At 40.0% G+C, this 72,089-nt stretch overlaps 2 protein-coding genes and 1 pseudogene across 3 annotated transcripts; all 3 read left to right on the top strand.

The window, feature by feature from the left end:
* The first annotated feature begins 833 nt into the window (after positions 1-833).
* Positions 834-12,643, top strand: LOC143546409 (lysine-specific demethylase JMJ27-like). Its single transcript, XM_077038085.1, has 15 exons — positions 834-1,907; positions 2,157-2,272; positions 2,553-2,652; positions 2,724-2,856; positions 2,961-3,024; positions 3,955-4,690; positions 5,276-5,605; positions 5,674-5,968; positions 10,221-10,469; positions 10,682-10,842; positions 10,937-11,009; positions 11,117-11,202; positions 12,137-12,256; positions 12,316-12,386; positions 12,481-12,643. Exons 1-15 carry the CDS (start codon positions 834-836, stop codon positions 12,641-12,643), a joined length of 3,771 nt encoding a protein of 1,256 aa, XP_076894200.1.
* Positions 12,644-15,828: 3,185 nt separating this feature from the next.
* On the top strand, positions 15,829-16,494 carry LOC143546408 (uncharacterized). The gene has a single exon (XM_077038084.1). It carries the CDS (start codon positions 15,829-15,831, stop codon positions 16,492-16,494), a length of 666 nt encoding a protein of 221 aa, XP_076894199.1.
* Positions 16,495-38,799: 22,305 nt separating this feature from the next.
* LOC143546407 (calcineurin B-like protein 4) lies at positions 38,800-49,629 on the top strand (annotated as a pseudogene). Its single transcript, XR_013137586.1, has 8 exons — positions 38,800-38,884; positions 38,961-39,035; positions 39,173-39,232; positions 39,308-39,416; positions 48,917-48,969; positions 49,046-49,227; positions 49,404-49,458; positions 49,624-49,629. The product of XR_013137586.1 is annotated as a calcineurin B-like protein 4 (transcript).
* The last annotated feature ends 22,460 nt before the right edge of the window (positions 49,630-72,089 follow it).

Raw genomic sequence — 72,089 nt, 5'->3', positions numbered from 1 at the left:
GAATGGCTCGAGTTTCAAAAAGTTACCGTTGACATATCCGTTGGATTGAGCCGTTACCGGTGGTGGGAGGTTTAGGAGAACGGAGAAGAAGGAGAACGAGATCGGAGAAGAAGGAGAAGCATAAAAATGGTGGTGGTGGCGGGTGGTTTAGGAGTACGGGGTCGCCGGTTAAAATGGCAGTCGCCGGAATTAGGTGGCCGGTGAATTGAAGAAGACGAGATGAGGGTGGTGTAGGGCCATTTATAGATTTTATTTTTATTATTGTATTTTAAACCCATTTTGTTAAATAAGTTTCAAAATCTTCATATATTTAATTTTATGTTTAATTATTTAAATGAATTATTAATTGAAAAAACAAATAAAATTAATAGTGACTGGGCGCCACGTAACACATAACGCCTGAAGGTGGAGAGTTATAACTACACCCTGTTTATGTAAAAGATCATAACTCTGACTGAACGTCACGTGACGCATAATGTAAAGAGTTATGAACCAATTGTCACTCACACTCACATACATGTGTACGTGGACAGCGCGTGACTGTCACCCTCTGTCTGCAATTTAGCTTCAAATAAATCATCATCATCATCAATCGCATTAAAGTTTTTTTGAATTTTGAATTACATAATCAGTAACTACACTTTCTGTCTGATACACACTTATATCTTAAAGAATCCTACGTTGTTGTTGTTACAATCTTCCAATTTATTATGTACCCACCCTCCTTTTTCTCAGAATGGCAGGTTCTAGGGTTAGGGTTTTGAAATTAGGGGTTTTTGTTTCCAACCTCAATTTCTTCTAAATAAAGAAAGCTTCAACCTTTATCATCGGAAATGGAAGAGGTTCATGACATTCACTCAACAATCATCACTTCTGATGCTGCTGCTGCTGAAGAAGATAATAATAATAATCAGGTTCATTTGAATGATGATCAAATTGTTGCAGAAATTAATAATAATCATAAAGGGAATGAGGAGGCAAATGGTGTTGTTGTTGATAATTATAATAAGAGAGGTGATGGTGGACGAGGCCCACAAGATAGGGTGATAGTCGTTGGTCTTCTTTCTACTGCAGGGAAGCGCCCCCAACGCCGCCCGCACTTGAACTTTAAAAGGAGGAAGCTTTCGCCTGCGAATGATGTGGCCAGTTCTGAACAAGTTTCCGAGGAGAAGGTCAAAGTATCATTGCGCAAGGGCCGACTCAAGGGTTCCAAGAATAAAAACAAGAGGATTAAAGACATTCAGGAGACTCAAACTACGCTTGATGAAGAAGGTTTAGAGATGAAAAAGAGGAAAACACTCGTTCTTGAAGCAAATGCTGAACTTAAGGTTGGACGTAAGGGTCGACCGCACGGTGCCAAAGACAAAAAGCCGAGGAAGAGGAGGATGACGAGAAACTTGGCACCAGGTCAAAGTCAAACTATGGTTAGTGGTCAAAATGAGAATGATCAAACTGGAGGTGCTGAACATATTGTTGCAGGTGAAAGTGGTAACGGAAATGGGACCCATCAAACTGGAGGAGGTACTGAAGATATCATTGATGAGAATAATGCAGGTGAAACTGGTAACGGAAATGGGACCCATCAAACTGGAGGAGGCGCTGAAGATATTATTGATGAGAATGTTGCAGGTGAAACTGGTAACGGGAGTGGAACCCGTAAGTTGAGGTCAACCAAAACCAAGGGAGTTAAGACCCGTAAGTTGAGTTCAACCAAGGGAGTTAAGAAGAAACCTAGGTTAATTGTAGCTGGTGAAATCTTGGCTTATTCTGAGGTGAAAAAAAGAAAGCCTAAAGGGGATTCAGACGCCCCTACAAGGCCCAGAGGCAGGCCCAAGAAGTATGTTCTTGGTACCCGGACACTCATAGGGGAGCGTGCAATACACCATGAGTCGAATGCAGGTGTTTCAGTGAGTTCTTTCTTTCCTTTTTAGTTGTTTACTAGTTTATGAACTATGAAGATTGTTATATGCTTAGATGCGAAATACGGAAATCAGACTTTTTGTATATTATGAGTGAAGGTCAAACATTTATGTGATATCTATTAATAAAAGATCCCTATTAAACGAGTGTTGTTACTTGTTAATTGTCTACTTTCTGTGCAAGGTTTATGATTTTTGTAATGTTTTTTTTTTCCGGACCAACTTTTTTTAATGCAGAATGGAAATAAGCCAAGTTTGATGTGTCACCAATGCCGCTTGAACGCTTATAAAAGTGTTGTCTCTTGTTCAAACTGCAAACGAAAACGCTATTGCTATGGATGCCTTGCGAGTTGGTAGGTGACTTTAAAGTTAGTATAAATGATTATGATTCTGATTATTTAGGGGTCAAATAATCAGTTTCTGATAATTAGTTTTAATTTTGTACTGCTGCAACAAAATTGATTATCAAAGGTTAAATACTATTACTTGTTTATTCTTTTTAACCCAATATGAGAGACATATATCTTTTTCACAAGATGTCTATTCTTTTTTTCTTACCCCTAAAAATGCCATTTTTGGTTTTTTTTTTATCTTTTAATTTCTTAAATAATCAAATTTTGAATATAATAATAGGTATCCAGAGAGAACAAAAAGAGAAGTCAAAGTTGCATGTCCATATTGCCGTGGCAATTGCAATTGTGGAGCTTGTCTTCAAGCAAACGTAATCGTAAAGGTAGATGCTTTTTATAACTATGACTTTCATAATGCTGCTCAACACTGACATAAGACTGTTGATTTTTATAGGCTACTCATAAAGAAGCCGATGGGGATATCAGACTGCAAAGGTCTCTTTATTTGCTTAAAAAGACTCTGCCTCTTTTGAAGCATATAAAAGAGGAGCAAAGATCTGAGCTTTTGGTGGAAGCTGGCATACTTGGTACAACTTTCTTTATAAACATTCATTATAACTAAGTCACATGTTTGTTTTAAGGAAATAACTTGAAGTTTAAGGTTGTTGGACTGTTGGTTATTTTCTTTTAGGTGTTGAATTGACAGAAGAACATGTACCAAAAACTTCAGTTGATGAAGATGACAGAGTTTACTGGTAAGTTTCATGCTGCTAATCTATTAAGATAATGATACTGCTTATTTTCTTAAACTTCATTACTCATAGGTATTTAAAGAAGTTGAATGCCCATCTTGAATGATCAAGTGATCCAACTAAATATGTTATTATGTGTGCTTATATTAAATAACATTTAGCTAGTAAAAGATTCCCGGAGTGAAACAAATGATGAGTTTGAATGATGTGAAGGATTTTTGATGTCTTGTTATCCTTTAGTTAGACAAACACCAGGGGTGTAAACGAGGCAAGCCGATCCGGAGCCCAAGCTCGACTAGGTTTGAGCTTAGCTCGTTTAACTTGCTCGAGCTTGGCTCATGAGTAGTTTTTCAAGCTTGTGCTTGGATTGTTTATTATTTATTAGTTAAGTTATATAAATTTATTATTTTTTATACGTATTTTAGCATAATTTTTATATATAACATAAAGTTAATTTTACCATAATTTATTACATAATAATAACTTTTATAAAATATATATGTAATATAAAATTTATATGAATAATAGGATCGTTTAGGCTCGCGAACCAGCTTGAGCGCGGTAAGTGAAGCTCACGAGCGGTTTGGCTAATCTTGAATAGCTCACGAGCGGGTTGGCTCATTTACACCTCTAACGGACACAAAGTTTGATATTCCCTTTTAAGTTTAAATAAATTTACCTTTTTACCCTTGATTTTGACCTAATTAGGAAGCTTTTACTCTCGTTTCACAAAACATACCCTTTTTTTTTCTCACAAAAAAAGTCTTCTTTGGTTATTTTATCTGTTAACTCATTGATGAATCAGAATTTTCCATTCACTTAAAAGATATTTATCTGAATATTACAGCTTCAAACATCAGAAACACATCCAAACCCTTTTTACAGCACCCGTTTTGTAATAACTGATTCTAAACTGTCATTCTTGTTACACAGTGACAACTGCAATACATCAATCGTCAACTTCCACAGAAGCTGCCCGAGTCCCGATTGCTCTTATGATATTTGCCTCAACTGTTGTCGTGAACTCAGAGATGGCATCCAGCCTGGTGGTAGTGAAGCCGAATCTTCCTTCCAACAGTTTCTAGAGCATTCTCGACTTCAGGGCACAGAACCAAACACACAGTTTTTTGGTTGGAAAGCCGACTTCAAACCAGAAACCTTTATAACAGACAATTCACTTGATTTCCCTATTTGGAAAGCAAACGCCAACGGAAGCATACCATGCCCTCCAAAGGCTCGTGGCGGTTGTGGTATTGGGTTGCTAGAATTGAAAAGATTATATGATGCTAATTGGGTTGATGAACTTGTTGAAAAGTCAGAGGCTTTGACCTCTGACTTTCAAATGGTCAATGCTGACTTTGGAGAAAGATGCCCTCTTTGTGTTAACGTGGAAGATCATGATGGTGTGAGGAGATCGGCTTCTAGAAAGGGTAGTAATGACAATTTTATTTATTGTCCCAATTCTGTTGATTTGGAAGATGATGATTTTGAGCATTTTCAAATGCATTGGAGACGAGGCGAACCGGTTGTGGTGAGAAATGTTGATAAAAAGACATGTGGGCTTAGTTGGGAGCCACGTGTCATGATGCGGGCGTTTAGAACTGCTCAAATTAAGTTAAAAGAGGAAAATAGATGTGTCAAGGCTATTGACTGCTTGGATTTGTGTGAGGTATGAATAGTTTTAACTTTCTAAATGGTTTTATTTTTGATAAAATTGCACAAATGGTCCCTGTGGTTTGATCGACCATATTGTAAGTTTGGTCACCAGATTTTAAAATTTGCAAACTTAGTCCAAACATTTGTGAGAGGGTTGCACGATTAGTGTCCACTATTAATCCAGTTAGTTTTCAACGGAAAGGTGATGTGAGGGTAAACGTGTCTTTGAGTTTGGAACCCTAATAAAATACTCTTTCAAACTCCAGAAGTCCTAATGTCGACTTGATCACCTTCGATTATGCGCTGAACCTTTGATTTTGCACTGATCGAAGGTGATGAAATCGACGTTAGGTGTTCTGGAGATTGAAGAGTATTTTATTGGGGTTCTAGTTCTGAAAAGGCACAATTACCTTCACATGAATTGTACATGACCATTACTTTTCCGTTAAAAACCAACTTAAATTAACGGTGAGGGCTAAATGTGCAACCCTGTCGCAAATGTCTGGGGACCAAACCTGCAATAGGGTCAAACCATTTGTGCATTTTTCTCTTTATTTTGTAAATGAGTACTTGTAACGCATAAATTATGTGATTTTAGGTTGAGATTCATCTTAACCAGTTTTTTAGGGGGTATGTGGAGGGTCGTAGGCATCTAGACGGATGGCCCGAGATGTTAAAGCTCAAAGATTGGCCACCAACAAACTCATTTGATGAGTGTTTACCAAGGCATTGCGCAGAGTTTATTGCAATGCTTCCCTTTAGTGATTATACTCATCCAAGATCTGGTCTTCTTAATCTTGCTACAAAGCTTCCAAATGGTTCTAAATGGCCGGATTTGGGTCCTAAATCTTATATTGCTTATGGGTTTCCTGAGGAGCTTGGTAGGGGCGATTCGGTCACAAAACTACATTGTGACATTTCTGATGCGGTAAATGTCAACGAGTCAAAGTCTTCAATCTTTATTCTTTTTCAAATAAATTTGTGATATTGGTATAGGTAAACATTTTGATACACACAACAAAAGTAAAAGTTTCTTCTACGGAACTTAAAAATATTGATGAGTTGCAGAAGCAATACAAAGCTGAAGATAGTAATCTCACAATAGAACCACTAAAAGACGTACAAAAAGGTGATGTTGGTGATAGTGAGGCTTTAATGGCTGAAAATCTAAGCTTTGACCTGAATAATAATGGCAGCCAAGAAAAGACGGTTGATTCCACGACTCCATTGACTTTGGGAACAACTGAGTCAAACAAAAGTGAATTGGACTATAATGTATCTTGCATCGAAGGTAAAATGTTTGTAATTTTTCTTTGACTACTTTTGGCTTACACTTAAGTTAACAAAACAAACAAACGTATCTAGTATAATCTCACTCATAGCAGAGGCTATTGCTAAATCCTAAATGTTTTAATAAACAAGTATACTTGTATAGTTTCATCTATAGCCTAACACTATCTGAGCTTGCATTTAGTTATTAGTTTTGTGCACTTTCACAATGTCTCCATGACTGGTTTCTACACTAGTAAAAACACCCAACGTGATTTTTTTTTCATTCTAGGTACTTCTAGTGCATTTAGTCAGTAATACTCTTCAGGTAGAAATGTAATATTTCTATTCTAACATCTGCATGTGTATATTCAACCCAAACTATATAATATTATATAGTTTCGGTTGAATATATCAATCAATCAATCATACCCAGTGTAGTCCCACCAATAGCATAGCTATAAGTAGGGTATGGGGAGGGTGGGATGTAGGCACACCGTACCTCTATCCACATGGATAAAGAGGTGGCTTCCAGAGAGACCCTCAGCTCTAAAATACATATGTATGAAGCCATACAAAGGAAATCAGAGTTCAATAGTAGTAGTAGTAATAATAATAATAATAATAATGATGATGATGATGATGATGATGATGATGATGATGATACTAATAGTAATAACAATAATAATAGTATTAATACTATTTATGTAGAGAGAATATTATTATGGTGTGTGCCTAAAATAAGGTAAATAGAAGCCCTATGGTATTCCTTTCTCCCTAAAAATCCTTAACTTTAATTCTACTTCTCCAAGAATTCCTATCCTCAACCATGTCCTCGGAGAGGTTTAGGTCTATCAAATCCTGCTTAATCCCCTCATCCCAAGTCAATTTAGGTCGTCCTCTACCCCTTCTTCCCTTTATAGTAATGTTTTCTACTGATCTAACAGGATTCGTCGTTTGTCTTCTCTTCACATGTCCAAACCATCTCAGTCTCCACTCTCTTATCTTGTCTGCTATGTTCGCTACCCCTAATCTCTCCCGAAACACAACGTTTCTTATTCGGTCTAACCTTGTGTGTCCACACATCCAACGTAGCATTCTCATTTCTGCTACCTCCAACTTCGGCACTTGTGCCTTCTTGATGGCCCAACAATCTGTTCCATATAGCATTGCAGGTCTAACTGCAACCCTATAAAATTCTCCTTTTAGTTTAGTTGGGAAACTCTTGTCACACAATATACCTGTGGCTGCTTTCCATCTACCCCATCCTACCTGAACTCGATGGGTCACATCAATGTCTAATTCCCCATCGCTCTGAACAAAAGATCCTTGATACTTGAACCTCGTTACCTGCGAAACCACCTGCCCTTGAATGGTAATCTGTGCGTCCTCATTGTCATTTGCCCCTCCAAAAGCACAGTGTAGGTACTCCGTCTTAGATCGACTGATCCTTAAACCTTTTGTCTCTAAGGTTGTACGCCACTCCTCGAGTCTCATGTTTAGATCTTGTTTTCTCTCAGCAAGTAACACAATATCGTCTGCGAACATCATGCACCATGGGAGTGTCCCCTGAATCGACTTTGACAACTCGTCCAAGACTACTGCAAAAAGAAACGGACTCAGCGCTGACCCCTGGTGAAGACCTACCTCTACGGGGAAGAAATCAGCATCACCCAGCATCACCCACTGGCGCACGGACACTTGTTGCACTCCTGGTTTACATATCCATATTATCTCTATGTATTTCCTGGGTACTCCCCTCCAAGCACTCCCAAAGCACCTGTCGTGGCACACTGTCGTAGGCCTTTTCTAGGTCAATAAACACCATATGCAGGTCACGCTTCTTCTCCCTATACTTTTCCATCAATCTTCTTATAAGGTGTATTGCCTCTGTGGTAGAACAACCCGGCATGAATCCAAATTGGTTCATCGTAACCTGAGTTTATCGAGTTTATCGTCTAAGTCTAACCTCGACCACTCTTTACCATAGCTTCATAGTATGACTTAGTAGTTTGATTCCTCGGTAGTTACCACACCATTGGGCGTCTCCTTTGTTCTTATAGATAGGAACTACAACGCTGGTCCTCCATTGGTCTGGCATCTTACCAGATTTAAGGATACTATTGAACAGAGTAGTTAACCACATGACCCCTTCCTCTCCCAAGCACTTCCACACCTCGATGGGTATGTTGTCTGGGCCAACCGCCTTAGCCCTTCCCATCCTCCTCAGTGCAGTCTGCACCTCTTCTCGTGTGATCCGTCGGCAGTAGCAATTATTCGGTTGTTGTCGTTGGGAGGTTGTGTTGTCATGTTCTTCTTGGTAAGCTCTCCCATTGTTGAAAAGATTGTGGAAATAGGTTTGCCATCTTAGCTTGATGTCCTGCTCCTTGACTAGTACATGCCCATCTGTATCCTTTATGAACTTCACTGGCCCTAGATCTTGCCTTCTACGCTCCCTGGCTTTGGCAATCTTAAACATAGCATGTTCCCCATCTTTTGTTTCTAAACGTTTATACATCCGTTTATAAGCCGCTTTCTTTGCTTCCGCCACGGCCTTCTTCGCCTCTCTCTTGGCCGTTTTGTAGGTCTCCCTCAATTCTACGCGCTCCTCCTCATTCGTGCACCTCATAAGCTTCCTAAAACATCCTTGTTTGTCTCTTATCTTATCTTGTACAGCCTCGTTCCACCACCAAGACTCCTTATGCCCACCTGCCTTTCCTGTTGTGACCCCTAGAGTCTCCTTTGCTATTTGAATGATCTTTGTAGCCATATCTTCCCATATATGTTTTGAGTCCCCATTTAGTCGAGCATGCGTCTGCAGTCTGAGTTTATTCTTAAACAGTAGGAGATTTTCGTCCCTCAAATTTCCCCATAGAATTCTAGGTGTACCTTTCTTCTCACGAACAGTCAGCTTATTTATGAAGCCTATATCTGTCACCAGCAGTCGAGCAGTCGATGTTGAGCCACCACTGTCTCCCCTGGTATGGCTTTGCACTTCTTCCACCACCGTCGGTCTCCTTGCCTCATCAAAAGGTAGTCAATTTACGTGTTGTGTCCGCCACTGCTAAAAGTGATCAACTGAGGGTCTTGTTTCCTAAAATAAGAATTTATAATTCCTAGGTCATGGGCCACCGCAAACTCTAGGAGTTCTGTCCCGGTCTCATTCCTATCACCAAAACCGAAACACCCATGAACGGCTTGAAAACCATTGTTAGCCTTTCCTATATGTCCATTAAAATCCCCTCCTATACAAATCCTCTCACCCCTAGGTATGCCCCCTACCACGGCGTCTAGACAATCCCAAAAATCTCTCTTTTCCTGGTCCCCTAAGCCTACATGAGGCGCGTAGGCGCAGACTACTGCCACTACTTCCTCTCCTAGTACTAATCTCAGTACCATAATCCTGTCATTATGTCTTATCACCTCCACCACACTAGTGTGTAGTTCCTTAGCCACTAGAAACCCCACTCCATTCCTAGCTCCATCAGAGCCCGAGTACCACAACTTATACCCATTACATTCAGCCCCTCTATGCCCTTTCCACTTTGTCTCCTGGAGACATGCTATCTGAACCCTACGTCTTTTAAACACATCTACCAATTCTAGCAACTTACTATTTAGTGTTCCTACATTCCAAGAAGCCAAACGCAATACATGCTCCCTATCTTTACCCGTTCCTACACCCCTCGTTTCAGGACATGGTCTCAAATAATAGTCATGGTTCCTACGCTCTATTGTTGCAAGTAATCCCTCAAACAAGCAATATGGCACTCGATAATAATAATAATAATAATAATAATTACTACTAATAATGATAATAATTAATAATAATAATTACTACTAATAATGATAATAATTATAACAATATTTCCTTAACGAACGAACACGAACAAGGCCTTGTTCGTGTTCGTTCGGTTCGTTTACAGCCCTATGCATAGGTCAATTTTAGGGCTGTTCACGAGCCGAGCCAGGGTGGTTTTGAGCTCGGTTTTGAAGTTAAACGAGCCAACAAGCCGAGCCGAGCCGAGCCGAGCTTGGGTCGATTTTGGCTTGGTTACAAAAATGAGCCAACTCAGCTCAGGTTGTTTCAAATCAAGTTTTTTTAGCTATTTTTATTCGAGCTTTTGTCGAGCAAGCCACAAGCCCGAGGCTTTTTGAAGTTGTGGTTTATCTCAAACGGGTCTGATACTGATGTCTAGTAAAAGGTCAAGTTGGTTGAAAGTCAATTATTTGGATTATTGCAGTAATAATATTCTTTTTGTAATCGTTGGTAGAAAACAAAGCTGAAGATAGTAACCTCACAGCAGAACCACCGAAAGATTTAAATGTTGATGTGGTGTATTCTCTGTGCATACAAAAAGGAGATGCTGGTGATAATGAAGCTTTAATGGCTGAAAATCAAAGCTTTGATGAGAATCTTAATGGCGGCCAAGATAAGACGGTTGATCCCATGAATCCATTGACTTTGGAAACAACCGCGTCAAGCAAAAATGAATTGGATTCTAATCTTTCTTGCCCCAAAGGTACAATTAATATTGAAATTATGCATGAGTCAGTTTGGGTTGTGTTTTATCTCAAATGGGTCAAACACGTCAAGTGGGTCAAAGGCTGATGTTTTTGTCTTATCCAAAAATTCTGTTTATTGTAATAATAACATTGCTTTTGTAATCATGATTAACAGCTCAATTGTTTGAATGATTCGCTCGAATTATATTGTTTTTGTAATCATTGGTAGAAAACGAAGATACTTCTCAAAGTGATAATCATGATTCTGATATTGAATATGGCGGTGCGTTATGGGATATTTTCCGTAGGCAGGATGTCCCCAAACTGACCGAATACATCAAAAAACACCCGAAAGAATTCCGTGGCATCAACAACGCTCCTGTGAGATCTGTGAGTATTATCTTTAAAATAAAACTATAATGTTAATAATAACCATAACAATAATCTTTTTGGTGATGCATTATAAATATTGTTCGTTGTTTAGGTTGTTCATCCTATCCATGACCAAACCTTTTATTTTGACGAAAAGCACAAGAAACAACTCAAGGAGGAGTTTGGTAAGATTGCTTAATTTTTCTCTCTTTTTTTTTTTTTTTTTGCATTTTTCAAATAACAATACCGTTTCTCAAGTATTATGTAGAATAATATTGCTCAATACTTTCAGGCGTGGAACCATGGACATTTGAACAATACCTTGGTGAAGCTGTTTTTATCCCTGCGGGTTGCCCACATCAAGTTAGAAATAGACAGGTTTGATTTCTAGTGTTATTTATTTATTTATTTGCATAATTTATTAGCATTTACTGATTTATCTAGAATGGGTGAATTTCAGTTATGTTTAATCTCTAACGGGTCAAATAAGGAACATCAAAGTAAAAGAAGAAGGAAAATTGTGTGGAACCGGTCGAAAGTGGCCCATTTTATGCTTACAACCTTCTATACTGGTTCATGCAAAAAGTTTGATTAAGACTGTTGTAATATAGTGTTTGTGATTATCATTAAATTTAATGCACTATTTCTTTATAAGAAGTTTGGAAACTTTGGAGAAAAAGGGTGTTAGATGAACCTAGGGGTTTAAGCGAGCCAAGCCAGGCCTGACCTTGGATTGTTAAACTTACGAGAGCTCGAGCTCAACTTGTTTCAAGCTTTATTCTAAAGCTCTAGCTAGACTCGTCATTTACTTTTTCAAGACTTCAAGCTCAAGCTAGGATCGGGCTCGGCTCGTTAATTATTTATTTTTTAATTAATTAATTTTTATACATTTGTAATTTTATTTATTGATTTTATGTTAAATTTTTATATATAACATAATATATACTATTATTTTTATCATCTTATAAAGAAATATCTATTATAAATAATAGGATTTTTTAGGATATTAGGCTCACGGGCCAGCTCAAGCTCGATAGGTGAAGTTCAGGTTCGAGGGCTCGTTTATTAAACAGGCTTATCTTTGGCTAGAGCTCGAGCTCAAGCTCGTTTAGTCTCGGTTTGATTCGAGAAGCTAATCGGCAGCTTTGCTCGTTTACACCCCTATTTGAGCCCAACTAACCCGGCCCTGCTTTGACTCGTTTCAAAATTTAACCGATTATTATCCAATCCGCCCATTTTGTCACCTGTAGCTCATATGTTGACATAATCGGCAGTTGTAATTTTTGAATAACTATTGAATCTTTTCGTACAGTCATGCATTAAAGTAGCTCTTGACTTTGTGTCACCGGATAACGTTGAAGAGTGCATCCGTTTAACCGAAGAGTTCCGGTTACTTCCAAAAACTCATAGATCCAAAGAAGATAAACTGGAGGTGATTATTATTATTAAATTTATATCATATTACTGGTCTTGATAGTAATCATTTTGCAGGTGAAGAAGATGGGATTGTATGCTGCAAGTGTTTCTATTGATGAAGTTAGTAAACTTATTCAGAAACAAAAGTAAATTTATTTTTTTCATTTTTTTAACCTGTATAATTTTTTTATACTTATTCAAAAATCCATGATGAATTGAATAGATTTTGTTCTTGCGCAGGTCTGAATCGCGGTCTGATGCTCCTCCAATCGAACAAGTGGATGAAAAGACACAGGCTGTTGATGTTCCTCCAACGGATGAAAAGCTGGAGGTTGCTGTGGAAACGACAGAAGCTGTTGTGTCGGGGGACTTAGAGTTAGGAAACAATAAGGTGGTTGATTAGTTATGGTGTGTATCGATGTTGTAACTCTGATTAGCGAGGCAGTAAGTGTATAATTGTTTCTAGTTTGATTAGTGTTTTGGACTGAAATAGAGATCGATCATACACATCAAGACAGTTGCTTAGGACCATAAAATGCATCTGCTTTTGAATTTGTTGGTAAAATTTTGAAACTACATAACAGTCGGTGTTGGTCAATCCAGGTTCGGGTCATATAGAGGTAGGGTACCAAAAGGACCCAAATACCCTTAAGTACCACCCGCGGGTCATAGAGGAGCCTCTCGCATATCACCCGCGAGACATATGGATCACCCGCATATCATGGAAGAGGAAGAACGTCCTCATACCACGCGCGGAAGCATCCTGGCACCCTCAGAAGTCATCCGCAGGACAAGACATTGGTCCGCCAATATGACTGGAGGGCAATGCCAACTGGACAGCTGTCAGCATCTAACTGCATTCTAGAAGAACGTCCACGATTGTTACTTGAGGAATACGTGACTTGCCCATCAATGAAAGTAGGACACCTGGTCAGTTTGTTATAACCGTGCACATGGTCAGGGTGCAATTCGTCCTATCATTAGGTGACGCGTGTCCAGGTTGTTATACCCATGCACATGAGACATATAGCTCAACCTATCATAAGAGGATACGCGTCCAGACAGTTATTAAGATCTTCTAGAAGAGGACAGCTGGCCCAATCACCTTCCTACCTCCTTCGGCTATAAATACCTGTCAACTTGCATGAGGTATTCATCCACACTCACTCACTTGTATTTTGACTATACTTAGTCTACTTTACTTCAGTACTCCCTTCACTACGAACGTTACTGATTCTCACGCCGGAGGGTGGTTACAGGAAGACCCCCCACCTTGTCCTTCCTGTAACGAGACTCACGGTGTCTGTTTTGCAGGTTCCGGTTATTGGACTTTGGGAAGTTGTGCTCATACTGTGTTAGTAGTTATCGTATTTCACCATGTGGACTCATTGGATCCAGGACCCATAACAGGAGATTGGATCCAAGTTTCTTCATTGGCGCTATCCGTTTTGGTGTTAGAACTGCACAATTTTTTCGGTTCGTTGGTTTTTTCGGTTCGTTTAAAGTATGAGTAAACTTCCTGAAAGGCCGACGGGAACTCCTGTACAAACACCACGTGTCGATAATACTGAAGCACCCGAAGGTTTTGCTTCCAGTATTTTTGCATGTGGCTTGGCTTCGGGTTCACGTGCCACCGGTGTAACGCCGGAAGGTCGTACCCTTGAGCGTGTTGTTGCACCAGCCGGACCAACTCCCACCGATTTGGGACGTGTTACGGCTCCGGAGGGTTCCAATTTGGCAGGTCAGGGACGAATTACGAGAGAGACTCGCCGTACTAGATCAATTATGGCCCTGGAAGGTGATTTCGGAGACTATGAACTGGCAAGATCTCATCGTCATGAATCCAGATCTAGAGGAATGTTGTCTCCGGATGAAGGGTTCCGCGTGCAACAAGAAAGTTTGGCGGCTGAATACGAACGCATGGTGCGTAATGAACGTTATCATGCCCGTACTTTGACTTATGAAGAGTCTCCTCAGAGATCTCTTTCTCCTCCTCCAACGGTGAGAGGAAGTCAAATTCGTTATAGCCAACAAACCGATCAAGAATTCATTGAGCCACGAAGGTTACGCCCTCGTCCTCGTATAGACATGCGGATGCCTTCCTGTTTGGACGAATATGACTCAACCTATCACCCGGCAGATAGCTTCTATACGGGTAATAGCAGGATGAGTTCAAGGGCAAAAAACCGTCGTCCGCGTGACGTCGTCCGCCATACCGAATATCACAGTGATGCTGAGGAAGATTTCACCAAGCCATACCGTTCGGCAGCCTTTGCCGAAAAATCGAAATTTATAGCTAGCATTGCGACAACACCCTTTGCTGTCAATGCTAAGATACCTACAACGGTGGGTAAATACAATGGCATGACCGATCCTAGCGATCATCTGCAGAACTTCGTGGAGGTAGGTGGTATGAGCGGATGGACGCTCCCCTTATTGGTGTCATATGTTCGCATTGACACTAACAGGGGCAGCGAGAGAATGGTTCGAAAAACTCCCTGATGGTCAAATTTCTAGTTGGGATGATCTGGTGAAGAAATTCTCACAACAGTTCAGCCAACAGAAGAAGCACACGCGTGACCAATCAGAAATTCTGGATTTTGTCCGCCGGGATAATGAATCCATCGAAGATTTTATTACCAGGTTTAATGACGAAAGTCTAAACATTGGTGGGATAAGCAAGGACTTGCTTCGCGGTGCTTTCCGCAAGAATGTCAAGTGTGACGAATTGATCCACACACTCACTGGCCTTGATGGAATGCCAAAGGAGTGAGATGATCTTATGACCGCAGCAAAGTTATTTGCTATGACTGAAAAAACATTGGGGAACAACAGTTCAAGACAAAAATTCAAAGTTGAGTTTCAACCCCCACGACCCAATAAACAGGCAAAGGGGCCAATCTGATCAAGACTTCAGCCAAATACAGAGGCATCAAAGCCATTTGATGCAAAATCTCTAATCGACAACAAGAACAAGGCAGGACTAGCAAGTCGAGGTCCTAACAAATGGACTTCTCTTTCAAAAACTCCCGCTGAGATTCTCACCACCAAGAATGTAAATTTTCGAAAGCCACAACCGCTCACAAGGAGATCGTTCCTTGACAATAAAAAACATTGTTCGTTCCATAATGACATCGGCCATAATACAAACGAGTGCAATGCTTTAAGAAGCGAAATCGAAGCGACCGTGAAGTCCGGTAAGCTAGGACACCTAGTGAAAGATGGAAAGCCGGGGACTGGTAAGGCTCCTATGCGGGACAACCAGGGCCCATCAAAAAAAAACAAGTCAAGGTCTTGAACGTTCATATGATCCAAGGCGGACGAAAGACGGGAGGAAATAGAGGAGAATGTGATGAGGAAGAATGGAAAAACGAACCAATGATTTTTCCACGAGTCAAAGGTGGTCCCAGTAACAAAAACCCCCTTAATTATCACTGCTGTTTTTGGCCATTATCGTTCCCAATATGTTTTCTTTGACACTGGAAGTACATCGGACATCATGTACGAACAATGCTTTGAGCAATTGGATGATGAAGATAAAGAAAGGTTGAAACCTATTCATACTCCAGTATCAGGATTCGGAGGGGAATGCATCCGCGTGGGGTGATTTCTTTCCCGATTACCTTGAGCAATGGAGTTCGCTCAAGGACCGAGGAGGTTGAATTTTTAGTTCTGCCGGCAACATCGAAACATGACATCATCCTCGGACGAGAAGCCATTGGTGACTTCAATGCTCATCCGTCAACTGCTCACGGCGCAGTAGGAGTTCCAACACCCACCGGCGTGGCAATAATTCATGTCAATCAACACTGCTTTGCAACTGAGAGTTCAAAACCCAGCAAGATTCCAAAACAGGCTCAACGAATTGAGCCTAAAAAGTGGGTTTTGAACAAGAAGTTTCTTGATCAAACTGTAACAATTGGACCTGCTATCTCCGAGATAGTAAGGACTTTTCTGAAGCAACCGTTGTTAAAAAATATTGATGTCTTCGCATGGCAGCCCGCGGACATGTCTGGTGTCCCGCAGAGTATTGCGGAACACAAACTGAGGGTAAACCCTATGTTTACACCGATCGTTCAAAAAGAGCGTAAGATGGGTCCGGAACAAACAAACGCAATGTATGAGCAAGTTCAGGATCTCTTACAGGCTGGAATTATCCGACCAATTCAGTATCAAACCTGGGTCGCCAATCCGGCTATAGTTCCCAAAAGAAACGGGACGTGGTGGATGTGCATAGATTTCCAAGGATCTTAACAAGGCGTGTCCCAAGGATTGTTATCCTTTGCCCGAGATAGATCTCAAAGTTGATGCTGTGGCACCATTCAAATTCAAATGTTTCCTGGATGCCTACAAAGGCTATCATCAGATCCGCATGGCTGCGGGCGATGAAGACAAAACATCGTTTCGCACCGATCAAGGCACTTTTTTGCTACAAAATGATGCCCTTCGGATTGAAGAATGCGGGTGCCACATACCAACGGTTGATGGATATAGCGTTTAAAGGACAAATTGGTCGAAATCTGGAAGTGTATATGGACGATCTTGTGATCAAAAGTGTTGAGGAAGACCAGATGTTGAGAGATATCGAAGAGACATTCGAAACCTTGAGAAGCATAAACATGAAGCTGAATCCAGCTAAATGTTCGTTTGGGATGAAGGAAGGAAAATTCCTCGGAGTAATTGTCACGGGTGCGTGCTTCAAAGCTAATCCGGATAAAGTCCAAGCTGTAGCCCGCATGCCTTCTCCTTCCTCCCTCAAGGAAGTTCAGACACTCAATGGTCGATTGGTTGCATTGAATCGTTTCATGGCTAATCATGCAGCCAAGTCGTATCCTTTTGTAACAACACTGAGAATCTGCCTCAAGAAAGCACAATTCAGATGGACCGCGGAGGCGGAATAAGCTTTCTTGGAGGTCAAGAAATGTTTTACGTTGACAGCACCTTATGCGGGGGAACCTTTAACAATGTATTTGTCAGCATCAGACATAGCTATCGGGGCTGTCCTTCTGACGGATAGGAAAAACGTTCAAACACCGATCTATTATGTCAGCATAACACTGTTAGACCCGAAGACCAGATATTCCATGCTAGAGAAACTAGTCTTGGCATTGGTCTATGCAGCAGACGCCTCCGCAGATACTTTCAGGGGCATCCCATCAACGTTTTAACCGGATACAAGCTCAAAAACGTCCTCAGCAAGCCGGAATTGTCTGGGCGATTGGCCAAATGGGCCATTGAACTAGGTGAACACGCGATAGAGTATAAACCTAGGCCAACAATCAAAGGGCAGGTGTTGGCGGACTTCTTCACTGAAGTCCCGCAACACAAAGAGAAAGAATGTTGGATCGAGCTACAACCTCAAGCACCTCCGGAACAAGGACATATTTGGTCTTTGTTCACGGACGGGGCTTCAAGCAGTGAGAGATGTGGCGCAGGCCTCAGGCTAGTCAATCCCGAAGGCCATGAGTTCACATATGCCACGACTTCAAGATTACTAACAACGAGGCAGCATATGAAGCTTTTTTGGCAGGCTTACGGATAGCCAAAAAGCTTGGGGTTAAACATTTGGAAGCTCGTGTGGATTCCATGTTAATTGCGGGGCAGATTAACGGCACATATGAAGCAAAGAATGACACCATGGCTTCATATGTGTCACAGGCGAAAGATTTGATGCTTCAGTTCTCCTCGTGCAAGGTCATTCACATAAAAAGAAGCGAGAACAAATCAGCAGATGCTCTTAGCAAATTGGCTTCAACAAACTTCGAACATTTTGCTAAAGATATCCGCATCGAAATATTGGACCGCCCGTTTGTCCCGCAAAATCAAGTTTTAGTGATCCAAACAGGAGTAGAGTCCTGGATGACACCCATTACAGCATACTTGTCATCCGGAGCTCTCCCAGAAGGAAAAGCCGCGGCTCGGAAGATTAAACACAAAGCCTTGAACTATCAGTTACACGATGGTGTTCGATACCGACGTTCCTTCCTCGGACCACTACTTCGTTGTGTGGACGCCGAGGACGCGAATTATCTAATTAGAGAAGTTCATGAAGGCATATGTGGTCTTCACGCTGGCCCGCGCATGTCGTAGCAAAGATAATGAAAGCTTTTTTCTTCTCCAATTCTGCCAATAAATGGGAGACAGAAGAAGACTCAGGGGCATCGTCATCAGAATCACCCTCCTCTTGAGAGGCGGAAAAATCAGAGGCATCGCCATCATCATCACTCGATAAAATGGCGATTGTCCCATCAAAAGTACAAGCATTAAGCAGATGAGGGTTTAGAACATACGCACCTGTTTCAAAGGTCGCGTCCGAAACAACGGGTTCATCACGCACCTTCTTGGGAAAAAGGAATCGGGATTTGGTTTTCTCAAGGATGAGTAAGTCCCCTGCATCACGAATGCTCTTGCGGACGCAACCCCTATCCTCGAACAGAGCGTTAATCATAGAACTCCGGCCTGAAAAGATAGAAGATAAGTCATAAAAAGGTCTAAGGTAAAGGAAAGGCAATAAAGGTAATTTACGTTCGTTTAGATCAACAAAGATGGGCTCCATAAATTCCGACGGCCACAAGCGGCTCATACCTGCCTACACCAGGGCTTCCTCAGGTAGCGCCCGCATCGGTGTTGGTTCCACCATTAAAGTACGGAACCAATCGCGCCCTTCATTGGCAGCCGTGATAATATCTGGAGGAGCACTGTTAACTGGGCGATGGACCATAGTAACAGGTACCACGTCCTCGGAGGTCCAGAAAAACTTATTACGCTAGTCGGCGGACCCCTTTTCAACTTCATAACCAAGACTTCTATCGGAGAAGCCTTGGCATGTAAACCAACCGTCACGGTTGGAAAAACGGTAAAAGACCGAAAATCGGTCAACGTGTGACACTAGATCACGTGCTATACATACAAATTCGTAGTGATGAATTCGCATGACAGCACGCGGGTGCAGCTGGGAGAGATGAATCCCATAGGCAGTTAGCACCTTCATGAAAAATTTCGTTATAGGAAAACGGAAATTCCCATAAACGAAATAATCCGAATAAACGGCCATTTTACCGGGCGGTGGTAAACTGGCTATGGAACCGGGAGAAGGAAACTCCGGCTCCCACTCTGGTGAAATACCATACGTCTCTAGCAATTTCTCATATTCTGAATAGTTCCATGAAACTTCTATCTCGTCAATTTCAGTTTGAACATTCGACATTATCGAATGATTTGGTAAGAAAATATGAGAAAGTTTAGTGATTTATCAGAGAGAAAGTAAATGAGATAATCAACAAATAAAGGCGATAAACCTTTAATAAGAAAATTTCTCTCCATATTTATACCCATCGCAATTAATGCGATGGGATATGAACACTGGAGAGAGAAAGTCATCGCCTAATCATCAACCGCCACGTCACGCAGGAAATTAAAAAGTTGCACAGTCGGGTACAGTGACGGCCGTCAAAAACGTTCCATCACCGGTTCACGCGCCTGCGAGTGGCCAACTTGTCATGTTTTCATGATTATCTATACCAACAGAAGATATTTTCTACCTAACTTCAAAATTCAAAAAACCCCAAAAAACATTAAGTCCAGAATTTCATCCGCATAAAGACTTCACACGGAAGAAACACTGGACTGGGGGACTTGTAGAGGTAGGGTACCAAAAAGACCCAAATACCCTTAAGTACCACCCGCGGGTCATAGAGGAGCCTCTCGCATATCATCCGCGGGACATATGGATCACCCGCATATCACGGAAGAGGAAGAACGTCCTCATACCACGCGCGGAAGCATCCTGGCACCCTGTAACAATTCCGGCAAATTCAGGTATACCCTAGCCGGAATATACTATTTACGTGTTATTTAATATTGAATATATGAATTATAATGTGATTATACGAGTATATAAGATTCTCAGTACGAATTATACTCAAATGTACAACTAGTCGTATCGGAATTACGATTAATCGATGAACGGTTATTGAAACCCGAACGAATCGGGAATTACATTGTAGATGAAATATATAATGTTTAGTGATGTTTACGAAGTATTAAAGCTTCGGGATAAGTGAATTATAGCACAGAAAAAGGATTTCGATTTATTTGTACGTCGGTACGATAAACGAAACCTTTAACATCAAACCAAGCAAGAGACGATCGATCAAGCCGAAAAAGATGCACAATTACCGACAATACGATGTGTTAAGTCATTAAATGTCATGGTTTAAGTTTTTAAAGTTTTTAAATCAGTTTTATATAAATTTCATTTTTAAGCCGAAAAAACGACCGTTTTGGCCTCGTTTTAAACCGAATTAAGTGTTTAACCGAAAAACGAACTGAACCAGATTATCCACAACATTATCCGGATTACACAATCCAAGTTTGTGGCCAAGAATGAAGATGTGGGTCCCACCCCACACCCTAACTTGGACCGATCGGTCCTATGCACACACTTACACATTTCATTTTTCTTTTTTCTAACTCTCCAACTCCAAAACCCTCTCAACACACTTCAACCTTCATCCAAATCATTGATTTTTAACCAGAATCATAAGGTAAAAACATGGTTTTAATGGTTGATTCTTAGTTTTGATTCTATAATCTTGATAAAATGAGGTTTCAAATGAAAAATGGGTGAAAACCCGAGATGAAACCGATTCTAGCATGATCAAGTGATGTATACAAGTTATACAAGGGATCTTGGTCCAAGAAAGGAGTTAAAAGAGTCAAAAACGAATTTTTACGGTCAAAATCTTTGTTTTGATGTTTTAATCGAAACCATGAAAGAAATGGCTTGATTGTGGGTATAACTTGCTTGGTGTGGTGTTATTGTGCTTGTAGGTGTTGTATCTAGTGGCTAGCAAAGGCTAGAAACCAAGATCTTTGCGATCTAACGCTAGAAAACACAAGGTAGTTCGGTTTTCGTATGATTTAGATAATTTGGACAGATTGTGATAGACCTAGAGTTGGGTCACGAAATTTCACAGAGATGATCTACACATGAAAATATGAGATCTGTGAATATTTGGTAATTTTTGGATAAAGGATGAATATTTGGTGAATTTAATGCTCGGTTTTGGCCAAAAATGGTGAAAAATAGCTAAACATCATGAAAAGTTCTGGAAAATTTAAGATAAGCTTTTTATAACATATAAAAGTCACACACAAAATTTTAGGTTAATTGGAGAAGTCTAAGTAGGCTTTTCGGTAAAACGAGCTCTAGGGATTTCTAGCTCGGTTTTGGTAAAAATGGCATGAAAAATGAGTTTTTAATTCTGGAAAAATTACAGGGAACTATGTGAGTGACAGGGGTCATCCCAGAAAAATTTGGGATTTTTCGAAGGTCGTTTGGTATTTTCGACATATTTGGTGTTTAAATGACGTTTAAAAATGGTTAAATAAATTTTAGATATGAAAATTAATTCTGGAAAAATTTTATAAAATTCCTTACTGTCAAAATATGGTTTGTACAAAATTTCAAGGTCTGAGACTAAACGGATATTTATTTGTGCTAAATGGAACTTAAAAACAAACTTTTAAAGCTTAAAACGAGTAAACCGGCGAAGTTCACCTAAGCGAGCTGACTGGTGTTTGAAAACCTTAAAAATGGATGATTTTATGAAACTAAGTTAATCAAGTAAAAATAAATCATCCGAAAATAATTCGGATGATTTGGGTAATTTTACCCGATTTAACCGTTTCCGGTGTATTAAAGGCGGAAACGGGCCCCGCGGCCAAACGGGGTGTCTAACCGAGCTCTAATTTCACCACTTTAATGAAAATATCAATAACAACTATTTTCGGGTCGTGTGTGGTCAAACTCATTTTTGAAAACATAAAGACGGATAACCGTGCTAGGCACGCAAAACGAGAAAACAAACTAATGGTAGTTTTGACTAAGGAACTCTAAGTGATATCACAATCTAAGTCCTGAGAAGTGTATCGGGGTTAACATGGTCCCCGGATCGTGTACGGTACTGGGTTAACAGTGTCCCCGGACTTACCCGTTAACACGAATTTAAGTTATATTGATAGAAATTGTGTAGTAACGATTTGGGGATCGTATTACAGATCTGTACCAGTAGCCGTGCACCGTAGTACATCTTTGCTCACAAGAAGGTGAGTTTTCACGAGCCCCTTTTTACTGAACTGTTTTAAATATTTTCCCGGGGCGGAAAGCATGTTTTTATCAAAGTGTTTAAGTACATGCTGATCGCATGGAAATGAACGTATTTATATAATGTTTATTGTACGGGAATCGTACGGTAATGAATTAAGATGTTAATTGTCTGAGTTGCTAACAGTGTAAGGCCCGAAACAGTGTTCTGGGGTAACCGAGTTCCCAGAGGTTATTAAATGTGTTCTGGGGTAACCGAGTTCCCAGAGGTTATTAAATGTGTTTCTGGGGTAACAGAGTTCCCAGAGGTTATTAAATGTGTTTCCGGGGTAACAGAGTTCCCAGAGGTTATTGGAAGTATTCTGGGGTAACAGAGTTCCCGGAGGTTAATCGATATGTTTTGGGATTAACAGAGTTCTCACTTGTGGGCTCAGCATAATTTCATCGCTTATTTATGATTATTATAATGATCTGTTATGGTTTATTTAAATTAGTGAAACTCACTAACTATTCGTAGTTGACCCGTTTTCTTTACATGCTTTCTAGGTACACTCAAATTGGAATGAGTGATATGTGTTCGATGCTGTGTGCTATTTTGTGGAAGTCTAGAGATCTATATTTTGCATTAAATATGTTAATGTACTATCGGTAACACTTATGTGATAACGCTTAGATGGTTATGAAACTCAGAACAATGTAATACGTTTAAATTAATGTAGTGGTGTTTTCTTTATAAACAATGCTGTTGATATCAGATGTGTCTGTTGCATCCCGTGTACGTTTCCGCTGCGGTTACGGGGTGTTACAGAACTTGGTATCAGAGCCATTGGTTATAAAGAATTAGGATGTCTTTAAAAGATACCTAAAATATAACCAGTAGCTCAAGTATTATAGGATCTGAATATCAACTAATAATTTATTGTGACGAGATCGGGATGAACTTGGATGGACAAGTGGGTTATTATGGTCCGGAACATAATAACAGACTTGTCTGCACGAGGGAATTCAGGGAAAGTCACGGGGGACTTTAATAGGTAAAATTTGCAACATACGTGCAAATATGTGATAATATTGTTATGTGGTCAAGTTGTATAAGTAAGTGTATATTAATTTGATTATGATTTACACTATGGAAAGAACTATATGTTTGTTAACTTGTGTACAGGTAAACATGTCAAGATCACGAAGTTTATCTGTAGAGGAGGACCCGGAGGAGGCCAGTTCCGGGGACTCTAGGAGTGTACGCTTAGCTTCCAGCACCGAGCCTTCTGAGACTAGCCTTAGGAGTGCTAGCTTGTCCTCCCCTGCTAGGGTTACCAGGTCTCCCACCCCACCCGCACCTCAGGTCACCCTCACCCCTCCCAGACCCGGTCCCCGCCTCACGGCGCGGATCAGTGTCCCGTATGTTTCACCTACCTCTACCCCACCCAGATCCACTTACCACAGAGGCGAGTCCTCCCGCCCCCAGCCCGGGCCTGTGCCGCCACCTGTGTGGGGTACCCCCAGGCCAGTGAGGGATGAGCGTCCCTCCACCGAGGCGGCGTGGCTCCGGGTGCTCACCGAGCGGATGAATGAGCACACCACCGCCTTGACGGTGGGTATTCAGAGGAGGAACCTCTTGGTGGATTGCATACTGGACAGCCAGCATGCGATCGCGCAGCTGAGGAGGGAGGACGCCTACTCCCTGGGGTTGATTGACCGGATGGAAACACGGATCCGGGGTTTAATGGCAGTGATTGTGGGGATGGCGGCGGTGTTGGTGTGGTTGGTATACCACCGTGTTTAGATCATGTTAGGGTGGTGGTAGTCAGGGACCGCTTTTTGATACTCTGTGTAAGCAGTTAGTGGTGATGCTAACATAGAGTGAATCTTGGGTAGTTATAATACAACCACTGGCCCTTAGGAGGGTCTCTTCTGGGGCATATCAGTATAGATACTTTTGGGTATCATTCAAGCACTGACCCGTTGCGGGTTATGTCGAGATGATGCCGACATAGGCCCTACGTATGAAAACTTAACTAATGTAATAGTGACAGGAAAGTAATATGAACGGATGTTTGTGTAATATGTACTAACGTTTATTAATGAATGGAATGTTTGTTGTGTTTTATGATTGGAACTTGTATTGATTATATATATTTTCTTGATGTTGTGTAGAATGGCACCAAAACGTTCAGCCCAATTGTCGGAAGTGGACGTGAGTCGTTTGATTGCTCAACAGTTAGAGGCGGCGATACCGGATATAGTATCGCGCATCGCCGCCAGTATTAACAATGCGACCAATCCAACCCCTCCAAGCAATCAAACGACCACCAATAATGACGGGGAACGAAATACTGATCCTCCGCAGAATGATAACACGATTCCGAGTAATGACGCACCGCCTAGGGTGGTCGTTACAGACAGTAATGGCCCTATACCTACGGTAGAGACGAACCGTACTGAACCGATTCGTGCATCCAGGGGATGTTCGATCAAGGACTTTATGTTGTGCAAACCTCTAGAGTTTAGCGGGTCTGAAGGACCAAATGGATTAGTTAAATGGATCGAGAAAATAGAATCCGTGGTGAATATCAGCAACTGCCCCGAGGATTGTGTTGTTAAGTATGCTGCCTGCACATTCACGGACCATGCCTTGACATGGTGGAACACGATAGTGCAGACCCGGGGCCAGGCGGCGACAAACCGCATGACCTGGACGGAGCTCAAGGCTCTTGTACTGGAACATTTCTGCCCGAAAAACGAGTTGCAAAAATTAGAAAATGAATTGTGGAACCTGGAGATGCAGGGGGCAGACCATTTGGGTTATACGAACCGGTTTAATGAGTTGTCGCGTTTGGTACCATGGTTGGTCACCCCAGAGTCGAAGAGGGTGGAGCGTTATATTTGGGGGCTAACTCCAGTTGTAAGGAGTATAGTCAATTCTGGGGGACACCAGACGTATGAGGGTGCGGTGACGCAAGCTGGTATCATCACGTATGATTTCGTAAGAAGCGGGTCACTGAAGGTGGCAGGAGAGTCCGCTGGGGGGAAGCGGAGTTCACATGACCATAGGACCCAGGAAAAGCAGCAAGGTAAACGTGCTAGACCCACTGCCCAGAACTACGCCATGACTAGTTCGGGCGGAAGGCAAGAACCGCAGAAGGGAACGTTTCCTAAGTGTGGGAAATGTGGTTACCACCATGGTGGCGTGTGCAAAGAGGTGGTGTGCCACCGGTGTGGCAGGATTGGACACTACGCACCAAATTGTAAGACAAATCTGAACAACCTGAACCGACAACCACAACCTATCCGTGCGCAGCCATTTAAGACTCAACCAGCCCGACAGCAGAACCCGCAAGGAAACCAAATGGTGACCACCAGCCGTGCTTGCTATGAATGCGGCAGCACGGATCACTTCAAAAGACACTGTCCGAAACTGAACCAGGGAGGAAACGGGAGGCAACCCTCGGGTCAGGCATCGTCGTCCAATCCGGCGCGAGGCCGAGCATTCGTGATGGGGGCGAACGAGGCACGCCAGGACCCCAGCGTAGTGACAGGTACATTCCTCGTCTCTGATCATTACGCTTCTGTATTATTTGATACAGGCGCCGATAGAAGTTTTGTCTCCGTTAGATTCCTGTCGATAGCAAACCTTCCAATTGGTGAAACCATAGAACCTTACACCGTAGAAGTCGCTAACGGTAAAACCATGATAGTTAATCAGATAGTTCGGAATTGCCCTTTTATTCTGAACGAACAATCCTTTCCGATTGACTTGTTACCGGTAGAATTGGGTAGTTTTGACGTGATAGTGGGAATGGATTGGTTAGCACGTAACAAAGTAGAAATAAACTGTGAAAAGAAAATCGTCAAGATCCGGGTGTCGGATGACGAGGAGGTATTAGTACAAGGAGAAAAATCCGGCACCATGATACCAGTTATATCCCACCTCAGGGTGTTAAAATATATACGTCAGGGATGTGTGGCGTATCTAGCGAGCCTGACGGCCACTGATTCTGAGGAAAAACGGGTGGACGATATTCCCGTGGTACGCGAATTTTCACAAGTTTTCCCAGAGGAACTTCCTGGATTACCGCCAACCCGACAGGTCGAATTCAGAATCGACTTATTACCTCAAGCTGGCCCTGTTGCTAAGGCGCCCTACCGACTTGCACCATCCGAGATGCAAGAGTTATCCAACCAGTTGCAAGAATTGTTGGATAAAGGATTTATACGTCCTAGTTATTCCACGTGGGGTGCACCGGTACTATTCGTGAAAAAGAAGGACGGAAGCCTTAGAATGTGCATTGATTACAGGGAGCTGAACAAGTTGACAATCAAAAATAGGTATCCTCTTCCCCGAATTGATGACCTGTTCGACCAACTGCAAGGTGCGAGCTATTTCTCAAAAATTGATCTTAGATCGGGATACCATCAGGTTAGAATTCAGGAGGAGGATATCCCAAAAACCGCATTCCGGACTCGCTACGGCCATTACGAGTTCTTAGTTATGCCTTTCGGACTAACTAACGCGCCGGCCGTGTTCATGGATCTCATGAATCGAGTCTGTAAACCCTACCTCGATAAATTCGTCATCGTGTTTATTGACGATATTTTGATATACTCGAAGAGTAAAGAAGAGCACGAATAACACTTAGGATTAATTTTAGAGCTTCTAAATCAGGAAAAGTTGTATGCAAAATTCTCCAAGTGTAACTTCTGATTACAAGAAGTGCAATTCCTTGGTCACGTTATAAACCATCAAGGAATACACGTTGATCCAAGTAAGGTTGAAGCAGTTAAGAATTGGCAAGCGCCTAAATCGCCAAAGGAAATCCGCCAATTCTTAGGCTTAGCTGGATATTATCGCCGATTTATAGAGAACTTTTCCAGCATCGCCCAACCTTTAACCCTCCTGACCCAAAAAGATCGAAAGTATGAATGGGGTGAAGAGCAGGAAACGGCGTTTCAAACGCTAAAACAAAGATTGTGCCAAGCGCCGATCTTAAGTCTCCCCGACGGAGACGACGGTTTTGTCGTGTATTGTGACGCATCCCGGAGAGGGTTAGGATGCGTGTTGATGCAAAATAATAAGGTTATAGCCTATGCTTCTCGACAGTTAAAAATACACGAGAAAAATTACACTACTCATGACTTAGAATTGGGAGCAGTTATCTTTGCACTTAAAATCTGGAGACATTATCTCTACGGTACAAAGTGCACCATCTTCACCGATCATAAAAGTTTGCAACACATATTTGATCAGAAAGAACTGAATATGAGGCAACGAAGATGGGTCGAGTTATTAAGCGACTATGACTGTGACATCCGTTATCACCCCGGCAAAGCTAACGTCGTAGCCGATGCCTTGAGTAGGAAGGATCGGGTTAAACCATTGCGAGTGCGAGCGTTGGGGATGATAGTCCAGTCGAACCTTTCGGATTTGATTCGAGTCGCTCAACGCGAGGCGTTGAAAGAGGACCAATTGGAAAAAGAGGGACTTTACGGTAACGAGAAGAATTTCGAACAGCGCGTGGACGAAATTCTCTATTTCAAAAATCGGATTTGGATCCCGACCCTCCATGACCTTCGTGAATTAATCATGGACGAAGCGCATAAATCAAAATATTCCATACATCCGGGATCGGATAAGATGTACAAGGATGTGAAGGAGTTCTACTGGTGGCCGGGTATGAAAAAGGATATAGCCACATACGTCGGCAAGTGTACGACGTGTGCGAGGGTTAAGGCGGAACACCAGAAACCTTCGGGAATGTTACAACAACCGGAAATTCCTGAATGGAAATGGGAGCAGATCACGATGGATTTTGTGACACATCTCCCCAAGACGTCCCGAGGACATGATGCAATTTGGGTAGTCGTGGATCGATTAACCAAATCGGCACACTTTATTCCGATTAGAAATAATTATAACACAGAGAGACTTGCGCAGATTTATATAGATGAAGTTGGGTCTCGTCATGGTATACCCATCTCGATCATCTCCGATCGGGATAGCCATTTCACCTCCAAACTTTGGCAAGCTGTGCAAGAAGCGCTGGGAACGCATATTGATCTAAGCACAGCTTACCACCCTCAAACCGATGGTCAGTCTGAAAGGACCATCCAAACCTTGGAGGATTTGCTTCGTGCATGCGTACTGGATTTTAAAGGAAATTGGGATCAACATCTCCCACTCGTTGAATTTTCCTATAATAACAGTTATCATAGCAGTATAAAGGCAGCGCCTTACGAAGCATTGTATGGTCGGAAATGCCGATCACCACTCTGTTGGACTGAAGTGGGCGACACACAGGTTATTAGATCGGATCTGGTCCAGGAAACGACCAACAAAATCCTTGAAATTAAGAACAATCTGAAGGCCGCACGGGATCGGCAGAAGAGTTATGCCGATACCCGTAAAAAACCATTATCATTTGAGAAAGGTGATAAAGTGTATTTGAAAGTATCACCTTGGAAAGGAGTAGTCAGATTTGGAAAGGCGGGGAAGTTAGCCCCTAGATACATTGGACCATTCGACATTATTGCAAAAATCGGTCCTGTAGCATACCGATTAGAACTGCCTGATGAACTGAGTGCAGTTCACAACGTGTTTCACGTGTCGAACTTGAAAAGGTGTCTGTTGGAGGAGACATCGGTGTTACCTTTAGAGGGTGTCCAAATAAATGATAAGCTCAACATTGCTGAGGAGCCCATAGAAATAGTAGACGGGAAAATCAAACAACTTAGACACAATAAGATCTCGTTGGTCAAAGTTAGATGGAACTCGCAACGAGGCCCAGAATATACATGGGAACGAAAGGACGAATTTCGGAAGAAATACCACCACCTATTTCCGCAAAAGGAAATAGTTGATGCGTAAAATTTCGAGGACGAAATTTTTGTAACGGGGGGAGAATGTAACAATTCCGGCAAATTCAGGTATACCCTAGCCGGAATATACTATTTACGTGTTATTTAATATTGAATATATGAATTATAATGTGATTATACGAGTATATAAGATTCTCAGTACGAATTATACTCAAATGTACAACTAGTCGTATCGGAATTACGATTAATCGATGAACGGTTATTGAAACCCGAACGAATCGGGAATTACATTGTAGACGAAATATATAATGTTTAGTGATGTTTACGAAGTATTAAAGCTTCGGGATAAGTGAATTATAGCACAGAAAAAGGATTTCGATTTATTTGTACGTCGGTACGATAAACGAAACCTTTAACATCAAACCAAGCAAGAGACGATCGATCAAGCCGAAAAAGATGCACAATTACCGACAATACGATGTGTTAAGTCATTAAATGTCATGGTTTAAGTTTTTAAAGTTTTTAAATCAGTTTTATATAAATTTCATTTTTAAGCCGAAAAACGACCGTTTTGGCCTCGTTTTAAACCGAATAAAGTGTTTAACCGAAAAACGAACTGAACCAGATTATCCACAACATTATCCGGATTACACAATCCAAGTTTGTGGCCAAGAATGAAGATGTGGGTCCCACCCCACACCCTAACTTGGACCGATCGGTCCTATGCACACACTTACACATTTCATTTTTCTTTTTTCTAACTCTCCAACTCCAAAACCCTCTCAACACACTTCAACCTTCATCCAAATCATTGATTTTTAACAAGAATCATAAGGTAAAAACTTGGTTTTAATGGTTGATTCTTAGTTTTGATTCTATAATCTTGAGAAAATGAGGTTTCAAATGAAAAATGGGTGAAAACCCGAGATGAAACCGATTCTAGCATGATCAAGTGATGTATACAAGTTATACAAGGGATCTTGGTCCAAGAAAGGAGTTAAAAGAGTCAAAAACGAATTTTTACGGTCAAAATCTTTGTTTTGATGTTTTAATCGAAACCATGAAAGAAATGGCTTGATTGTGGGTATAACTTGCTTGGTGTGGTGTTATTGTGCTTGTAGGTGTTGTATCTAGTGGCTAGCAAAGGCTAGAAACCAAGATCTTTGCGATCTAACGCTAGAAAACACAAGATAGTTCGGTTTTCGTATGATTTAGATAATTTGGACAGATTGTGATAGACCTAGAGTTGGGTCACGAAATTTCACAGAGATGATCTACACATGAAAATATGAGATCTGTGAATATTTGGTAATTTTTGGATAAAGGATGAATATTTGGTGAATTTAATGCTCGGTTTTGGCCAAAAATGGTGAAAAATAGCTAAACATCATGAAAAGTTCTGGAAAATTTAAGATAAGCTTTTTATAACATATAAAAGTCACACACAAAATTTCAGGTTAATTGGAGAAGTCTAAGTAGGCTTTTCGGTAAAACGAGCTCTAGGGATTTCTAGCTCGGTTTTAGTAAAAATGGCATGAAAAATGAGTTTTTAATTCTGGAAAAATTACAGGGAACTATGTGAGTGACAGGGGTCATACCAGAAAAATTTGGGATTTTTCGAAGGTCGTTTGGTATTTTCGACATATTTGGTGTTTAAATGACGTTTAAAAATGGTTAAATAAATTTTAGATATGAAAATTAATTCTGGAAAAATTTTATAAAATTCCTTACTGTCAAAATATGGTTTGTACAAAATTTCAAGGTCCGAGACTAAACGGATATTTATTTGTGCTAAATGGAACTTAAAAACAAACTTTTAAAGCTTAAAACGAGTAAACCGGCGAAGTTCGCCTAAGCGAGCTGACTGGTGTTTGAAAACCTTAAAAATGAATGATTTTATGAAACTAAGTTAATCAAGTAAAAATAAATCATCCGAAAATAATTCGGATGATTTGGGTAATTTTACCCGATTTAACCGTTTCCGGTGTATTTAAGGCGGAAACGGGCCCCGCGGCCAAACGGGGTGTCTAACCGAGCTCTAATTTCACCACTTTAATGAAAATATCAATAACAACTATTTTCGGGTCGTATGTGGTCAAACTCATTTTTGAAAACATAAAGACGGATAACCGTGCTAGGCACGCAAAACGAGAAAACAAACTAATGGTAGTTTTGACTAAGGAACTCTAAGTGATATCACAATCTAAGTCCTGAGAAGTGTATCGGGGTTAACATGGTCCCCGGATCGTGTACGGTACTGGGTTAACAGTGTCCCCGGACGTACCCGTTAACACGAATTTAAGTTATATTGATAGAAATTGTGTAGTAACGATTTGGGGATCGTATTACAGATCTGTACCAGTAGCCGTGCACCGTAGTACATCTTTGCTCACAAGAAGGTGAGTTTTCACGAGCCCCTTTTTACTGAACTGTTTTAAATATTTTCCCGGGGCGGAAAGCATGTTTTTATCAAAGTGTTTAAGTACATGCTGATCGCATGGAAATGAACGTATTTATATAATGTTTATTGTACGGGAATCGTACGGTAATGAATTAAGATGTTAATTGTCTGAGTTGCTAACAGTGTAAGGCCCGAAACAGTGTTCTGGGGTAACCAAGTTCCCAGAGGTTATTAAATGTGTTCTGGGGTAACCGAGTTCCCAGAGGTTATTAAATGTGTTTCTGGGGTAACAGAGTTCCCAGAGGTTATTAAATGTATTTCTGGGGTAACAGAGTTCCCAGAGGTTATTGGAAGTATTCTGGGGTAACAGAGTTCCCGGAGGTTAATCGATATGTTTTGGGATTAACAGAGTTCTCACTTGTGGGCTCAGCATAATTTCATCGCTTATTTATGATTATTATAATGATCTGTTATGGTTTATTTAAATTAGTAAAACTCACCAACTATTCGTAGTTGACCGGTTTTCTTTACATGCTTTCTAGGTACACTCAAATTGGAATGAGTGATATGTGTTCGATGCTGTGTGCTATTTTGTGGAAGTCTAGAGATCTATATTTTGCATTAAATATGTTAATGTACTATCGGTAACACTTATGTGATAACGCTTAGATGGTTATGAAACTCAGAACAATGTAATACGTTTAAATTAATGTAGTGGCGTTTTCTTTATAAACAATGCTGTTGATATCAGATGTGTCTGTTGCATCCCGTGTACGTTTCCGCTGCGGTTACGGGGTGTTACACACCCTTAGAAGTCATCCGCAGGACAAGACATTGGTCCGCCAATATGACTGAAGGGCAATGCCAACTGGACAGCTGTCAGCAACTAACTACACTCTAGAAGAACGTCCACGATTGTTACTTGAGGAATACGTGACTTGCCCATCAATGAAAGAAGGACACCTTGCCAGTTTGTTATAACCGTGCACATGGCCAGGGTGCAATTCGTCCTATCATTAGGTGACGCGTGTCCAGGTTGTTATACCCATGCACATGGGACGTATAGCTCAACCTATCATAAGAGGACACGCGTCCAGGCAGTTATTAAGATCTTCTAGAAGAGGACAGCTGGCCCAATCACCTTCCTACCTCCTTCGGCTATAAATACCTTGTCAACCTGCATGAGGTATTCATCCACACTCACTCACTTGTATTTTGACTATACTTAGTCTACTTTACTTCAGTACTCCCTTCACTACGAACGTTACTGATTCTCACGCCGGAGGGTGGTTACAGGAAGACCCCCCACCTTGTCCTTCCTGTAACGAGACTCACGGTGTCTGTTTTGCAGGTTCCGGTCATTGGACTTTGGGAAGTTGTGCTCATACTGTGTTAGTAGTTATCGTATTTCACCATGTGGACTCATTAGATCCGGGACCCATAACACGGGATTGGATCCGTGTTTCTTCAGGTCAAAATATGTGATTGCCGAGAATGTATATTAGCTCGGTATGAAAGGGCTTTTGCCTAATGGTATCAAGGTGTTGGATAAGGATATGTGTCAAAATGGCGAGGGATTGTTTCCTGTGGGTTCGTTCGTTTGATTAGCACAGTAGCTTCATTCAGCCTCTGTGTTGGTCAATGGTCATCCAAGTTCGGGTGTGGTCCCGGTAGTTTTGAAACTTTCAAGAAGCAGATATTTTGCAATTAATGCGGTGTCATCCAAATTGGTTAAATGCATAAACTGATGAAATGATGATGAAATGAATTTGTAAAGATTCTGGTTGATGAGATGAGGAGGCTGTTGGGAGGGGAGAGAAAGGTAAAATCCTATGGGATGAGGAATTTTGTATCGAACGGGTATAACCTAGAACAATCGTAACAGGTATATGATTTTTATGTTTTCAGTATCGGTTTCGGTATTTACAGTGGTAACAATACCTTCTGATACCAAACTCACAACCGTATACAGTATACGGTTTAAACCTTTACTTGTTTTATATATATATTTTTTTGATACAATACCGCTCTTATCCCTATCGTGAAGGTGCATTTGACCACAACATAATGTAAGTTTGACCCATCAACTATAAACAACTTGGTTCCTACAAACATAGGCCAATCATTGGTATCGACAAAATATTATTAGTATGGACACTGTTTAATGAAGTATCGTGTCATTATGTTGTAATGGTTATTGCATATAAAACACTATATTTGGTCTGTTTAGAGAAAAAGGGATTACACCAAATACATGCGAGTTGGATTATGTTATTAAAATTTATAGTAACATGTTAAAATACTTCAATTTAAAAATGATAACAAAATCCAAATAGATCATCAAACTAATTACCTACAATGGAACCAAGAAAAAACATATCATAGTGAGTTGGTTGGACATGCACATGAAAAAAGATAGTTTTGTAAGCTTGTAAAATATAGAATAAATTCTAATGTGAGAATCACATAAATAATTATAGAGTGATGACTACATAAAAGAAGAAAGATTTAATATTATTGCTAAGAAGAAATTTATACATTGGCTATGTATTAAAGGATATTATGTAACATGTTTGATGATCACATATATAATTGCATTTGAAAAAGTGAAATTATAATTGAGAGTAGATGAGATGGAGATGGACCCTTAAATTTTTAGGTATTAGACAAGGGTTGATGGTGCCAACCTACCCTGCACCCTCTCAACCTGCTCATCATTCCCTTTTTTTGCTTTTTAAAAATATTTATATCATTAGATTAATCTTCTTGTCCTTTTTATTGATTGTAACATGTATTTTAAGACAAGCATGTATGAATATGTAGCTTTTCGCTTTACAAGACAATAACATATTTCTAAACTAAAAAAAAAATATAAAATCAAGACCAAGTGAGTAAAGGCATTGGTTGGTTGATAGACTGAATTGATGATTTGAGCTCACCCTATATATATATATATATATATATATATATATATATATATATATATATATATATATATATATATATATATATATATATGTGTGTGTGTGTGTGTGTGTGTGTGTGTGTGTGTGTCAGTCAACCTAAAGGTATACACACTTAAAATCGTGTTACCTGACACCTTTATAATCTATATATGTAAACTTGTCTAATAAATGTAACTCATTATTTTATATTATAGTTCTTAGTGAGTTGACCCATAGATCAATTAATTACATGGGTTAAGCAAGTTGATATAAACACTTAAACACATTAAACCTATTTAACCAAACATGCTAAAAAGTTTCAACAACATATTGTATGTTTATAAGACGACAGAAGATATTTATATAATGATGATATTTACAAAAGATATCTTTTTCTTTATCAATATATATCCTTTTAGTTTTGGATGATATCTAATGTCATCATACGACTCATATGACATATGAAGAATTATTATACAAGCCGTATGATCTTATCAATGGTGTACCGTGACGTCAGTTATTTATTTATTAGTCCAACAGGTCATACAACTGTTATGATCTAAACAAAATAACAAACACTATCTTATAAAACGAAAGAAACGTTATAACCCCCCGATATAATAATGTGTGCGTATAAGACTCATTATTCATACAAGCCGTGTGATTAATTTTCACATGTCCCATATGACCCACGAGTGATGTATGTATGATTAATAATAATAATAATATCAGTAATGTTTTAAGTTAAATGAATGCTAACTAATTGTTAAATAATAAAATAATCTCAACCTTTTAAAAGAAACATCCAACGGCGATCCTGACATCTCTCAAACTCGAGAGAGAGAGAGAGAGAGAGAGAGAGAGAGAGAGCGATTGGGGGTTAAACAGAAGAAGCAAGAAAAGAAAAGAAGCCATTTTGTTTCTGTTTGTTTGTTTGATCAAAATCCCACAATCGATCTGTTTGTTTCGAATCAAATCAAAGACCATTGATTGTTGATAATATTCAGATTTGACATCTGGGTTATTGAAATTGAATATTTGAGATCAAGAAAAAGAAGAATAGAATATGATGGATTTGAATACAATAGAGTGTGCCTCTTCTTCTTACTCATCTCAGAGATGACCATAAAGTAGATATGCACACCGGATGTACATTTAATCATCGTTACGTCAAGTCTAACCCTCGTGAAGTTGAAAATGCCACCTGGATGCTTACGGTAAGCCTCATCCATATTAACTCATATGTTTCTTTAATTCTCAGTCAGTGTAGGTAGTTTTCAAAATTATTACATTTTGCAGGTATTCCATTGTTTTGGACAGTACTTCTGCCTTCACTTTGAAGCATTTCAGCTGGGAATGGCACCTGTTTACATGGCGTTTCTTCGGTTCATGGGTGACGAAGCAGATGCACGCAACTACAGTTACAGCCTAGAAGTGGGAGCCAATGGGAGAAAACTTACATGGGAAGGAACGCCAAGAAGCATCAGAGATAGCCATAGGCAAAATATGGAAAGAACAGCAGAATCCAGACGGCGGTGTTTGCATCCCAAATCTTTGTAGTTGAGGTGGTCATTTAGTCCTTGTCTTGTTTTTGGATGAATGCACATGTGTTTGATTGATTCTGTTGTAATGCTTCAAAACTTGCTACTGTCAGTCATACTTTGTTTTGTTTGTGGTCGGTCTAGTTGAATTTGACACTTGCCATACCTATAAACCTCTTCATACATGTCAATACTCTAATTATGCTATCAACTATGCAAATCAGAATCATTGACTTTACTGAGCTCATTCTTAATATGTATAATATATTTATTTGTGTATAGTACCTGGTAGTATACTAAGGATGACATTCAAGTCCATATAAAATCTCTTTTAACACCATGAACATTGCAAAGCATATGGTTTGCATTTGGCTCATGTGGATTCATTAGCATTTTTGGAAGAATGCATTGGATGAGTTTGTATTTGAGGGGAGTGCACTTGGGGTTGGGGAAGGATGATGTATTTTGGTGAGTTTTAAATATTTTTATTCTCTTGCTTTAATTTATTTATTTTAAAATGCATAAATAAGTTTTGTGGAGTATAAGCTTTATTGACTTGTATATCACATATTTTTCATTTCAAATGTAGCAAATAAGTAAAATATGTAACACAACACCCAACTCATCTGACTAAATGAGTTTTGGTCCATCTCTCTAACATGCTAATTTGAAAAACTCACTCCAACAAAACATTAATGATTATTAGAACATTCGTAGTCAAACGATTTGGCCTGCGTTTTGCATTATAACGCCGGAGGCACACCCCCCTCCCCCGGCGTTTTGTCTTTTTTTTTTGAATGTTGTATATATAACGCGGAAAAGGCACACAAATCAAAAAAAAAAGTAACCTTTGGGGCCATGTATCCGTTGGTTTTTTTTTAAAAAAATATTAATTAAATTTATACTATAAAAACAAACCAAACTCATTTTTTAACACATTACTCCCACTTCTATACCAATTATATTTTTTACACAAAAATTTCTACCAAAATGTTTCCGAATAACAACCAAAATGTTCTCGGTTTCGGTCAATATGCCCGTCAAGGCCACCAAAATCCACAACCGAACCCATCTACAGCCTCGTTGCCAACCGTACCCGTCCTGAATCCGTTCGACCCGCAAATGGCCACGTACATTGCATTTTTACAAAACTCTATGCCAAATGCGGTGCCCGGTTTCCAAAACCCAAGCGAGCTAACCGAAGACGACCCGAGAGTCCGATCGCTAAAAGCCGCTCGACAAGCGAAAATTTTTGAGAAATACAACATGTAGTTTTATTAGTATTATTTATGTTTTTTTTATTTGATGTATTTTTTTATATTTTAATTTAGTTTTTATTTAAAAGTTTAATGTATTTTTTAAATTTTAATGTTGTTTTTTAATTTTATGTTTAATTATTTAAATGAATTATTATTTAAAAAAACAAATAAAATTAATAGTGACTGGGTGCCACGTGACACATAACGCCGGGGGTGGAGAGTTATGACTACACCCTGTTTTTGCAAAAAACCATAACTCTGACTGGGCGTCACGTGACGCATAATGCATGCTATAACTACTGATGGTCTTATGTGTTTTAAAAACAATAAAATGTGCACTGCCATATTTCTAACTTGCTATAGTCCAAAAGAAAGCCCTGATTTTAGGTCCTAAAAGTTGTAAACATTTGATAATATATTCAAATGAACATAAAAAAGTGTTACTTTTCCGGTGCCTCATTTGATAATATTAATGGAAAATATATAAATAATACTAACCATATATATATATATTCAAGTTTCTTTTATAAAAGTAAAAACGGTAATTACACTTTTAGATCATCTCAAGCTTTCCACATTAGTCTTGTTGCAGGCAGGCATGCTGAGTTGTATGATCTTGTGTTCTTCAAGAAATCATCAATATTATATTTCATTCTTTCTGGTAATGTGTTGACTATTGTGAAATGTAGTTCAATACCTTGAGATTCAAGAACTTTTGTTTGTATCAACTTTGTTCAAATCAAATTTATATATAATACATTAATATACAAAAGAAATATCACTTTCAGAGGCTACTTGCTGATTTTTATATTTCTACTGTTGCTGATCTCCTCCTATTCCTCTTATTTATATGCAATTAAAAATATCAATGGAGCTTTCAATCTGCTTCATTGAATAGGATTTTCTTTTGTGCTTGATGAGGATCCTACTTGGATTTGTTTGTTTAATCTTTTTTTTTGTTTGTAATACTCTACTCGCGTGTAATCTTAAAAAAGTCTTTATTATTCTTTTTTCCAAGCCTCATTTCGGAGACACTACTAGGGGGTGTTTGGATGTGCGTTTTGAAAGTGATCACAGTTTTTTGAAACTTTTTTGATTCAACGAATGAAAAAAATTGTTGGTTTATGCTAACTTCAAGTTTAGGCCCATAAGGGGGGACGGGGCACCGCGTGAAGGAGATCCATCACGCGTGATGGCACCACTCAACACCGCCGCCACTCCCTTATCACGCTTGACGGATTTGAGGTTGGTGATGTGGCACCATTTAATTGGGTGGGGTGTGTGATGAATGATGCCACCACATCCACCACCCCTCCCCCCTAATATATTGTCCGTCCGATGATCTTTCTTAATACTTACATATCTATTTTATTAATGTTGAATATTATTTTGTCCTTTTTTATTGTGTATGGTCTAAATTTGTTTTTACTTGGTAACTACATTTGCAGATCCAAAGGAATATCTTTAGCATGCTCTTATTGACCTTTGGATGGGTTGCATTTGTTCCACTGCAGTTAAGCTTAAGCATACCCCGGGGTATGAAGACCCCGCTCTTTTAGCTAAAGAAACCCCCTGTGAGTTCTTGAACATACCCTATTCAAATCAAATTTTCTGAATAAAGATAAAAGTATTTGACCTTGAATCTTGCAGTCACCGAGAGTGAAGTTGAATGAGCTTTTCAAAAAGTTGAGCAGCTGTATTATCAATGATGGGCTCATTCACAAGGTATCTTTAAATTCTCTATTTACATTTAACGTTGGGGATTTGTAACCGAATGTTGGAACATCAGTTTCATGCCAGCTGCACAATAGCATTTTTAAGACTCCATAAGTGCTAATTCTCTTTGCAAAAATCATATCTAGGAAGAATTCCAGCTTGCACTTCTCAGAAACCGAAACAGGCGAAATCTTTTTGCAGATAGGGTATGTTAATCTCCTCTGTAAAGTAAATATACTATAAAGTTGCTTACGGAAAAGAATTCTTCTTCTGTTATGTAGATATTCGATGTGTTTGACCTGAAACGTAATGGAGTTATTGAGTTTGGAGAGTTTGTTCGATCACTAGGCGTTTTCCATCCTAATGCACCCGCAAAAGATAAAGTAATATGTGAGTTTCGTTAATTATGATCTCATTATCTGAAGAGGTAGGTCCCAGCAGAGCCCAGTTGGACCTGCATGACTCACCTCAGAGGGAAGCCTGCGTAGTTGAACCTGCAACACACCTTCAACAGGGACGTCTGCGCAAAGGCTAAACTCGCAGAACTCACCTTGAAGAGGGACGTCTGCGCAGAAACCAACTGGATCCGCAGGACCCACCATGCTCAGAGACGTGACGTCCTTACGCGCAGTACGCAAGCTGTTCCCGCAGGAAAAGCCTCTCAATGGTGAAGTACCCCGCCTGTTCCCGCAGCTGCGGATACAAGCCATCAGGGAAGGCTACCTGCGCAGCAAGGCTACACGCACAAGGCACTTAACTCTTAAATAATTCAGTAATGTCACCTGAAGGAGTGAGCAAACCGGGAACACTCCCGCACAAAGCCGGGGACACTCCCGCACAAATGAGCCAGTCCGTACGATACTGGAGGATCTTTTGTACTGTACCTGATGAGGTATGGACAAAAGATCTGACCAAGGATACGACAGCTCACTGACAACAGTATGACGAGCAGCACGCTCTTGTACTGTATGTCACTATTAGCCGCTGCCTACTCACCAACCTGTCGGAGGACGTGCATAGCCTGCAGTTGGTGGAACAGGAATAGTACACAGCCGGCCTGGTCACTATCAGCCGCTGCCTACCCACCAACCACCAGCATGGCATGTGCGCAGCCCACAGTTGGCAGAACAGGAACACTATTCAGCCGGCTGTACCTGCTTGGAAACCTACATTCGGCTATAAATACTCCAACACCTTGGAATGGTATCATCTTATCTCATATCTCATATCTTGATATATTACCTGATATCTGCTCTAGTCATTCTCTTAATATATACTTATATTCAAGAGCAATCTAGTCTGATTCTCACGCCGGAGGGTGGTCACAAGGAGGTACCCCCCCTTCTCAGTGACGAGCTCACGGTGTCTGTTTTGCAGGTTATCAGAAGAACCATCTTTGCCGGACCTAACCCTCGTGGGAAACATCTATTTAACCCCCAGATTATCCGTAATCTGCCCGGGGTCGATTAGTGTTTCTTCATTGGCGCCATCCGTGCATAAAAGTTAGAACTAATTTATTCAGTTTTTTCAAAACCTCCGAAAAGATGGTTAAAGTTACTCCGGTCCCAAAACCAACGAGTGACCAAGAAACCCCGGTAACCACAACCCCAGCTACTGGGGGGAATACCGGCGACTACACAGTTTTTACGAACACTACCCCGGTTACCCAAGCCGGGGCAAGTGCAGTAAATTTTACGAACACTACCCCAGTTACCCGAGTTGGGGCAAGTGCAGTAAATAATCTTTCACTGGGATTCACCGATACCCAGTTAGAGAGACAACGGACGAGGCTCCCCCGCCAAACACTCGATGAAGTTAAAGCGTGGGCGGAAGCACGTCAAAAAGAATTCCAAGCTGAGTTGGATGAACGCTTACGTTCACTCCAACAGGCTGATGAATTCGGCGAGTACTGGGACGATGATTCGGAGGAATCCGACACCGACGCAAACCCTCGCCATAGGGAGAAAGGGAAGCGTAAGGAAACGGACTTCCAACCGAGAAGGAATTTTGGAGAAACCTTCAAACCAAAAAACGCGGGTGGAAACCCACGTGACTTCTCTAAAACCTTCAGACCAACCGCTGCAAATGCGGGAACCTCCAAGTTCGCAAGGGACATTGCGGAAGCAATCGCCCCAAGAAGTGCCAAACAGATGTCAAACATCGGCACCTATGATGGTATATCTGACCCAGACGATCATTTGAACAGATTCATAGCGGGGGCAACCGTCAGCAGCTGGACGGAACCCACGTGGTGTTATATGTTCCAGATGACGCTGGTTGGAGCAGCCAAAGCGTGGTTCGACCGTCTACCGGTCTACCACATCTACGATTGGGCAGATTTCCAACAGAAGTTTAGCCAACACTTCAGCCAACAAAGAAAGTATACCGAAGAGCAATGGACAATCCTCAATTGCTTTCGAGAGGAAGATGAATCTTTGCTAGACTTCATCACTCGCTTCAACTCAAAGAAGCTAAGTCTGGGTAATATTAGCGAAGATCTTGTTCGCGCTGCTTTCATCCAGGGCACAAAAGACCCAGAGCTCATCCGCACCTTAACGGGTAAAGATGGCATGCCATCCACATGGGATGCCATCATGACAGCAGCTAAACGCTTCGCGGAAACGGAAAAGCAACTGGGTAGAGATCTTCCCCAAAGCACAAACCTCTACACCCAGAAAACAAGAGAAAACAACGTCCTTACCGCCCGACTAAACAAAAAGAGGAAGCTAGGCATTTGGCAGTCAAGGGTAAACTTTGACACCTCATCCGGCTCGCACCCTCGGTTAGGCGGAAAGGATAACATGCCATCAAACCGGAACTCCAGATGGACGCCACTCACCAAAAGCGTCACCGAGATATTCGACACCGAGAGACTCCCATGGCCAAAGGCTCCAATAATCCGAGAGCGTCACAACACTGATCAGAGCAAATTCTGTGACTTCCACAGGACAAGAGGCCACAACACTGTGGAAAGCGTAGACTTGAAGGACATCGTCGAAGCATTTGTCAGAGATGGGACGCTCACGCACCTCGTGGCGTAATGAACGCTGAGCAGGCTAATGCGTGTAGAACCCCAGTTGGGGAAAACACGAATAAAACTGCAGCTTCAATGTCGGAGACTACATACTGCGTAAACAACGAGATTCCGAACCAAGTGCATATCGGCTCGAAAGGCTCGATGACACTCCCAAGAACATTGAAGGGAGCTCAATTACACAGTCTGCATGTAGATCAATTCCAAACTTGTAAAAGAAAAGGCCCAGAGCCACTTCTAATGGAAATGATTCTCCTTATCACATTGACGCTGATGGTCTTACATTTATACTTAATGAACTTTCCACACTGATATGCCGGTCTTCACCGCATACATAAGTGGGGAGTAAGTCGTTGCTTGTGGAAGGCGGCAAAACCCGCATAAACACAAAAAACGGCCAACCTTCACGCAGGTCAGTTATAGGTAAAGTTGGGTCACCCCACTAAATGAAAGTGTCGGTCCTACCCGCACAAATCATGATAGAGGAAACCGAACTAACCTATTGACAACCGCGCGTCGAACGGTTAATTTATTCAAAACACTGATATGCCGGTCTTCACCGCATACATAAGTGGGGAAGTAAGTCGTTGCTTGTGGAAGGCGGCAAAACCCGCATAAACACAAAAAACGGCCAACCTTCACGCAGGTCAGTTATAGGTAAAGTTGGGTCATCCCACTAAATGAAAGTGCTGGTCCTACCCGCACAAATCATGATAGAGGAAACCGAACTAACCTATTGACAACCGCGCGTCGAACGGTTAATTTATTCAAAACACTGATATGCCCCCACCGCATAAATAAGTGTGAAAAGAAGTCGTTGCGTGTGGAAGGCGGCAAAACCCGCATAAACACAAAAAACGGCAAGAATTTCTAAGGAAAAGATGAGGAAAACCTTCACGCAGGTCAGCCATAGGTAAAGTTTGGTCATCCTACTAAATGCAAGTGACGGTTTTACCCGCACAATCATGATAGAGGAAACTGAACTTTAACCTATCGACAACCGCGCGTCGAACGGTTAACTTATTCAGAACACTTAGAAAATATCTTCAAGGAAAAAATGAGGAAAACCTCCACGCAGGTCAGATATAGGTAAAGTTTAGCCATCCTACTAAGTGCAAGTGACGGTCTTACCCGCACAATCACGAAAGAGGAAGCAAAACTTTAACCTATTATCTGCCACGTTGATAGGTTAACTTATTCAAAGTACTTAAGAAATTGCTAAGTTAAACTACAGTATGCACAAGCGAATCATACATTGTTTATGCGGCAAAACAAGTGCCAAATTAAACTATAATATGCATGAGCAAGTCGTACAACGTTTATAAAGCAAGAGTGACGGTCCTACCCGCACAAAAGATTTACATTCCATATGAATTCAAGTATTACAAGAATGGCCGGGTATCTACCCGCCTACAAGAATATAAATCTATACAATGTAAACCTATCCTAACAGTGGGAAGGGATCTAAAGGTTCAAGCTTCAGGACCACTCCCTCCAAACCCACTTGTACCCGCACCATCAGTTGGCTGTGGCGGTTCAAGGAAGGTCTTAAGAATGGTTAGCCCATCATCAGCAGCAGCAACTTCGTTCACCTTCTCCACCACCGGATGCGGGAAGGCGGCATACTGGTTCACTGCTTGGTCATATACAGCTTCAGTATCCACATCATATAAAGGGAAGTTGGAAGGCGGGATGCCCTTCTCAACGAACCCTAGACCAAGCAGGAAGCCGGCCTTTTCCCCATCCTCATGAGAAGCGTTGAGGGCTGCGCTCATGGCATCGTCATATGATGTGTCCGTAAAGACTCGATGCACAACCTACAAAACAAAATACAAGTATCAAAACCTTTTCTAAGTATAAAGAAAAGCGTGAAGACATTATGAAGCTAAGCTTACCTGCGACAACGCTTCTCGTAGAAGCCATTCCTTGGTAACCAGAGCCTCCTGGAGGGCAGCTTGAGCTTGGTTACGGGCGCGTTCGGCTTCACTTTTGTTAAGGTTGGCAAGCAACACTTCTTTAGCCGCAGCCTCTTCGACGCCTTTTAGCTTACGCTCAGTATGGTCAAGCACGCCCCTCTGGTCCAAGATCTCTTGGAGCTTCTTGGCGTCTTCCATGGCCAAGGCATCATGAGCCTGCTGGAGCCTCTCTAATTTGGCTTTAAGCTCTATTCTCGGTGCGTAGAGGCTCAGCAACAGCTTCAGCCCTGGTGGCCCTCTCAGTTGCGTTCCGAGCGATTTCCTTAGCTAACCGAAGCTGTTCGTTAACAGCTTGGGCAGCCTTGGAACGGGCCTCGAGACGGGCCTGAACTTCAACTTCAAGGGCCTTGAAGGCCTTCTCCTTCTCCGCAGCAACGGTGGAGAGCCTCCTGTTCTCCTCCCGGACAGCCCGCGCTTGAGCTACTTCTTGGATACGAGCTGCTTTTAACTTGTCGTTTTCACGACAAAGCAGCTCGACGCGCGGCTGCATTTGGGCTAGGAGAATCCGCAGTTCATTCGACAGCCTACCCTCCTGGTAGCTGGACATGGCTTCCCCCAGCGCACCAACGGGGGTGGCGTGGCGCGCCCACTCGACGCATTCCACAGGCGTCCGAAGGGTTGTTCCTCGGCGGATGTTCCATCGTGGAACATACACTTCATTGGAATCCGATACTGCAAAAGCAAAAAGCAGTTAGGAAAAGATGATAACAAAAAAAAAATATATATAATAAAAGGCCAAAATAACCCTACGCACCCGTAGGGTCGACGACAGGCCTGTAGCCGCCAAACCCATCACCCGAACCCAACGGATATCCATCCAAGAGGTCAGGCAGATGGGAAGGAGGCAGAGATTGGCTTGACTCCCCAACCCCGGACATACCTGAAGGACCGGCCGTAGTCGCCGGCGCCGGAGGAGGCATAGCGGAGGCCGCCGTGGTAGAAACCAACGGAGGTGAACTCACCGGAGATGAACTCACAACCGCGTCCGCGGCTGTGGAAGAATCCACAGAAACACTCACCGCCGGCTCAGTGAAGGAATCAGTGAATATGGCACTGACAGCCGGTGGGGACGTCGTCACAGTTGGAACAGTTGGCTCAACCGGGTGAGCAACTGAACCAACAACTGAAGCAGGCGCAGTCGCCTGGGTCATCGCCTCAGGTAGGTTGACCAAACCTACCGTCATGGGTCCGGAGGTGCTCCTCCCCGCTCCGCCCTGGAATGCCGTAGCATCCACGCCTTCACGAAAAGATATATTAGTATAATGGCGGAAAGATATGAAGTTAAAAGTAAAGGAAGTTTGTACTTACGAGTCCTCTTGAGCTTGAAGGTACGAACAGGCGGGGAAGAACCCGATGGAACCGGCCTCTTTACGCCTGTTACCGTCGCTGTACTGGTCTGCCCGGAGGTGACAGCCGTCTCAACCTCCGGAGCAATGGTCTTATCACCACCAGGGTTCCCCGCCACCTCCTCGCTTTCGGTCTCTGAGTCAGACCGATTCACCGGATCGGCAGTGGAGGCAACCTTCGCCTTCCCCTTCCCGCCGGCGGCCTTCTTCTTCCTCGCCAAGAAAGGACCATTTGCGGATTCCTCATCAGAAGATGACAAAATTAGAGGAATTCCCGCAGAGGTTTGAGCATTGAGAGGGCGAGGGTCAAAAAGTTCTTTACCTGGCCGCCTGGCGCTCAGGATCTCGTGGCCTGGCGGGTAGACCTCCACGAACCGATCCGCCGTTTGCTCAAGGATGAGCAACTCGTTCTCATCTAGAGCACGAGTACCCATCCGAGTGGGACCATCACTCTCCCGCGGCTGCAGGAGAGACTGCAAGTCGTTTCCCTCTGTAAACAAAAAGAAAAAACGGTTAGAACAAAAACCCTAAATTAACGGATAATATGAAGCATACCGTAAGGGACAGAGTTCAAACCGTATTCAAGGACGATGGGAATCTGTGACGCCTCCTTCCACACCCGGCTCATCCCGAGCAACCCCATCCCGGACTCCGCAAAGCGGTAAACCGGAAACTGGATCCGGGAAACCTTGGAGAACCATTCCGCCTCCTGGTAGTTAGAGGCGTGAAGGGCGGGAGTGCTCTCCCACTCTTAAACGTCATCGCAAGGGGGACGACGCGAGCGGAGATATAGAAAAACTCCCGCTTCCACGACCGAAGACTGCGCTCGGTAGCGCAGATCTTCAAACCCTTGATCCGATTGACCAAGGTGTACCACCCCTAGATGCACCTCCAGGAGTAGAAGGTCATCAACCGATCAACGTGGGGCTCCAAACCCAGAATGAGGCACACCCACTCAAAGTGGCGGATCTTGGCGATCGCCATCGGGTGTACCTCCGTCAGATGCACACCGTGCCTCTCCAAGACACGGTATACAAACTTCGTCAATGGGAACCTGAGATTCCCATAAACGAAGAATGCAGTATACACCCCTATTTTGCCCTTGGGGGCGTCGTACACCGTCTGGTGTGGCTCCGGAAACTCAGGCTCGAACGGCTCGAGCATGAACTTCCGGACGATGTACCGATAGGGCTCGATGGGAAGAGCACACTGACATTCGCCAGCAGTGCTCTTATCGTCCTTATCGGAAGTGGACGACGGACACTCGACGAACACGTCAGACTCCTCGGCAGTAGCCTCAACATCATGGGAAGAAGACATTCTGGAAGGATGAAAGGCAACGATTTCAGAAAGAATATTCGCCGGAAATCGCTTAGAAGGAGAAGATAGAAGTGAAAGTGTGGATTACAAAGGACCCTCTCCCCCTTATATACTCATCGCAATGAATGCGATGAATTTAATGCGGAGGAGAGAGAAAAGAGCTGGTGCAATGAAACTATGACACGTGGAAAAAGCAAGCTGGCAACAGCTGTTGACGGGACGCGCGCCCAAAAAATCGCGCCCACGCGCCTGAAAAAGCGTCTGGAATGACCATGTACTGTCACGTCGCCATAACTTCCTGCACGTCCTGACACTGTCAGAAGAAACCGTCGGACGACGTTTCAACAGTTTGGACTGTTCTTATCCTTTCACCAACTCTTCGAATTTCAAAAAGATTCAAAAAGATTCAAAAGTAAGCGGGAATATACCCCTTACGTTGGCAACCAAGTAACTATAAGACAGGTGCGAGTACAGTGTTAAGGCAAAACCCTTCACATACTTAGCACCTGCAGGGAATTGAAGCCAATAATACCTCGGCAACCAAGTAACCATAAGACGGGTGCGAGTACAGTGTCAAGGCAAAACCCTTCACATACTAAGCACCCGCAGGGAATTGAAGCCAGGAATACCTTGGAAGTAAAGTAACTATAAGACGAGTGCGGGTACAGTGTCAAGGCGAAACCCTTCACATACCTAGCACTCCGCAGGGAATTGAAACCAAGAAGGATCTTCTGGGCCATGCTTGCGGAAACGGGAATAACATCCCCGCATAGCGGGAACGTCGAGAACTAGATTGTTTGAATCTCCAAGATGGAATTGGTTGTTTAAACATAATTGATCACTATGTTCAAAACTACCAAAACCTCATGGAGAATCTACACAAGTGGAACTCAACGCTCCTGACTTGCGAGGAAGTTACAGACCTACCCGCATCACACCCAAAGATCAAGCAGAAAAGTCGGGAATTTCTGCACGTGACATTAGGACTTCCGCGGGAAGAATCCCCATGGAAAACCTTAAAACTAAACCCTTTTCAAAACCCTTTGCTTAAGTCCAAAAGTTCACCTCACTTATTAACAATTCATGAGAAGAACATTGGACTGGGGGACTTGAAGAGGTAGGTCCCAGCAGAGCACAGTTGGACCCGCAGGACTCACCTCAGAGGGAAGCCTGCGTAGTTGAACCTGCAACACACCTTCAACAGGGACGTCTGCGCAAAGGCTAAACTCGCAGAACTCACCTTGAAGAGGGACGTCTGCGCAGAAACCAACTGGATCCGCAGGACCCACCATGCTCAGAGACGTGACGTCCTTACGCGCAGTACGCAAGCTGTTCCCGTAGGAAAAGCCTCCCAATGGTGAAGTACCCCGCCTGTTCCCACAGCTGCGGATACAAGCCATCAGGGAAGGCTACCTGCGCAGCAAGGCTACACGCACAAGGTACTTAACTCTTAAATAATTCAGTAATGTCACCTGAAGGAGTGAGCAAGCCGGGAACACTCCCGCACAAAGCCGGGGACACTCCCGCACAAATGAGCCAGTCCGTACGATACTGGAGGATCTTTTGTACTGTACCTGACGAGGTATGGACAAAAGATCTGACCAAGGATACGACAGCTCACTGACAACAGTATGACGAGCAGCACGCTCTTGTACTGTATGTCACTATTAGCCGCTGCCTACTCACCAACCTGTCGGAGGACGTGCATAGCCTGCAGTTGGTGGAACAGGAATAGTACACAGCCGGCCTGGTCACTATCAGCCGCTGCCTACCCACCAACCACCAGCATGGCATGTGCGCAACCCACAGTTTGCAGAATAGGAACACTATTCAGCCGGCTGTACCTGCTTGGAAACCTACCTTTGGCTATAAATACTCCAACACCTTGGAATGGTATCATCTTATCTCATATCTCATATCTTGATATATTACCTGATATCTGCTCTAGTCATTCTCTTAATATATACTTATATTCAAGAGCAATCTAGTCTGATTCTCACGCCGGAGGGTGGTCACAAGGAGGTACCCCCCCCTTCTCAGTGACGAGCTCACGGTGTCTGTTTTGCAGGTTATCAGAAGAACCATCTTTGCCGGACCTAACCCTCGTGGGAAACATCTATTTAACTCCCAGATTATCCGTAATCTGCCCGGGGTCGATTAGTGTTTCTTCATTATCTTAATTTGAAGTGCATAAAAATAAACTCTTCTGGGCAGTTGCTTTCAGGCTATATGATCTCAGACGAACCGGTTTTATTGAGAGGGAGGAGGTTGGCATTATTTACATCTGACTCTTGCTGTTGAATCCGCCAACTATGATATAAAAGGGTGCAATTTTTGTGACAGTTAAAAGAGATGGTAATATCACTCTTACACGAATCAGATTTGGTACTTTCGGAAGACGTTATCGATAAAACATTTAGTGATGCAGACATTAAAGGCGATGGAAAAATAGACGAAGACGAATGGAAACAGTTTGTGGCAAAGAATCCATCTCTCATGAAGAACATGACCCTCCCCTATTTGAAGTGAGTATGCCAAGATCATCACATTTTTCTTGTCAATTTGCATCACTTTTTGATATCTTAATAGGAGGCATGGGAACTTAAGTTTGTCAAAAGATCTAGAGAGTATAATAACGAATTTCAAAAGGCACTTAAAATTGAATATTGAAACTTCACGTTCAAACATATGTCGTGTGCAGGGACATAACTTTGGCTTTCCAGAGCTTTGTTTTGAACTCACAAGTAGATGTATCGGTATGAAGTTAAATACGCTCTTTGAACTCGCTTTGCTAGTCAAGAAGGAAGGTGCATAGAGTTTTGAGGTTCTTATACAGAGGAGGATAACAATGGAAGATGCTGTGTTTTTTAACTTGCAACATATATCTTCAACTGTTTATCTTGTTTTGTTCTTTGGTGTAGGTTTGAAAGATTTTAAATCTTGAAGGACTAAAAGGATAAATAAATTGTTGATTGTCTTTTCATTTGGACAAAAACATAATAAAGCGTACGATTACAGTTAGAAGTGTTCGGGTTTGGGTGTCTAAACCCGTTCTCATAGGAACCGGTTTGGGTTGGAACTAGTTCTATGGTGGGGAAAATCAAAACCTACAGGAACCAATTATGGTAGGTTCGAAATCGTTTTGGAACTTGTTACAGTAAAAAAAAGTGTTAAGTTTATAAATTTAAGCAAAATAAAGCTTATTTATTTAAATTAAAAAAAAAGTTACAAAGTCATAACTTGCAATACACTAAAAGAAACATAGAAATCGCAATGCCTTTTGTGTGTGTGTTTTTTTTTCTTTCGATCATATTTAGATTGTTAATACGATACATAAGGACCGCTACTCCAAAGAGTATTACACTCTTGATCGTGAAATATTGATTGCTTGTTGTGCCTTGTGAATTGTGTGAAAGTAGGATACTCCAAATTTAGGAGTCAACAACTTTTATAAAACATTCTTGATGGAAAAAAAATTTGAATGAAAGATCCTACTGAATTGAATTGGGTGTCCATGAGAATTCTTGATCTCTCTCAATTCTAAAATCCAGGACTTGAATTCATCTCATGTCATTAAATTCCTTCTGATTTATTAGAACTAAAAGAATTTCATTTAAGCATCTCATTGTTTTAGTTGAAAGATTCAATTTCTATTAGAATCTGGTCATTCACCATGACCCGCTAAAAATTCATGTCTGAATGGTTAAAACACCAAACTCATAATTGGCGAATTCGTAGGTTCATTTCATTTCCTATGTACATATGGGTGCTATGTTGTATATGAATCAGATTTCGGATCAACATATATTGATTGGCCGTGCATTATGTTGTTGCTAGCAAATACCACAATTTTTGTTTTCAGCTCTTCCAAATCATTCATGGGGAACATGAGTGGTTACGACCTCACTTTCACGAAGACAACAAGGGTTCAAGTCCCTCTAGGAGTGTACCAATACTCAAGACTATAGAAATGACATATTCTATCAAGTGATACATCTTTGCCAAGTACTTCTAATAGTCTACTTAGTGGAACTTTGTATTTTTATATCAAGTGATATCTATTTGTCAAATCTGTATGGGAGAAGAAAGGAAGTTGATTATGGAATGTCTAAAACTAATTAGACGTTGGTTCAATGCCCGAGTGGTTAATGGGACTGATATAGTCTAAAATATACATATTATATAATAAATATTTCCTACACTTATGAGTATATTTATGATTGTTTTTGTTAAATTATACTTGTTCATGGTTCATATGTTTACTTTAAAGATTTCAAAAAAGAATGAACCAAAATTGAGTACTTTTATTTAACATGAGACCAACAAACGAATAGGCAAATGAGTTATATTTATTACTATTATTAGTGATAATATTACTCTTACAAGTATTATCATATTATCATTATTATATACATATAGTAAAATATTTCGTCTAAGTTTTTTTTTGAAAGATAAACTTCATTCACCAAAACAAACAAAATGCAAGTCCTCAAATCAAGGACCGTATGCAAAACCAAAAATTACATCAAAATATAAGGGGAATCATATCAATCCTTCCATTCTATACATTTAAATTTAGATCTATTTCTAATCCAAAAAAACGAACTATATTTAATCTTCGTGATAACTTCCACCACTTTAGCGTTCTTCCTTTGAAAAACCATCTCATTTCTAGCAATCCAAATCCACCATAAAGTCGTTAACACAATCCCGTGAACCGTCCTCGTCTCATGTTTCCGCAACTTCAAATCTTTTGCTAAAGAGAGTAAATCCCTAACCTCAAACACATATATGACGGGTGGTCAATGGGACAACCCTTAAGTGGTTTAAGACCGTTAATATTCATGTGTTTAATTGGTTTATTTTGTTGAATTGGATAACTACGTTTACTCGTGTAATGGTAGGTATGAAAAGCTAGATGATGGAATTATGAGAACGTAGGCGAAAACGGTGGCGAAAACGGACTTGGAACGAAGAAAATATCAAGAAAATAAGTTGGAAATGAGTGAAGTCCACCATAGCTTACGGTAGCCACCGTAAGCTACGGTGGGAGTTGAAGATATAAGCTGCCGTAAGGCAGTTTAAACCCAACGTGGTTTTTTTGGAAGCCACCGTAAGCTACGGTGGCCACCGTAGCTTACGGTGGACGCATGCTGAAAATTGTAACTGCCGTTTTTATTTGTCTTTTTGGTCGGCTTTTGAGATCATTATCTTATCTTATCATCTAAGAAACACCGGGAGGCGATTTTGGGAGACAAGAATATTATTTTGAGTGTGGTAATCGTTAAAGACTTGTTTTTGATTCATATGCAAATTATAATCGAAGGAATGATGAACTGAATCATGCTCGACTAAACTCCTTTATGTTTTCCCTCGGATTGTAAGGTTTATTATGCTTGTTTGGTTGAATGTTTTATCAGTTTATGAGATAATATTTAATCTTATTGATTTCATTATTATGATGTTTATGTATTGATTTATAGATTGTTAGTTTATCGACTTTGTGTTCTAAACCGTCAGTTCTTGGTTCTTTAAGTAATCGAGATTAATCGGGAGGGATTTAGGGTTGGATAAACTAATTGGTTTTTGAGTGATTACCCTGCGTTATATAATCCAAGTACTTGATCTTCAATTATCGAAATCGTTTACATAAACACGAACTCAGTTTAAACATCAACTGTAACATTCATGGAAACCTGAAACCGAGGGAGGACATATTTTCTCATATTGTTTAAAACTCGTTTATCTGTTTCAGTTCTTTTCGTTAATCAAAACAACAAAATACTTAAGTTTATTTTTTTGCATTTAGTTTAATATAGATTAATTACAAAGCTACTTAGTAACACATTTTCCACAAACTCCCTGTGTTCGATACCCTCTTGCCACTATCTAATTAGTTGTAATCGGTTTATTTTTGAGTGAGTCTTCTACCTCACGTAAAATTTTGGCGCCGTTGCCGGGGAGTAGTGCGTAACGTGTGTTAGCTTTAGTAGTTTTTGTTTGTTATTTTCGGGTTTACACTGGTTGTGTTAGTGTGCAGGTACCTACAGGTGTATGCATACTAGAAGATCTAACAGGTCATCACCGCTAGTTATTGATCCCGAGATTGACAAAACACTTCGAAGAAACCGAGTCTTACTTAGGGAGAATAAGCTTCTTGGTTCTCCAATCGCATCAAACAACATGGATTCACCAGCTCCCACTTCGGGTCAAACAATCCCGACTACACCTCCACCAAATCCACCTCCACCGATTACTACTAATATACCAACAGCATCAAGTGAACTCCAACCACCACCCACAACCGAACCCATAGCTGCTCAATACACCTACTCAACATCATCCACATTGCCACCTATTACCAATCTTTTTCCTACATTTGGTGCATCATCATCATCTCAACAATATCAACCACCACCACCCTTTTAACAATCACAATAAAACTACCAATACCAACCCCAACCGTTTATGCAACATTCAAGATCACAAGGTGATGGATATGGATATGGGTTTGACAGTGAATTCGAGGGGTATGAAGTGGAAGGTTACTACACGGGAGGTGATGGAAGCCAAAGGGTAAATCCGGGAAATTTGGCCTATAGTCAATGGCAACATCCGGAATCGGTTCAAGGGATTAATAGACAACCACCACCAGTTGTTCAACAACAACCCGGGGTGGTTGTTCAACAAAACGTGCAACCACCGATTCAATAACAAGCTCAACAACAACCACCGGTTGTTGTTCATCAACAGGTTCAACCGCCACCGATTGTTCAACAACCACAAGGGCAACCTCAAGATCCACAATTTCAACAACAAATGCCCCAACCACAGTTTCAACAACAATTTGTGCAGCCAAGGCCCGTTTATAGACCAATGGGTCAACCAAGAGTACCAATAGGGGTACCAAGAAGGCACGCAAGAGAGATGGTTAGGGGGATTGAAGCCCATTTCCGACCCATAATTACTAATAATCTGTCTCCGGTGGTTATCCTTCTCAATAATCAAGGGAGGACATTTGAAGTAAGAACCAATTCCCTTCAAAGTCTTCCGAAGTATAAAGGTCTAGCAACGGAGGAACCTTACTTTCACTTGGAGGCATATGACTCCATTTGCAACACAATTGGGGGTCAAGGTTTTACATCGGATGATGTGAAGTTGGTTCTATTTCAGTTCTCATTGGAAGACAAGGCAAAGAGATGGTTTTATACTTTGCCTTCCGCGTCTGTTTATACTTGGGCCGAAATGCAACAAAGATTTTTAGAAGAATTTTACACGGCCCAAAAGACCAATGATGTGAGAAGAAGTTTGAGAACCTTCCAACAACAATCGGGGGGAAATGTTTCATGAAGCATTTGAGAGGTTCAATATGATGATAAAGAATTGTCCTCATCACGGTATTGCTTTATGGGAGTTGTTGAATGCGTTTCATGAGGGTTTGAGTATGGAGGATGAACGGGATTTGCGGTCGATCACTAATGGTACATTTGGTACCAATTATGAACAAGATGATTGGGTATATTTGGAACAAATGGCGGTTACATCAAAGAGAAAGGCCCAAACCGGACGAAGAGCAAGACCGACGATTGGTAGACCGCAAGTGCAAGCCGTGGGAGAAGGAAATGTACAAACCACTAATCAAGTAATCAATGTTTGTACAAATTGCAACGAGTTGGGTCATGCAACGGAGGTGTGTGGGGTAGGTCAAGCACCGGTGGAAGAGGCGAATGCACTTCAAGGGGGAGGTGGTAGAAATTACAACATGAACTCCAACACCTACCACCTCGGGTTAAGAAATCACCCAAATTTTCGTTATGAAAATCCGGCCACTCAATCTAATCTAAATTTTCAAGGAAGTCAAAGAAATTATGTCCCTCGCCAACAATATAATAACCAAGGTAATTATCATGGCGGGAATAATCAAGGATTTCAAGGTCAAGGGGGTGCGGTCAAAGCAGGTCAACGGGTCAAAGTTCATCGAGTGGAAATGAGGTTATGGACATGTTGAAGTTGATGCAACAAGACATGCAACGAAGAAATTAACTGGATGAGGCGCGAATGCAAAAGGATGAAGTAAGAGATAAGGCCATCCAATCTTTGACTACACAAATGGGTCAACTCGCAACTGAAGTGTCCGAGTTGAAGAAGAATAAAGGTCAATTGCCAAGCGACACAAAGGTAAATCCTTCTCATAACTCTTCTCGTAATGTTCCTATTAATCACGTTAGTGTTTTAAGAAGTGGTAAAGAATATAAAAAAGATTTATCACTGGGTGTGGTTGATGGAGAAGTTGAGGATATTACGGGTAACGAAAGTGATGATGAAATAGTAACAAATAAACCCACTAAACATGTCACTTTTGAAAAACCATTAAAAAATCCGGGTCAAACTTCAAATGTAAACGATGAAAATAAGGAAGTAGAACCAAAGGTGGTTCCATTTCCTTCGGCTTTACTTGACCCGGGTAAGAAAAATATAATTTCCAGAAGAGGTCCTCAAAAAGAAGAGATGTGGGAAGTTTTTAAACAAGTAAAGGTAAATTTACCTCTACTTGAGGCAAATAAGCAAGTACCCGCATATGCAAATTTTTTGAAAGAATTGTGCACTCAAAAGTGGCAACAAAAAGTGCCTCTACGAGTGGATTTAACTGAGCGGGTGAGTGCTGTTTTAAAAGGATATCTTTCTCCTAAGCTTCAAGATCCGGGGACGCCCTTAATTAACATTCAAGTAGGCGATTTTCAAATGTCTAGGGCGTTACTAGATCTTGGGGCCGGAGTAAGTATTCTTCCCGGGGGTTTATAAGACCAATATGATTTTGGTCCTTTAAAACGAGTTGAGACAACGGTTGTGTTAGCCGATTTGTCCCATAAACTTCCCCGAGTAATTGCGCGGGATGTGACAGTAAAAGTTGAAGAATTTTACTATCCGGTTGACTTTTTGGTCTTAGACTACTCATCGGTTGATTCGACCCAACAACAAAATGTTATATTGGGTCGACCGTTTTTAAACACCGCTCATGCTATTATTGACTGTCGCTCGGGCACAGTTGATATGGCTTTTGGAAATAGAAAAATGAGATTAAATGTGTTCACTAACGGATCTAATGCTTTATGTGGTGATGAGTGTTTCATGGCAGATATTGTTGACACATGCGAACTGCACGATTACGAGGACGATGCTTTGGAAGCATGTTTTTGTGATTTTTCTGAACAGGTACATCTTTGTGCATTGAGGATGGAAGAGAAAAATCAAGACGTGTTGGCGGTTAAAGAAGGACGACCACCATGGACTCATCAAATTGAAAGTCTGCCAGCTGTGATTGATTCGGGTACAAAACCGTCATTGGAAAGTCCACTGAAGTTGGAATTGAAGGATTTACCAAGCCACTTGAAGTATGCGTTTTTGGGGGATAATGACACATTACCGATCATTATTGCATCTAATTTGGAAGATTCCCAAGAACAAGAATTGTTGAAGGTGTTGAAGGCGAATAAAGCGGCCATAGGTTTGACAATTGCCGATTTAAAAGGCATTAGTCCATCTATAGTTATGCACAAAATCATCACCAATGAGGAGGCAAAACCAACCTGAGAGACTCAAAGAAGGTTGAATCCCAATTTGAGAGAAGTTGTGAAGAAAGAAGTAATAAAGTGGTTGGATTCGGGAATCATCTATCCCATCTCGGATAGCGCATGGGTAAGCCCTACACAGGTGGTACCGAAAAAAGCAGGTATACATGTAATTAAAGATGAAAGCGGTGAACAAATCGCCACCCGACCGGTCACCGGGTGGCGAGTTTGCATTGATTATCGTAAATTAAATGCCGCTACATCTAAAGACCATTTTCCATTACATTTCATTGACCAAATTATTGAAAAATTATCGGGTAAAAAATATTACTGTTTTTTGGACGGGTACTCGGGTTATAACCAAATCGCTATTCACCCGGATGACCAACACAAGACCACTTTCACTTGTCCGTATGACACATTTGCTTTTCGGCGAATGCCATTCGGATTGTGTAATGCTCCTGCCACATTCCAACGTTGTATGATGAGTATTTTTTCGGATATGGTCGGGGAATCACTTGAGGTATTTATGGATGACTTTTCAATTTTTGGTCCAACTTATGAAACTTGTCTCAATGAATTAGAAAAAGTTTTAAAAAGATGTGTTGAGACAAATTTAGTTCTAAGTTGGGAGAAAAGTCACTTCATGGTGCAAGAGGGTATCGTGTTGGGTCACGTAATTTCGGAAAGGGGAATGGAAGTGGATAAGGCAAAAGTTCTGGTAATATCATCTTTACCACCACCTAAAAACTTTAAAGGGGTAAGGTCATTTTTGGGGCATGCGGGTTTTTATAGAAGATTTATTAAAGGCTTTAGTGTGATCACAAAACCTTTATGTAATTTATTGTTAAAAGATGCACGTTTTGAGTTTACTAATGAATGTTTGCAAGCGTTTGATGTTTTGAAGGAACAGTTGGTGAAAGCTCCCATTCTACAACCACCGGATTGGTCAATGCCGTTTGAGATCATGTGTGATGCTAGTGACACCACTATCGGAGCAGTGTTGGGTCAACGAGTTGATAAAAAACCAGTGGTCATTTATTATGCGAGTAAAACATTATCCGAAGCGCAACTTAATTATATAACCACCGAAAAAGAATTGCTTGCGGTGGTGTATGCTTTGGATAAGTTTCGCTCGTATATTTGGGGGAGTAAGGTGATTGTTTATTCGGACCATAGCGCGGTCCGATATTTGATGGAGAAGAAGGATGCAAAAGCACGTTTAATTCGATGGGTATTGATTTTGCAAGAGTTCTATTTAGAAGTTCGGGATAAAAAGGGGTGTGAAAATGTTGTGGCGGATCACCTATCCCGAATTCCGCTAGAGGGTGTTGATGACCCGATGGAGATAAACGAACGGTTTCCCGATGAACAATTGTTAGCCGTGTCGACCACACCGTGGTATGCCCACTTTGTGAATTATTTAGCAATGGGGTCTATTCCAAGTCATTGTGTGAAGAAAAAAAGACAACGGTTCATGGCCCAAATGAAACTATATATTTGGGATGAACCGGATTTGTTCAAGATTGGTTCGGATCAAATGATAAGGAGGTGTATTCCCGATTCCGAGATGTGGGAAATTTTGACTCATGCACAAGCATCGGCGTGTGGAGGTCATTTTAGCGGTCAAAAGATGGGTTACCGGGTGCTCCAATGTGGTTTTTATTTGCCCACGATTTTAAAAGATGCAAGTGAATATGCCCGACATTGTTTGAATTGCCAAAAGTTGGGTAGTATCTCGAAACGGGATGAAATGCCATTGCAACCGATTTTGGTGTTAGAGATTTTCGATGTATGGGGAATTGACTTTATGGGTTCGTTTCCAAACTCGAATGGATTTTTATATATATTGGTTGCGGTTGATTATGTGTCCAAGTGGGTAGAAGCGGTAGCAACAAGAACCAATGACCATTCGGTAGTTTGCAAATTCATTCAATCCAACATCTTTTCTCGGTTTGGTATCCCGTTAGTTATTATAAGTGATGGTGGGTCACATTCCAAGAATCACCGAATTGCTACTCCTTATCATCCACAAACAAGTGGACAAGTTGAAGTGTCCAATCGTCAAATTAAAGAAATCTTGATGAAGACGGTGTGGGTCGATAGGAAGGATTGGTCTTCTAAGTTAAATGATGCTTTGTGGGCGTATCGGACCGCCTACAAAACTCCTATTGGCACAACTCCTTATCGGTTAGTTTATGGGAAAGGGTGTCATTTACCAATGGAGTTGTCACATAAGGCGCTTTGGGCAATCAATAATGTTAACGCGGATTATAAGGAAGCGGGTGAATTGAGAAAGTTGAAATTGAATGAGATCGAGGAAATCCGGGATGAAGTGTATGAATGTGCTTCCGCGCACAATGACAAACTAAAGAAAGTATGATGTGGTGAAAACAGTCAATTAAATATTAACTAAACTAAACAAGTAATAAAAACTAGACTTAAGACTCAACTACATAAAACACCGGCAAGTGAACCGATCAATTGTACTAAAGCTAAGTAAGTCAGGAATATCGAACCCACAGGACTCTATAAATTACGTTAATTAGCTAATTAGACTCGACTTACGACACGACTATTTATTATTAATGTTTAAAGGGGGGTTTTAAATTAGGATTTAACTAAGAAAGCAAATAAACAAGTAAACAAGAAAAAAAAAGCAATTAATCACGATATCGAAATCAATAAGATAAGGAATCTACCTAGGTAAGAATCCCATGCATCAACAATCATCAAGCAATGGACAAATAACATGATTATGGAAACTGATTTCAAAACATATTCATCTATCAATACCCTAAGGACCCTTGACTGAATCAAACGAAATCCCAAAGAACAATTATTAGATTATTAAGAAATCAGTATCATTGATTTCTGCAAAGTCATCAATTAGAGTTAATTAAAAGTATCTAAAGCAAGCAATCTTACGAAACACTAAACCCTAGATAACTTGATAAACTTAACATGACATCATGAACATGGATAAACACAATAAGCAAGAATATTGTCACTACTATCCTAGCATGCAATTGACCAAGACACATGAACAACTCCTCACCTTACAGCTATTGGAATTTAGCAGAATATTCAAAACCCTAACCAACTATCAACTAGCTTCTATGATCTAATGGGCCCATTCAATCACAATAATCAAAACACCAAGTAATGATTAAACATAAACCCTAAATCTAAAGAACACAATCAAGAGATATAAGATTTATGTGAAGCAATAGTTAATAATCAATCAAGATAACAAATACTCATATGCATCATGAAAGCAAAATCGAGTCTTTTACTATTAATATAACGAAACCATAATCAAAACATTAGTCCAAAGAAAGAATCAAGTCAACACATGTTCATCAAACCTAGGTAGACATGAAGTCTAGCCTAGAATCATTATTGAAAACAATCCTAAACAAGTATTAAAAACAAAGAGGAAAGACATGATAAATAATGAACAAGGAACAAAAATTAGAGCGATAAAACCCTTTGCGATTGATCCTTGAACACCCGGATGAAAGCTTGATGATCCTCCTTGATTCCTAGCCTCAAAGCCTTCACAAACCCTTGGAAAATCGGCTCCAATTAACTTAGATTCGGCTAGGTTTGCAACCATGCGTTTATATAACGAGAAACGGGCCTGGAATTGCTTCTGATGGGCTGACCAGGAGGCATAGGCGCCGCGCGTAGGCATATTGCCTTTTGCCTTAGCGCAGCGCGGCTTGCTTCTGATGTAGCCCACGAATTTTTGTTGTTAATTCTTGTTATTTGTTGCCAAATCTTGATATTATTCTTCCTTGAACTCCAAGTAATGCTTAGAACCTTCTAGATCTTCCTTCCCTTGATCACCAAGCCAACATCTACATGAACATAAATCAAAACTCGTAAATGAAGTAATCATGTAATCAATGATAAGCAAAATGAGCATAAACTTCACATGAAATGATAGAAAGAATTAAGTTTAACATGAAAAACACCAAAAGAGTTAAAACACGATAAACATAAAATACTTGACTCAAAAACCTTAAATAATAAAAGATGAACTAAACATGAACTAAAACGAACTTGAAACATTAAAGAAACACAACTTTACAAGGGACTCGAGATGTATGAATAGATGTATATCAAAGTCCATGATGCAAAGTTGAGAAAACGGAATTTTGAAGTGGGTCAAAATGTGTGGTTGTATAATTCAAGGCTAAAGTTATTTCCGGGTAAGTTAAAGAGCAAGTGGATGGGCCCATATGTCATCACAAAAGTGGGTCAGTTTGGTGATGTGGAGATATAAGATGTTCAAGAGCAAACAAAACAAGTGGTGAACGGTCAAAGACTTAAACCTTACTTGGAAGGAAAGGACATCAATATGCTCGATGTGGACCGGGTGAGTTATTTGTTACGCTCACCAGATGAGGAAAAGAATTAAAAAGGCCAATGTATGTTGTACATTTTAGTTTATTTTAATTTAGTTTTTGTTAAAATTCGTTTTAAAAATTACCTTCTTCACTTTGGAGTTGTCCAAATCAAGTGTGGGGAAGTCCTTGCGATTTTTATACCGTGTTGAAGACAACTCGGGTTTTTCATGGGGGTAGGGTAATTTTTATTTTTATTTTAATTTGGTAGATAAGTTCTTATTATTGTTTTTATGTAATCTTTGGCTTTTGTAGTTTTCGGTTTGTTTTTTTTTTAAAAATAAAAAATTGATTGAAAACTTACAGGGGCCACCGTAGCCTACGGTACCTACCGTAAGCTACGGTGGGGAGAAAAAACATTACGCTGGCCAGCAAATGTTGTACGGTAGGATTTTGTGATCCAAGGCCACCGTAGGCTACGGTGTCCACCGTAGCTTACGGTGGACCCTGGAGCTGCAAATCGGAAACCGGGTTATTATATAAAAAAAAATAATAAATTTTTTATTTTACTCACATTTAACCTACACCACACACCTCTTTTACCATTCATTCCACTAAACATCATCTTCTTCAAAACCATCAAAACCCTAACTCTTCAATCTACCATAACTTTCTTATTACTTAACCAAATCATTGATTCTTTGGTCTAAATTGGCTAGAATCTTACAAGGTTTTCAATTATACCACTGCATTTGAGAGAATATCTCGTTTTGCTGGTTGATTTTGGATAATCAAATCTGAAATGTTGTGGGTTTTGGTGTATTTTGAAGTTTTGTTAATCTTCATCTTCTACAACACCAAGGTATGTAATCTATTGTCATTCTTGATGGTGTATTGCAATGAAATTGTAAGTTGTTCATAATTGTTTCTATAACCACACTTGCTTGAATTGTTGAATTTGTGAATAATGAGTTTGAATGGGTTATGGTTGAAGATGATTAGTATGAGTTGGAACATAATTATGGGCAAATTATTAGTTACATAGGGGACATAATGCTATTTTTTTTTTTGAAAAAAAAAATGTTTGAAAAAGTGAATATGTGTCTAAGTAGCATCTTCAATCATAATGTTAAGCAATTGTGGGGATGTTTAAAGTTGAAAAGTGAATAACTTGCTCTTTTGTTGTTGTTTGTATGTTCAGAATGGGTAGAAAAAGGAAAGAACCGGTTGGCTCGTCCAGCAAACATGCTGAACAACCAAAGAGAAGAAGACTGGTACTTCAAGCAGAGGTGGAAGAAGAGGAAGAAGATCAAATAAGGGAAAAGCCAATTTGGAGGCCAGGGTCTTTAGCAGATCAACCTCAAGAATGGCAAGCGGAGCTCTCCCATGATCAAATGAACGCATTGAGACAACGAACTGATGCATTTATTTGCGAAAAAGAAGTTAGAGAAGAGGACTTTGGGCCATTTGGGGTTACCGATAAATTCAGAGCATTAGGTTGGGAAGCAGCCTTAAAGTGTTGGGACAACGAATCAACCAACTTATTTGATGTAGAAATTCAAGAATGGATGGCTACTCTAAGACGGGTTATAGGTGACCATCCATCAAAGAACATGTTGATTGGTACTGTGAATGGGGTTCAAGTGGAAATGTCGTTTGATAGTTTGAGACGGGTGGCAAAGTTTGATAGTAAACCGCATAATCAGTATAGGTGCCCGGATTTGGATGATTTGTATTTGTTTCCAGAGAAGCACCCGATGTGGAACACCATGTTAGATGATCTATTTTTGCCTGGGACATACGCCGAGAAATTGTACCGAAAAAATTTGAAGATGGAAGCAAAATTGATGTTAACGATAAGCATCAATAACGTCATTCCGCGTCGGGGTGACAGGGTCGAAGTACGATATCCCGAAGTCCAATATTATACACGTTGCTACATGGCTCACCGCTTATTTCATACCGATGTTTGGTAATAAGCAACGTATGGATAAGCCGAAACAGTGTGGACCGGAAGATCATACCGCATTGTCGATTAATAACGACATTGTTGAAGAAATATGGTGCTATTCAGACGGGTGATTGGGGGTCTTACAAAAAGTTCAAACCTTTTGACATCACATATTTGGGGTCGGGTTGGGTATATTCCCAATCCGAACGGTACCATAAATTAAAGAGTGATGGGAGAAGATGGAGAGTGTTGAAGGAAGATGCAAGACCATTAAATGCGGGTGAAGCGGATGACCCGGAAAGTGAAGATGAGGTGAGTGGTGATGAGGCGTATCAAGATAATCCAAATGTAGTTCACATGGAAACGGATCAAGCGGGACCGAGTTGGGATGGGAGGCAAGAGGGTACGCAATCGGGTTATGTGGGAAATGCATTTGACTATGCACAAAGACCGTATGATTCGAATTGGGCTTATCAAGGAACAATGCAAGAGGTGGTAAAAAGACAAAGACCGCCCACGTTTGGGAATTGGCCCGAATAATCCCAAGCCATTTTTGATCAACAAACCTTCATGGGCGCGAGCATGGAAAGGGTATTAAAGCAGAATTATGATCGACAAGAGTAGTGGAATCGCACCCATGCATATGCCTTTGAGAATGACATGAACAACCGATACCTTGATGATCGTCAGCGACGGATGCATGACACATGGCATGCGGGACAGCCGGTTGTGTCCGACCCGCCATATGTGGATTACACCACTTTGCCACCGTATGATGGTAGTGTGTCAAACCCTACACCACCATTGCATCATTCTATGTGGGTGGATCCCAATCAAGGTTCAAGTCAAAGCACCTCGCAACAATAAGGAGGTGAGCAAGGTGGTGATGGTCAAGATGCATTTGGATTTGGTGAGTTTAACGATGTGATGACGTCCATTTTCGGGCCGGCCCGACCGCCTTTCTTCTGATGGAATCTAGTGTTACCAGGTGAACATCATTTTGTATAGTTTTGTATAAGTTATCTTTTGTGTTTTATTTGTTTGGGCGGATGGGTGGTGGACAAAATACTTTTGATTAAGTATTAAGGGTTGTGTTGGAAAGAGGGTTGTGTTTTTTTAAGTAGTCTGTTTTTTTTTCTTTCTCAAAACCGTACATTGGGGACAATGTATCCCAAGTGTGGGGATGAGGAAATTGTTAATCTTAAAAAAAAATCAGAAAAAAAAATTTAAAAAATTTTTTTAATGAAACCGGACAGTGGTAAGATGGCGGGGTGAAGTTTGGTCCCTTTTCATGGTCACAATTCCTTAAATAACATTTGCCTAGTTGTTTTAAAAAAAAAGAAAATTAAAATGGACCATTTAGATGGGATAATGAGTCATGGGGACGGATACACATGTTTCGTATCGGCAGCCTAATTCCTCCGGTAAGTGTGTGAGATTTTCTTTATATATAATACACATATAATATATAGTATATACACATGTTGTATGAGTGTCATTGTAGAGAGTAACCGGTATGCCCATGATATCTAGAACTTGGTTGTCTCATGCATTTCGAGATCTTAATACCACCACCTGTATGGAGAAACACGACTTTAGAAAACCCATTTTATATTGGCCTTACAATATATATATATATATATATATATATAATAGTAATAAAAATATTAAATAATACTTCCTACCCTACATTATCCCTTAGGAGCCAAGTTTCTGCATTTTCCCTTTTGTTTGTTTAACCACATTACAAGCCGTGTTAGCCTTGGCCTTTTGTTTTAACACTGTGGATGAAACCCGGTATGTTAAGAGTTGTATATAAGTTGTTTTTCGAGCACACTACACAATGTACGTATGTCTCGGGTCAGTTGTTTGTATATATTAATGTTAGTATTTGTCAAAAAAAAGTTGGAAAATCAAAGAAAAGCTAAAAAAGAGTCGATGTTTGAGTTAGTATCGTTTGTAAATAATTGTTTGTGAGTTGTTTGTTTGTTGAATAAATTGGGTTTCATCCACCATAAGTCACTAAATAAATCCGCTTCCACACCCTAACCTAAGCCACAACAAAACCCTTAGTTTTATTCTCTATACAACCGGTGGGTAATGGGTGGAGATATGACTTGTTTCCAAGCTTATTACATTGTGTTCATACTTGGTATTGAGGGCAGAGAGATACTAGCACATTTTATGCTGGTCCAGATATTAAATCGAGAGGAGAGATGTTATATTATGAGGGGTGTGATCATGTGTGCCCTAACCGGAAACAAAGTACACTCGTTTGGGCGGTTCCATAGTTTTAAATTGTAACATCAAATTATTTGGTGGGTTATCAACTTTGACAGTGTCAGTTCTTAGGAATAGGGTATGACTTGGGACCTTAACTGAACCGGAATTGTGGTAAGATTGGTGGATACAAGTTGAATGTAATAGAAAGTTTGTGTTGAGATGTTGCTTGAGGGCAAGCAACGTGTAAGTGTGGGAATGTGACGGGTAGTCCATGGGACAACCCTTAAGTGGTTTAAGACCGTTAATATTCATGTGTTTAATTGGTTTATTTTGTTGAATTGGATAACTACGTTTACTCGTGTAATGATAGGTATGAAAAGATAGATGATGGAATTACGAGAACGTAGGCGAAAACGGACTTGGAACGAAGAAAATACCAAGAAAATAAGTTGGAAAAGAGAGAAGTCCACCGTAGCTTACGGTAGTCACCGTAAGCTACGGTGGGAGTTGAATATATAAGCTGCCGTAAGGCAGTTTAAACCCAGCGTGGTTTTTTTGGAAGCCACCGTAAGCTATGGTGGCCACCGTAGCTTACGGTGGACGCGTGCTGCAAATTGTAACTGCCGTTTTTATTTGTCTTTTTGGTCGGCTTTTGAGATCATTATCTTATCTTATCTTATCATCTAAGAAACACCGGGAGGCGATTTTGGGAGACAAGAATATTATTTTGAGTGTGGTAATCGTTAAAGACTTGTTTTTGATTCTTATGCAAATTATAATCGAAGGAATGATGAACCGAATCATGCTCGGCTAAACTCCTTTATGTTTTCCCTCGGATTGTAAGGTTTATTATGCTTGTTTGGTTGAATGTTTTATCAATTTCTAAGATAATATTTAATCTTATTGATTTCATTATTATGATGTTTATGTATTGATTAATAGATTATTAGTTTATCGACTTTGTGTTCTAAACCGTCAGTTCTTGGTTCTTTAAGTAATCGAGATTAATAGGGAGGGATTTAGGGTTGGATAAACTAATTGGTTTTTGAGTGATTACCTTGCGTTATATAATCCAAGTACTTGATCTTCAATTATCGCAATCGCTTACATAAACACGAACTCAGTTTAAACATCAACTGTAACATTCATGGAAACCTGAAACCGAGGGAGGACATATTTTCTCATATTGTTTAAAGCTCGTTTATCTATTTTAGTTCTTTTCGTTAATTAAAACAAAAAAATACTTGAGTTTATTTTCTGCATTTAGTTTAATATAGATTAATTACAAAGCTACTTAGTAACACATTTTCCACAAACTCCCTGTGTTCGATACCCGCTTGCCATTATCTAATTAGTTGTAATCGGTTTACTTTTTAGTGAGTCTTCGACCTCACGTCAAAATAGAGGAGGTAACCCACACCATCTCGCAACCCGATCCCACACCCCCAATGCAAAAATGCAAGCCATAAATAAATGGGCCGATGATTTCGTAGAATCGCCCCACAACGGACAATTTTTATCTTGTTAAAAAACACGTCTCTTCGTCAATTCCACCCTAGTTGGGAGTCTATCTACCTTCGCTTGCCAAGCCAAAACATTGCATTTCAAAGGGATCCATCTGTTCCATCTCATTTTATAAAAAGCGTTATAATTCCGAGCCGTAATAAATAGTTGTTATATACCGTAAAATTAGCTGGGCCACCACCTATCCATTTCCATGAATCCACTCCCTGAGCCCAAACGTAATCATGGATCTGCTCCAAAAGCCCAAAAAGTTCTCCAACTTCCTCATTTGTTGCCAGCTATTTTTTCCAGTTCCATTTCAAATTTTTAACTGTGCTTCCAAGGGTGATTCTGCTTTTAACCAAACAATCTTCACATTTTTCTAATATAAATAGATTAGGACATGATTCTCGAATAGGCGTTTCCCCAATCCACAAATGTATAGACTTTCCATCTCCAACCGAACCATAGAAAAAAGAATTCAACTTATTACCATCCGAAGTGCATATTTCACCCACCTTCACAATCTCGTTCCATCATCCCGAATAATTAAAGGCGAGAGAAAGCGACAACCAGTTGTTTATACTCATGTGACATTCTAAAATGACCCACTTCCGCAAACTGGTTGCTTCCTTCTTGAATCTCCAATGCATTCGTCTAAGTAATGTGCAAAGAGTATGATTTTTTTAATATATATATATATATACTATATAATAAATAAAAGGTTTTTAATGCCAAATGGCATCACATAAGATAACTTCTTACAAAATTTTCCCACCGCTCTCTCTTATTAAATGCATTTCCCTTTTTATTAATAGTTTTATATTTAACTCTTTTTTTCTTTCTTAATCAATTATTTTCTCTTTTTAATAATTATTTTTTAATTTAAAATTTTATACAAACATAGATATATTATTTAGTTTTAAATAAATATGTTGTATTAGTTATTAATATTAAGCTTTTATAAGTAACAAATTTTCACGTTGATTTAGATAAAATAATTAATTTCAAATAAAGAAATTTTAACTTTATGTTTGTTTTGCAATGAAGATTAATAAAAGCTAAAGTCAATCACTATAGATGGTTTGATTTGTTTTTTAGACTATCTCTTTTAACGCATGATAAGTGATGCGTTTCATTATCTAAAGTTGAAATAAAAAATAAAACAAAACTACTAATATGTAGGTTAAAATTACAAATATTGTATACAAAAAATATTTAGAGATTTATTAATTTTCAACAACTTTTTATTTCCGTATTGTGTAATATGTAATTTATTTTACCATATATTATATCTTTATATCATTTGACATATTACATTGTGTTATTATCTAAACAAAATTATTTATTCTAACTCTTATTCTACACGGGTCTTAATGCCATATACCATTATACATGAGTGATCCTTATAACATTTTCCCATTTCTCTCATGTTATATATATATATATATATATATATATATATATATATATATATAAATATATATATATATATATATCTTCTTATTAATAATTTTATATTATATCTTTTTTCTTTTTAATCTATTATTATTGAGTGAACTGCGGTTTTCGTGCCTATGGTTTGTCAAAATATGCGGTTTTAGTGCAATAGTTTTCCCTAATCTCTCTCACATTAACTACATTTCTCTTTTTAATATTTCATTTTCAATTTTTAATTATTCCATCATAATTTAAAAGAATTAATACCATCATAAATATTTTAATTTATTTAATATAAAATGTATTGCATTCGTTATTAATATTAGATTTTTATAAGTAACCAATACAAAACGGGTGAGTGTCTTTAACGGATTAAAGTATCAAACATTGTTCATGTCTAAACAGTTTAAGATTAGAATGACTTTTGGTCCACGAGTTACTTTAAAAAAGTTGTCATTTACAACTAAATTTTGATATAGAAAAGAACAAAGAAATAATTTATGATTTATGAATTTTCTAACAACTTTTTATTTCCAAATTGTATAATATGTAATTTTTTTACTGTATAATATATCTTTATATATGTGATATATTTTTTATTTGACATTATATTATTATTTAAAAAAATACGTATTCTAACTCGTGTGCTACACGGGTAACTAACCTAGTATATATATATATATATATATATATATATATATATATATATTCCAACGTTTTATTTGCTTTGTAGACTTGAACAAGAATTTGAGGTCAGTGGTGCGCTTGACGTCATGTGACAAAATCAATAAGCATGATTGGATTTTGGTATTTTTATTCTTAAGAACAATTATTACTCAAAATTTGGAAACCCACAACTTAAGTCAAAAACAGCCCATCATGTAACCAAACAAAATGTAATTTGGGGTTTATTTTGAAGGAAAGTCGGCCATAACAAGAATAAAAGACGAATAATGTTGTTTTTAGAGGGGGTTGACGGCAGCGAGAGAGAGGTTCGCCAGAACCAAGAAAAGACAAATATAGAAAGTATTTTTGAAGGAGAAGAACATATTGGTTCGAGCAGAGAGGGTTTGAGCTTAACACCTACTTATCTAACATCTTTATTATTCAGTAAAAATTTATTGTTTTCGTTATGAATTCATTATTTGAACTTATTAACTTTGGTTTGTTCTTGCGTATGGTTGTTGGCTAAACCCTTACACCACCTAGGTTATGATGAACTTTTGTTCATTTTGGATTTTGGTTTGGATTTTGGTTTCGTTTATGGTATTATGATTAAGTAAGAGGTTTATTGATTTTCATTCGATGCATATGTGTGCTTAGGATTGTTAGGTGAATTTTATTGTTTCACGGTTTCCTTGGTGATTGTTTCATATGATAGGATTCTGTTAGCTCATCTACTGTGTGTTTTTGACTAGTTTATGGTTTATTTGCAATAAAACCATAGGAACAGTATTAATAAGTTAAGTAGACTTAAGTGTGCTGCTAATCTAAATAGCCGTGAGGTGATAGATTATGTGATAAGTCTTGGTTAATGAATTGCTAGATTTAGTTCTTTGTAAGGAGTCCGTCTAGGTTGGTTTATTTACATTGTCTATCTTGTTGAGTGAATTCTTTAAACTATCTTTGATTTCCGCGCTATAAGGTAGGATTTCTTATAGAGGTACTTGTCATAAAAATAAATTAGCGACCGTAAGTGAGAATTAAACCGGTAATTTTAATAGCTTACTAGGGTTCCATAGGTATCTCCATGAGAAGGGTTAAGGGTCCTGTTCGGTTTCCTCCTAAGTCAATAGTTTAAGATCCCGGTTCCATAACTTAGCATTTTCCTACAATTTGATAATTGATACATTATGGATTCTAGCCTAGGTGGCTGTTCGTCATCATCTGAGTTAAGTCCAGGCTTAAGTTATCTTAAGTTTTATTAATTAGTTTTAATATTAGTTTAATTTTAGTTTTTAGTAAAATCCTCTTTTAAATAATAAATAAATAGTCATGTCTATAATTAAGTCTAATTTAGCTAGTCAACGTAATTTAAAGAGTTTCGTGGGTTCGATATCTGGACTTACTTAGCTGTACTAGAGTCGACCGGTACACTTGCCGGCTAGTAGTTTAAGAGTCTTGAATTATTACTTAAGTGCTGTTTGTTTTTCAGATGTAAAATGTCTGCAGTTTGCGGACCACATCTGCCAACATCTGTAGTAGAAGAGGTGGACCAAATCTCTGCAGACTGCTAAAATAAATTGAAATTTAAATAAACTGAATTTTAAATAAAAAAGGCCTTTAACATCCAAATTTAAATAATAGTCAACAACATTGAAATAATATTTATAATACCACAAACATTTTTTAAATCATTTATTCGTACTTTGCATTAACTGCTCAGCAATTTCATCTCGTAACTGAGTCATATATTCCCGATCTGATGCAGTGCCAAGTGCTTCAACCTCGTCTTCATCAGCATCAATTTTCCCACGACTATTTCCAAGCGACACATTGGGTTTATTGTATTGTGTAAACAACTCATCGTCCAAACCCTGTTTCCTAATAAAATTTTGTAGCGCGAAACACGCAACGGTAACGTTCCTTTGTGTTTCCAATGGAAATGGTGCCATCCTCTTCAACAACAAACTAATAACAATATTCAACAACAAACTAATAACAATATTCAACAACAAAAAACTACAAACTTTATTCAACAACAAACTAATAACAATGTTCATCAAACATAAACTATCTACAAACTAATAACAATTTAAAAAAACTAACATAAACCTTTAACAATTAACAAAAAACTTTATTCAACAACAATTTAATAACGATATTCAACAAACCTAAACTTTCTACAAACTAATAACAATCTAACAAAATTAATAAAAAACTTTAACAATTAACAAAAATTAAAACTTTAACAATCTAACATAATCTAACAAAGTTAACAAAAAACTAACAAAATCTAACAATCTAAAACTTTAACAATCTAACGTAATCTAACAAAATCACTTATGAAATTAAAACAAAAGGTAATTAGATAATAGCATGATAGGGAAAGAGAGAATGAAACCTGTTGGAGAGAGAGATGGGCGGCGGATCTGTGGTGGAGAGAGAGAGGCCGTGGATTGTGTTGGAGAGAGAAAGAGAGGCGGCGTCGGATCTTTGGAGAGAGAAGGATGGTGGCTGGCGGTGGAGGAGGAGAGGCCGCCGACGGTGGAGGGTGGCCGGCGGTGGAGGGTGGAGGAGGCAGCTAAGGTTTGAGAGGAGAAGGAGGAGGGTGGAGGAGTTTTAGGTTGTCTGATAATGAAAAAATAAGAAGAAGGGGAGAAGAGGCGAGAAGTGGTATGGACAAGGCTTCTAGGAGAAGAGGATGCGCAAACGTTTTTAAACGAAATGTCTTCTAAATAACAAACACACTGCAGAGCACAACGTTTGTGCGTATCAGACAAAAGAGGTGGGGAAGTGCTTTCAATGAAAAACAAACACCACCTTAGTGTCTAGATTAGCGTATTTTAGTTAATAAATTATTAGACTACTTTTAGCACATCAGGGACGAGCTATAAATTCATTGACAATATGTCTACGCTAGTTCAAATCCAGCTTAGCCCAATAATTTGTCAATTTACTATCAGATGGTAGAGCCTCCTTGTTCTTAAAAAATACCTGATACGAGAGAATAAATAATAATCCAAAATTTCCGCTAGATCTCTTCTTAATAGTCACTGTTGTCTATTGTTTAATCATTGTTGTTTAATAGCTATCGTCAGAAACCTGACCTACTGCTTTGTTCTTCATCGTAAGCGAGTATTTCATGGGTCGAAATTCCTTGTGCTACCTCTTCATATATTCCTTCTTTTACATTCCTCGTGAGATTATGTTGTATCCATGTCACACACCAACCTAAGGCAGAAATGCCGAGGCGCGAACTGATTATTCATAGATCATAAGGTACTATTATGCAATTTAAATGTGACAATATCTAATTAATTTATATAAATAAACAATTTACATACGAGTACATCAGTTCATAGAATATTACAAAACAAATCTAAACCATCTTGTATACATTTTAACCTAAAGGTCATCACTAAATGTTCTTCACCTTGATAGAAAATCCAACCTAATAACCTGTAAATGTGTACAAAATATATTTTTTATCATCACGAGTTTGAGTGAAAAAAGTCACCAGTTTTGACACTACGATAATATAAGAAAAACCACAAAACTGTTATTCGTGAGTATAAACAGTCAAACCATATCATGTAAATATTGCTAACAAATAATAATTTGTGGGCTAAACCATTGCCATGCGAATCGGGCGTTGGTTATCATGATAGAATAGTTGAGTTGTCGGT

The sequence above is a fragment of the Bidens hawaiensis genome, unplaced genomic scaffold, assembly GCF_021521415.1.
Source record: "Bidens hawaiensis isolate Kalapana, Puna unplaced genomic scaffold, B.hawaiensis_p1.1 tig00014336_1, whole genome shotgun sequence".
NCBI classification, from domain to species: Eukaryota; Viridiplantae; Streptophyta; class Magnoliopsida; order Asterales; family Asteraceae; genus Bidens; species Bidens hawaiensis.
This window is presented reverse-complemented; position numbering and strand designations above follow the sequence as displayed.

Bases quoted from the DNA above. Each gene is read 5' to 3' on its own strand.
- LOC143546409 (XM_077038085.1), top strand. From the start codon at position 834: ATGGAAGAGGTTCATGACATTCACTCAACAATCATCACTTCTGATGCT. The intron at 10,843-10,936 runs GTGAGTATTATC...TTCGTTGTTTAG, and splicing joins ACAACGCTCCTGTGAGATCT to GTTGTTCATCCTATCCATGA. The intron at 12,387-12,480 runs GTAAATTTATTT...GTTCTTGCGCAG, and splicing joins AAACTTATTCAGAAACAAAA to GTCTGAATCGCGGTCTGATG.
- LOC143546408 (XM_077038084.1), top strand. From the start codon at position 15,829: ATGCATCCGCGTGGGGTGATTTCTTTCCCGATTACCTTGAGCAATGGA.